Raw genomic sequence first — 60948 nt, forward strand, 5'->3', positions numbered from 1 at the left:
CTCTACACGAGGCATCCTCAAGACGTGTTGTCTCTCCAAAATCTGGCACGAGACTGAATCATATAAGCCGGAAGCCGCTCTTTTATACCCTCGTCCCATGAAATGACGCGCTGTGATTGGTCGGCTGTTGTGACGTATTACCCCCGGTAGAGACACGTAACAAAGGTGATGGGACTAAATTTGTTTGTTCATTCAAGAAGGAGAGAAAGAAGAGGCGAAACACGTGTCGAATTGTTTTTAAAAACAAATATTGGCGGAATTAACACTAAAGAAAACTTAAATAATTTGTATGATCTTCTGCATTCCAGCGTTACCAGATATTTTTTCAGACGAAGTACATAAAAAAATATTGTCCTTCAGATAAAACATTCAAAGAAAATTGCTGTTATTTACAATTAATTATTCTATTTTTTTTTCTCTGTATTTTAATTCAGCAGCGTGACCTTTGACACTTCCAGCTTCTTCCATATTCGGTATCGGTATTTCCGGATAGCTTGAAAAAATTGCATTCCTGCACTCATTTTAAAAGCAACATTTTTTTTATGACAATAAGGGACGAGACGAGCAGGACGTTCAGATGATGGCAATTGATACGCCCTACCCATTACAATGCATTGTCGCTCAGTATTTTTAAAAAGCCCAAAAATTCTAAGCGGCACTACAACTGCGTTTGTCACATTGAGACATAAGATGTTAAGTCTCATTTGCCCAGTAATTTCATTACCATTAATTTATAATTCTTTTGCAAAATAATACCGTTCCAACAGTGGTTGAAAGACGCTAATCACTTTACAAGAAGTGATTCTACGTTTTTATCATCCTATTGCATAAGAAAATAAAATACGAATGGTTTTTTGTATCCGTCGAGATTGCTTCTTGCCGCATATGTAAATGCTACCCGATCTGCTGATGTTAAATAAACGACCCAAGCCTTTTATATCTTGCAAGACAGAAAATGCTACTCTTTGCGTAAGACATTAGAGCAAAGAGTAGGTTTGTGTAAAGCAAGCAGGTTCTAGCGCCGTGTTTTGACCGTAGCATAGATAGTAGACATCGCAATCGTGAGGAAACCGGCCTAGACCAATAGTCTGTGTTGACTGCCGAGCGGTATCTATTACCTTGAACATAATGCGAAATGAATTGACCGATTTCGTTATTATCTACTCATGTACGTATCGCTTATACTATTACGTATAATTATTATTAACAATTCAACAAGTTATACCTATTCTAGTATATTTAAGTTTGTTTTTGCCAGCCTGATGTCGCTTTCAATGTTCTGCTGAAATTTATGACTATTTAGAATTAGGATATTATATCATCCTTCGCTCAAATCTGAATCGGCATTTCAATATTATATAAATCTTAATTTTCAAATTCAATGTAGGATTGCTTAAGTACCTATCTATCACATTCATACAAATATCAAACGAAAAATACTAATACATCATCTACGAACCATATAGATACAGTTATTGAAATGGCAAAAACAAGAAATGGATAAAAAATAAACTAAACGGCTAATTTTAGATAGCATTTGAAAATAGAGATGAACCTTAAGAAAAATATACAAGTAAGAAATTCAATAGTAACTCTTCTATAAAATATACAGGCAAAAAGTTAGCTATATCTAATATCCTACACATTTCTGACAATGTAAAAATATTGTAATCACCTTCCATCAAATTAGCTTTACGGAGGAGGCCGAAGTTAGTTTAACGGAGATGACGTGGATGTTTGAGATAAAAGTAAAAAAATAATTTTATAATGAGACTGCCTGACAGGTAAGAAGTTATAAAGAATAGTTTACAAACGCTTTTGCAGTTATTTTATTTACGTTTGGATCCTAGCTTTTGAAGTGAAAACTTGTTTAGACCCTGCAATGCATCACGCGATTAGTATTTCACAGTGTTTCTAAAACGTTTTCTTTTCGACTACCGCGGTTAAACAGATTTCTAGTTGGTTATATCATATTTTTATCGCGGGTTTTGAAATAATTAATTTTTTTTTAAATTTTAATATCAAAAGATGTGAAAACCACATTCATGTTGATAATTTTAATTCAAACATTAGGAAATTTCAAATTTTTATACGAAATGTTCTAAGTTTTCACTTCTCTCGAACTGCCAATTCTTTCTTAGTATTTAAATTTATTAATTCACAAGCGGACAGCCACGACTTTGCTTCAGATTTCAGTGTATTATTTCGATTTAATGTTTTGTTTGTTATGCATGAAATGAAACAGACACTAAAATTTATTACGGAAGCTAACCGAGACATACCAGTGAGAACCGGATTCACCGGATTAGCGTGACGCACAAACGCCCAGAAACCAAAAAAGAGATAAAAGGTTTGAACCAATTTTTTTTTTAGTTTTTTTTATAAACGTTCCAGGGCGCGCATGTGATTTTATTGTACATATTGTATTTAGCAGATAAATAATCTTAAAACGTAAGTATCCATCCCTACTCTGTGAATAAACACACCGACACCACAGATTGGGAATGAAGTGACCGCCCTCAGGCTATTAAATAATAAGTTTAATTGTAAAATGTTACTTTGTTAACATATTTTTTCGATGAAAAAAACCATGCTCGCTGAGTTTGTTGCACCCATTCTTCTCAGGTCTGGGGCATTCACTTTGGAATGGGTGGTAGTTTTTGACTTTCAATAAGTGATGTCCATCCTATTTTGAATAAAAATATTTGAATTTGATTTTGATACGTTAACGAGCTATCGTGCCACAGATTTGTTATTTTATTTGTTTTTAATTTTATTTTTTGAGATTTTATTTTCGTGGAGTAGTGGGACAAATCAATGCCGCCCACATGACAGGAGCGTTTCCGGCTGTTATGGTGGGCTTACTCTCATTTTTACATCAACCCAAAAAAAAACTCTGAAGGAAGCTATATTATATCGTTGATTGAAAAAAATGCATTTACAACCACAGCGCTACACTTCTATAAAGATTGTACGAAGCTGGTTTTTACGGATTGGACTGTCGTGCCCAAGTCGTAGCCCTTATTCTGCAGTGAAGCTGTTATGTGCAAGCGTTATTGTTTCGGTTTGAAGGGCGGCCGTAGCTAGTGAAATTACTGGGCTAAAGGGACTTAGTCTTGAGCTTCGATCTTGAAATGCCGAGCGCAATTGCCATGTCACTCAAAATTTTGTAGTTTTCCCCTGGGTGGCACTGCTTTGTTTTGAGCAGTATCTCTTACCATTACCTCATGTCGCCAGCTCGTCTCGTCACTGTTTCTCATAAAAAATGCCTGTTTGTACTTTCACCTGCAGCTGTACAGTTAGCAAAAAAATAATACGAGAGTTATGCTGCATTTCCGCTCTTGGATTGAACCAACAGTTTTGTGTCATTAATTTATTTATTTTTTGCACACAGTAAGTATGTACTGCTGCGAGTAGGTATACTATGGAGGGTAGAGGCAAGGAGAATCATCTCATATAGGAGAGTAGTTGAAAAAGTGTCTAGCTTTTGCTGGAAATAACAGTTCAAAAAGCTCCCACAATGGCGCTGGTGTAGACACAGTACAGGGTATGGTATGAAGTATGGTGAATGTAGCAATTGTAAACAAATTGAAGTTTGCGGAGTTAAAAACTTTAATATTATTGTCCGCTAAAGTTCTTAATTATTGAAAATTTAAACAACTTACGTTGTACAAAATAATATTATAAATATAACCTTAAAGAATTATTATAGGGAAACGTGGACCTAGAGTGATTTTATATTTGGCGCTTCTTTTAAGATTTACCCTGATGCGACTGTAGCGCCACCCTAATTTAACGCATTTTGACGGATATTTTTTCATATACACAGAATATGATTCTCCTTACCTGTACCCTCTATACATAGCAGTAGGGTGAGAATGAGAATGAAAGATAATCGACGCTATTTTAGGTTTGTTTTGTCTATTGACTCAGCTATAATAATGCAAATTGTATAAATATAGGTAGTTAATAGCCAATGTTATTGTAATTTAATTACTGTATATGAATAAATGGAGCAAGGATTTCGATTAGTTGTTTTATTTCATTATTATGTTAGTTATTGTATGAGTCGGAGCATATTTAAGACGAAATATATTTCATTTTATAATATAAGATATAAGAAATATATAGTATTTATTTATGAGCCACCTATTGGTCATACCTTGGACTAATCCATAATCCTAAATTGGCGAGATGACATATGATATTTTAATTTTGATTAATATTTTGTCATTTCAATGACCGGTATAATCTAGTAACTTTTTTATTAAATCCATCTATGGGATGACATATTAGTTTTTCTAGATTTTTATTGTTATGAAAGTGACAGATAAGGCTTTTCTTAAAATGTGGATTTGAAAATGAAGAGGGACACATATATTATTATTGAAATGAAGATTTAGACTTGAAAGGCGGAATATATAAAATCTGGATATTATATTATCTAAAACTAGTGACGAGAAAAGTGGCCAAGTGCGAGTCGGACTCGCCCATGAAGGTTCCCGTAGCAGCAAGTAACATAATATAAAAGTTCTTGTAGTTCGTTCTAACGATTTATGTCGTATTAAAAAATACTACTTACTAGGTCTCGTTCAAACTAATTTTCGGTGTAGTTTGCTTGGTAATGGACATCATATATTTTTTTAGTTTTATAGCATGTAAATTATTTATATCATTATTTTTTGATGAAAAAAAATTTTGAGTTTTAGTTCTAAGTATGGAGAACTTTATTTGTGTGAAAATCTTAATACGGTTCACAGAATACATATACTTACCAAGTTTCAACAGTAAAGTTCTTATAGTTTCAGAAAAAAGTGGCTGTGACATACGGACGGACAGACAGACAGTAATGACGAATCTTTATGGGCTCCGTTTTTTGCCATTTGGCTACGGAACCCTAAAAAATGGTTGGATCGACGACATACAACACGGCATTTATAAGCCCCGACATATCAGGTGCTAGTAGAGAGCCCATATCACAGTGGTTTTCCCTTAATTATTTTCTGTATAGTGACTCATATGACAGCTTAAAAGAGATCACAAATAACTTTCTACAAAAGTTAGCCAACTTTGGAACAAGTTTCTTTCTTCGGTATTTCTAACGATATCACCTTCAAAAAGCGCGCACACTTTAAAATTCTCAAGCTTGGCATGAAAAGGTGATCTGAACTTTATATTCTATGGAAACAACAGAAGGTCTACGAGCTGTTTAAATTTATCCTTCATTTCACCGGGACTTTATTAAAAGTTATACCTAGGTTATGGAAAACTATAGGTTTTTTTAACTTAGGCAACATATTTTTTAATCGTGTCAGCTTGATGTGTTAACAAGCGCTACCAACGTCATTAAATGTCAAAAGATATCCCAATTAATAATAACATTCATTTAACTACTGTTAATATTTAAATACTGTTTAATATAATTATCACTATAATTAGAAATAACTATAATAGCATATTATATTGACATCTTTAGTTAACTTGATTCGTGTAGGTAAGTTAGTTGGTGCTACAGTAGTGCCAACTAACAGCTTGTAGCATCATTACGGTAGACGGTCGTGCCCTATATAAGCTAGAGCCCTGGGGGGTGCAACTTCCCTACATTGCGACATGATAAATTTTTTTATTGAAGGTGCTGCCATCTATTCTATTAGGTACGCTCCAAATTCATCACGATGGCGATCATTTTACATACATGATAGATGGTTAGACGGAGCTTTTGATAGTAAAAAACTTACTTAAGTTACTTATTAAAACAGGACTTAGCTATCGTGTGGTAATCAAAGAAATTTAAAACACCGTTAAAAATACAGTACACTTTTACTCTAACAAGATTAAGAATATCCATCCACAAATAAAGAACAAATTACAATATTAATCAATATGGCAATATGCAATCAATACGGTCTACCAACAATAGATAAAGTATTAACATAATGAGCGCCATCTAGCGACGGTAGTCGGTACACTACGGTTACGGGCGTAAAATATTTCTAAAAATAACGCAGCGCCATCTCTTAGCCTGGGTACACTAATTTTACATAATAAATACATCAGTGGCACATCTATCTCTGGTATAAAGTGTATTATCTATGCCAGAGCCCTCAGTTCGAGGGATCAGGGAACATTACTGATTGTGAATTCTAAGGGGTAATGCGTAATTGTCTTTTAATTTTTAATAATAAGTGTATATTGTAATTCTAAGTGTGGAAACTTTAAAATACAGATGTAACAGTTTTATTATGTGCGTTTAAATTACCAACCCCTTCTACAATCGTAAGCAAAATCCGAATTCCATTTGCCAGATTGCTACCGGTTAAGGAAATATACGGGGGCAAAATCGCGGGAGGTTGATAGACATAATAAAAAATATAAACCTGTCATGTAAAGTTATCAACAGAAGAAACAACCTCAGGTGGGCCTGAAGGTTACTCTATAGTCTATGAATCAACTGATGCACAATTTAATTTGCATGTTTACTGGCATTTATTCTAATTTATTTGGAGTTAATGACTGGCTCTCGTTTTTATGTTTGTACTATATCATGGACGGAATAATTACAATATTGTAAATACGTTTAAATAATCAAATCAAATCAAAATCACTTTATTCATGTAGGTCACGGAAATGCATACTGTTACTCCGTAAAGGGTTGAGCTAATGAGTAGAAGTAGCAACACACTCATTGCCATTTTTTCAAACAATGATTTACATTTTCATAGTTTTACAAATCATTTCAATTACAAAATAATATGTAACATACTGAAACGTCAAATAGTCAATGCCTTACACGAGTAAGTCAAAAAAGTAAATGTAAATTAATACAAAGTTATTGAATATAGTAGCTGCATCATCCACACGCCGTAAATAAATAAAGGTAGTCTGTGAGCATTTTATAAGCGATTATATATATAAAAAAAATTAAATTCAACATAAACAAAGAGAGAACATAATTAATAACAAGCATTACATTTTCATTTAAATGGCCTCGAATCCTAATCTATGCGTAAGTATAAATCTTTCTTCCAAGATGTTTCCAGGACGATACTACAACGTTCCTTTGTATCATTTGCTGGTGATGCACATGAATTTTGGTGACGGGGATCACTTCACAACAAGTACTCTTCTTCCATAAAAAAACATCATTTAAATATTACAAAAAAATAATTAATACCCGGTATACATTAAAGAGTGTGCCGGCAAAACCAAAAGGTTGAAAACGCCTGCCTTAGATGATTTTTCCGCGTAGGATTAACAATTTCTAGGATGACTATGCAGAAATAAACAGACAAAATGCCTATCTTATTTACTAGGCGTCGGTACATGAATATAAGTTCTGAATGACCTATCTGTTTTATATGAAAAGCAAACGATGAATAGCCGATGTAGCCAATATTTAATTTCGGATTATTAAAGTGTATAATATATATGGCGCCGTGAGAACTATTATGTGGGCATTGAAAGTTACTGAGCTGTCAAGCTTGGATATGATATAATGATAGTTGGGTTAAAAGATCTTGAGCCGACAGGCAGCGTGATCTATTAGAGCAAATTGGACCACCAGAACAGAGTAATTTATATATAAATATAATTAATATGTGAATTTTCTTACTTTTTGAATATTATAAAACAAAAAATATTTTTAACTCGTATAGTTTATTTAAAGTAATGCTATATGAAGCGACCCTCAAACACAAAACACGTACTTTGCATCAAAAAACATAGTTAATAATTAATTTAATATAATATTGTTATTATTTTAATTTAATATTGATTAAATTAAAATGTTTAACATTCCCGCTTCGGCCCTTAAATGGTTAACAGCGTTTAACGACAAGCATCTCCCAAATTGCGATCTGTCAGACGAAATAAATCAGCATTTAACAATAAAGTATTCGTAATTAGCGATCTACAAGGTGTTCCCAAGAATATTTTAAATTCCTGCGAATCGTAAGTTGAAGACATAAAAAGTATCCCAATGTCTTATTAAAATGTAATGTAAAGAACCGAAATGTCAATGTTACCACAGTAATATGCAATCAACCTGTCGGTCAGCATTAAATGTAAAGGCTAAAAAATGTTTAAAACAATAAATTTTTATCGCCAAAATAATTTACTTGAACCGCCACGACCTTATCTGACAGTTCGCTTCACAATGTCTTATTGTTCCTTATGCGAGAAACAGCCTCCTGCTTATTTTGACTTCACCCATGATGTTCAATTTCTTAATTAGCTCCTCATTAAGCATTTTTACTGGACCTCCAGACATTGTCTAAGCTACCACAGAATCTCACAAATTATATTATATTTGCACGCATCAGAAGCGCAGTAGGTAGAACCGTATTATGTGTATTCGGTTTTCAAATTCACATGTATATTTATTCGATGCTTTATTGGGCAAGGTGTTCTGGTGTGGCAAGAGAAACCACCATCTGAAATGACCACCTCTCCCTCTCATTAATTACTATTAATAATAATAAATTTCTAGATTAGATTCACATATTAAGGAAAGATACAAATCGCAATTTACGACCTTTAAGAAAGTGCTTATGAATAGCATCATCAATCAATCACGTTTGGTATTGCTGATATCCATAGGTGGCCTGTTTTTCTACTTTCTTAAAGCTTAAATATAAAAAATACATTGTTGCCCAGAATCGCCTTAGAAGCTTTTAAGAAACATGCCCTTTGACGGCTTAGTTGACAGATATCACTAGAATAGTTATATTACCATTTGCAATAAATTATCTTTGAATAGGAATGCGAGTATTTGGAAAAGTTGTTTCAAAAATATGAGAATTAGTAAAATGTATTCTACTTACTAAAAGATAACTTATCGTATCATTTACATAACATAGGACGATAGGAAGCGAGGAAATTACCATAATTGACAGAAAGAAAAGCTTGTCTAAGAAAATATTCAAGGGCTTAACAACCTTCTAAATCCACTTTTCAACCAGATATTTTGTTATCTAATTGGTTGGGTTACTGGAAGAGGTTATTAACATAATTGTATTATTTTCTTATCTTTATTGTTTCTCCTTACGTTTTTTCTACGTTTTATTAGCAGATATTGAATTTAATTATATGTATTAAACTTATGAATGACTGAAACTTTTATTAATAATAAAAAAAAAGGAAACTGACAATATTAACGCAGAGAAAAAAAATATAAATTATACATATTATATATTTCTGTCCTTAATTACTAAAAATCAAACTGAGCATATGTATGGTAGTCAATACTATCAAAATGAGTACTAGAATATCTTAAATAGTACCTAACATATTATCTACTACACTTGGGGGCAAAAAGCTGATACTGCCGGTGTGGGTACTTAGGTTATACTGAAAGTTTCTGGTTTCTCATTAATAATATCGCATTTTATGACTTTGTTTAGTTTATTTATTACAAGTGCTAGCCCGGCGAACGATAAAAACGATAAATTGAGTGAATTGGCGAACAGACTTAGTTCTGCAGCATACGCGGTTAAAAAGATTAGACAATTAACTGACATAGATACGGCGCGACTAGTATACTTTAGTTATTTCCATAGTATTGTGTCCTATGGTATTTTGCCTTGGGGCAACGCTGCCCATATTAAAACAATATTTGTGCTGCAGAAGAGGACTATTCGCGCTACTACATAATACTAGGTCCTAGAGAATCATTGAGAGCAAAATACAAAGAAATTAACATCTTTACTGTTGCTTTTCAATATATTCTTGATAATGTAATGTATGTTAATAGGCACATAAGTGAATTTGCCAGAAACTGTCATAACCATAATGTTAACACCAGGAACAGACATAAACTGATGATGCCTACTACTCGGCTAAGTCGAGTTAGTAAGTCTTTTGTGGGGCGATGTATATGATTTTACAACAAGATCCCAGAAAACGTTCAAAACAAAAGTATTACGTTATTCAAATAATAATCAGAATTGTTAAAAGACGTTTGTGTGGTAAAGGTTACTATAACATAAATGACTTTCTTAATGATACCACAGATTGGGAATGGAGCGACCGCCCTCAGGATATTAAATAATAAGTTTAATTGTGCAATGTTACTTTGTAAATGTTTCTTTAATTGTAAAACATATTTTTGATGAAAAAAAAAAGTCCGCTGAGTTTGTTGCGCCCATTCTTCTCAGGCCTGAGGCATTCATTTTGGAATTGGTTGTAGTTTTTTTTTTTGACTTTCAATAAGCGATTTCACATTCTATTTTGAATAAAAATATTTGAATTTGAGTAACCCGCGGCTGATCATTGTATGAAGAAAGCAAATATTAGTATAGTAGGTACTTCTATCTCAAAAATTTTGGCTCCAGATAAGTAATCACCATCAAACAAAATATCCTTAAACCTCCTCCGAAACACGCTGCATCTTATGGTATAAGTATTATTCCGATCGGTTCAGTAGTTTTTGCAGTATAAATGAAGGAAAAAACGGCTCTCCATCCATTAGTATAGATTATTCAAAGAATATAATATTATTCACTACACTATTACTACTTACAAATTTTGGCATTTTTGGAATCATTTTTAAATTCCTGAGGCAAGTTTTGAACTCTTGGAAGGCATTCGGTGCCTCTTCTGGGCTTGAAAATCGCATATCTCTAAGCTTGTCTTTAACTTTGGAAATAAAAAGATCACAATGTGCAAGATCCTTACTTTTTCAGAATGTAAAGACGCGTTATCGTGATGAAGGACTTGTTTCACATTTACAAGTCACTGCTAAGACCGGATTTTTGGAATTTCATCTTGGGTTTTATAGAAATCCAACATTTTCAAAGAAGGTGCACGGCTATGCGTATACCAGAAACTCTGGAGAGTAATAAATGTCGCGTCAGTTTACATAAACGACCTGTATCAATTACGACTTTCAAATGTTAAAATAGTTACCTTTGCTGATGATACAGCTTTACTATTTAGAGGAAGTACTTGGGGAAAAGGGTTTTTAGTGCACAGAACGGGCTAATACCGTCAGTGAATACTCACGGCTAAATTAAAATGTAATAATAGCCATGGCTAAATGATAATGTGCTGACTTTTAATATAGATAAAACTAGTTACCTTATCTTTCTTTTAAATAATGCAGAAAGAACAACCGATCCTAATTATTATACAATGTTCCATTCATTTGGTTCCTAATTCTTAAGACTTCCGCACGAGGCCAACGTATCTACTATATGAACAGCTACACCTTATAAACTATTAAAAAAACACTTTCATATCACGGGCAATACATACTTACAACACAATATTCACGTAGACCTTTTCACCATAAATAAATCTAAATTCAAATCAAAACTCATAGCTACGAGTACTTTCAATGATACATCTAAGTAACTGATGCACTAACATATATGAATTATATTAGACAAGTTTAACAGTACTTGTGGCACGTTAACGTCACACATTGCTCGAGACTGGCTCGAGTACTACCACTTGGGCGTGCGGCACTTTGCGACTATGCCTGCAGTATCTAGTTGGAGCGCAGTGGAGACATTATAAATTATCTAAGTTGTATACTTCTAAGAGAGAATGTTCAAAATACTATCTTCGCGCCTCAATAAGGCTACTGGAAACCCAAGTGCTGGCAGCTATTTCGGTCAACGGATCAGCCTTGCTATCCAACGGGGTAATGCTGCCAGTATTCTTGGTACGCTTCCACGTAATGATAGTTTTAATTTTATGTAGTCGTAGTATTGTAAATATAGTTATAATATTTGTTTTGATTAAATAATATACTTCTAATGAATTCAAAATGGAAAAAAACCGATTGCTTTACCAAGGCTCTACCAAGAAATAACACCCACGTTTATTGTAACAAAAATAATTCTCACAATACACGTGACACGTGTGAATTCTGTTTAACAGTAAATATAAATTATGACGCATTTTTTTGTGAACATAACTCGGATATCCGTTAATTGTTAAAATATTCCATAATGTTTTGATTTAATGAACAGTTTAGCTTTTGGACGTTTAGGTCGTCTGTCACTTCCGCGTTTGCCGTCTTGTATCACAAATATACAAAAACAGGTTACATGTGAGTTGGAAGGGTTCTGTACCAATGTAACAGATATATAACAATCTAATTTTTTTAATAGCTTTGTTTTAATTTTTGTGGTGGCTATTTTTTTAGATATATGTTGTATAGCTGCAATCACTGATCTCTAGTAGTAGTAACGTAGTGTTTAAATTCTCTTTGCCTACTGGTTACTGGTACTCCACTGGACTGACGGCTGTCAAAGTGCTTTCGTGCCTGTTTGATATTCGCCATTTTGGCGCTGTTGGCCATAGCGAGAGTCTGTGGTACTAAAACTATTGATGACGTCTTCAGCTACAAAAACAATATTATTCTGTACTTTATTAAGTTGAGTATAAATAACACGAAAATCGAACGAAATTAATTCAAAATGGAAAAATACTGTACGCTTCTGACGTAGCCATATTTTTTATTATACGTCAAAATTAGTTCTCTGGACGTTCGCGAGTGGCGCTTCTAATGGACACAAAAAAAATCCTGTCTAACTGACGGAACAGCCTGTCCAGTGGTATTTATACAGGTTAGTGGCTGCAATAGTTATAGTTTTACCACAGAGTACACAAAGATACTTACATAAGTAATACGCACACTGTCAAAATAAAAATATATATTAAACATTAGAGACCTATCTTAATTACAATTCGAAAAAAAATATTTAAAATAGGATATGAAATTACTTATTCAAAGTCGAAAAATACTACCCATTCGGAAATGAATGCCTCAGACATGAGAAGAACGGGCGCAAGAAACTCAGCGGGTTTCTTCTTTTTTTTAATAAAATATCGATACAAATTTATAATTTAAATAGCCTGACGGCGGTCGCTCAATTCCAAATCTGTGATATCATTAAGAAAGATATTTACGGTATACCTTTACAACATAAACGTCTTTTACCTAACAATTATTTTGAATTTCGTATTACATTTTTTTTTAATATTTTCTGGAATCTTCTTGTCAAAGGGATAGATATGGCCCCACAAAATATTAACTCTTCCGACAAGCCGAGTATTAGGCATAATAAGTTTGTGTTTGTTTCTAGTTTAACATTATGGTTATGACACTAGTTTCTTGAAAATTCACTAATCTGCCTATGTACATACATAACATTATCAAGAATATATTGAGAGGAGAACATTTGAAATGTTTATTTCTTTAAATTTTGTACTAAATGATTATTTAGGACCTAGGTTATAAATAGCGCGAATAGCCCTTCTGCAGCACAAAGATTAGTAAAAGCTATTTCATTAGTGATTCAAATGTCATCTTATTTATTGGCATTTTTATTTGCTATAAATAACACAATGTAATCAGAATAATAAATAATATTTTTTAATTCAATGCAATATTGCTTCCGCTGTAACACATCTGAAGTATCAAACTTGTCCTATTATGCGATTGATTGACATAATATTTTGAAGTTTAAACATGACCCTCTAATAATCGTGGAAAATAACTAAATTGGTTTAAATTTTACATATTTAAAACAACAATTTATTACAGTAAATATGACAGCACAACATAATACCTAAATACATGTTCTTCCTGTGACAGCCGTTAGGCACAGTAGTACATATTATGTCTCCTCATTATGTGACTCAGGCCAGGAGTGTCTGGAGTGACTCAAGGATGTCACATCAGCCCTGTATTATATACAATGTTTATTGATGTCATAAACGCTTCTTTATTTGTTAACTCTGTATGTATTTTTGTCATAATAATATTTGTTCTGTCTTCATTTAGGCGTTTAGGTTCTTAAAACAACCTTCTTAGTAGTAAAAAAAACTATTGGCATTTGATATTGATTTTTTTTTTATATGAGAGGGGGCAAACGGGCAAGAGGCTCACGGGATGGGGAGAGGTGAGGCAACCGCCCATGGACATCCGCAACAAAAGATGTGTCAAGAAATGCGTTGCCGGCCTTTAAGGTGGAGTATGCTTTTTTCTTGAAGGTCCCTAAGTCGTATCTGTTCGGGAAGACCGCTGCCGGTAGTTGATTCCACAAAGTGGCTGTGCGAGGCAAGAAATTTCGAACAAAACGCACGGTTGTGGAATGCCAGACGTCTACGTGATGCGGATGGTACTTTGCACGTAATGTCCGATGGTGGAATTCGGCCGCTGGAATCAACCCGAACAGCTCCTCTGAGCACTCCCCGTGATAAATGCGGTAGAAGATGCAGAGAGAACCCACATCTCTACGCAATGCTAGAAAATCAAGCTGATCGGAGATGACTTGATCGTCGATGATTCGAGCCGCTCTTCGTTGTATGCGGTCAAATGGAAGAAGCTGGTACTGGGGAGCACCCGCCCAGAGGTGAGAACAGTACTCCATAAAGTTGCAGGCGGTGGCTTTTAGTGAAGTACTGTCTCGCCTTACTGAGTACACCAAGCTTTTTAGAGGCCAGTTTGGCCTTCTCTTCCAAGTGACCACGGAACTGAACGTCACTCGATATATCGACGCCAAGTATGCCAATACAGGCTGTGGTAGTTAGAGGAGTGATCTTGAATCGAGGGGATACGACAAAGGGAGACTTATTAGTGGCGAACGCACAAACTTGTGTCTTCTTGGGGTTGAATTGGACTAAATTATGTCGGCCCCATTCCGAGACTTTGCAAGGCATAGTCTCGATTTCAGACACAAGTTTGTTCCGGTTCTCGTCGACGCTATCCCGGGACATGTTGGCACGGCCGGTGTAGGAAGCATACCCTGTGCTGTCGTCTGCATAGCAATGAATATTGCTGATTTGCAGCATATCATTGATATGCAGAAGAAACAGCGTAGGGGATAGCACGCAGCCTTGCGGGACACCAGCGTTTATGGGTTTTAAGTCGGAGCATGCACCGTTGATAACAACCTTGATGCTCCGATCAGCCAAAAAGCTAGTGACCCATTTGCACAACTTCTCGGGAAGCCCATAGGATGGCAGTTTCGCTATAAGCGCTTTATGCCACACCCGATCGAAGGCCTTCGCTATGTCCAAACTCACCGCCAACGCCTCTCCCTTCGACTCAACCGCTTGCGCCCATTTATGGGTGAGGTATGCAAGAAGATCACCAGCTGAGCGACCCTGACGGAAACCGTACTGGCAGTCGCTGATCAGCTGGTGCCCCTCTAGGTATCCCAAGAGCTGGCGGTTGATGATCGACTCCATTACTTTGGAGAAAATGGAGGTAATGGCAATGGGGCGGTAGTTGGACGGATCTGAGCGTACACCTTTCTTAGGGATCGGGTGCACTAAAGCCGCCTTCCATAATTTCGGGACTACGCCTGATGAGTAGGAGAGCCGGAAAAGACGGGTAAGGACCGGCGCCAGTTCCGGAGCACATGTCCGCAGCACTATCGGGGGAATGCCATCGGGCCCGCTCGATTTGTGAATGTCCAAGGTGAGAAGCGCCTTAAGCACGGCACTATGCCGGATTTTTACCTCCGGCATATATGAATCGCACCGTGGAATATGCGGTGGTGGTGCACCTTGGTCATCTAGAGTCGAGTTGGACGCGAAGAGGCAGCCCAGGAAATCAGCTTTCTCTTTCGCGTCACGGGCCAGTGAGTCATCATCCCTGTGCAGTGGAGGAATGGCTGGCTGGCAGAAGTTTCCTTGGACAGCCTTGGCGAGCGACCAGAACGCACGAGTTCCCGAGGGAAGGCGTGCAAGTCTCTCGCCAATTCTGCCAATGTGCTTCGACTTCACGTCAGCAATAACTCTTTTGAAGGACCTTTTGATTGAAGTGTTTTTTAAGTTCGCTGGAATTCACATCCTTAGATCCCACCGCATTGACCCAAGCCTGATAGCTCTCCTGCTTTCGGCGAGAGGCCATTTTGCAGGAGCGGTCAAACCATGGTTGGGACCTGCCACCGATAGGCACAGAAGAGGATGGAATGAACAGTTCCATACCTTGCAGTACCACATCAGCAACAGCGTCAGCAGCGGCATCTGGATCTCCCAGCGAAAAACAGATTTGCCTCCACGGGTAGGATGCAAAAAAGCACCGCATCTCGTCGCACTCTGCTGACCTATACACACGCGGCGACAGCTTAAGAAGCGGGGCCGTGTTAAGCGCGTGATCGGCACGGTGCTCCGGATCAGGCAGTGGTCCGACGATCCCAGAGGAGGGTCAACGGAAACTAGGTAGCCGTCCGGATGTGAGGTCTTTTTTTTTTATGGAATAGGAGGACAAACGAGCGTACGGGTCACCTGGTGTTAAGTGATCACCGCCGCCCACACTCTCCTGCAACACCAGAGGAATCACAAGAGCGTTGCCGGCCTTTAAGGAAGGTGTACGCGCTTTTCTTGAAGGTACCCATGTCGTATCGTCCCGGAAACACCGCACAAGGAAGCTCATTCCACAGCTTCGTGGTACGAGGAAGAAAGCTCCTTGAAAACCGCACTGTGGTGGACCGCCACACATCCAGATGGTGGGGATGATATCGTAACTTGTGGCGTGTCGTGCGAAGGTGAAATTCGGCGGCAGGAATCTGGTTGAACAGCTCTTCGGAACACTCCCCGTGATAAATGCTGTAGAAGACACACAATGAAGCGACGTCTCTACGGAACGCCAAGTGATCCAGCCGTTCACAGAGTACTGGGTCCCCGACAATTCGAGCTGCTCTGCGTTGCACGCGGTCAAATGGATCGAGCTGATACTGGGGTGCGCCAGGTCAACAGAAGGTCCAACAGTGAAGGTGTATGATCTTGCACATCTGGGATTCGCGTTGGCGCAATAACCAGTTGCGTCAGACCATATGCTAAGGCGAAGTCGTGAACAGATCTCCCTGCATGATCGGTGGTACGTGAGCCTAGCTATTCGGCGTGGTGGGCGTTAAAATCGCCAAGAAACACGATCTCTGCAGTGGGGATCTGCTCCAACACGGAATCTGTAGCCATTTGGATGTGTTCGAGGAGCCGGTCAGTCTCTGTGTTACCGCTATGGGACCTATACAGGCATGCGTAGATTCGCGGATGGTCATCGCAGTCTACACGCAGCGAGATGATGGATAGGTCCTGTCCTTCAAGAAAACTCAGGCGTCGAGAACAGACATCCTCCCTGACGTAAACGCACACGCCAGCCCGTGGTATAAAGGAGTGTTCCAAATTGTACCCCGGGTAGGAAAGGTAAGATGAATCAGCCAGGGAGGATATCTGTGTCTCGGTTAAAAAGAGCAGGGCTGGCTTCGCCGTCTCCAGGTGAAAGTGGACGGCATTTAAATTTGATCGAAGCCCCCTGATGTTGCAAACGTCCACAGCGAGTGTGGATGAGGGTGATTTGAGCCTCCTGCTCTGTCTGCCCCGAGTCAGCGCAGATTTGCCCCCTCCAGAATACGCGGGGCAGCCTGGGCAACCACTGTTAGGTACAGGCCCTAATTGTGGACGCCCAGGGACGGCTTCTCCAGGGCTGCATAGCCTGGTACCGTCCTGGAGTAGTCTCTTTTTAGTCTGTGCTGCCATTTGTATTTGGGAGGGGGGGTGTAGGCCTCCGGATACCCCTCACTGACCTCAATACCCCTCCGGATACTCACCGGAAATGGAAATTATTTGTAAATTGTGTTTATCGCACATGAAAGTTCTACGTATCCAACGTAAATGGAATTAAGTCGAAATGATTTTAGAGCGATGATTTTCTATGATTTTAAAAGTTCTCTCTCCACAAGACTGTGCCGCTCGTCTTCAAAATGCCGAAGGATGACCACGGACATTCCAATGCTGTTTATGACATTGTCACAGGAGACGAAACGTTGATTTATTGCTTTGAACCCGAAAAAAAAACAGCAATCTTGTGAATGGGTGTTTGAAAATGAGAACAGGCCAACAAAGGTGAGGCAGGATGCAAGCAAATATTATGAGATATTTACAGATCGCTGTTTAAATAATATTATTGTAAAATGTTCTTACTCATATCTACAGTAGCAACCAGTGGGAGGCTACCACAACGGCGCCTATTTCTGTCGTGAAGCATTAATGTGTAAACATTATTGTGTTTCGGTCTGAAGGGCACCGTAGCTACTGAAATTACTGGGCAAATGAGACTTAACATCTTATGTCTCTCTGCTCAGAATTTTTGGGTTTTTCAAGAATCTTTGCGGCACTACATTGTAATGGGCAGGGCGTATCAATTACCATCAACTGAATGTCCTGATCGTTTCGTCCCTTATTTTCATAAAAAAAAAACAAAGTAGTGAAAATGCATGTTCATATACCCAGCATATTTAAGTACCTGCATAGGTTCTTACTTCATATTATATTGCGCTGTATTTAGTAATTGACTGATTATTTAATTAATAGATCTGTCAGTCGATGATTCGCATAGATAATTGTGTTATGATATTTTATAACTTCCGCCTTAGTTCCGCCAAAACATTCCAATGTCAGATAATAGTGTAAACAGGAATTAGGAATGATAAATTAATACACCTGCAGGTCTACTACATAATAATTTAATTAAATATTCAAACTTAGCGAATCATTAAATTACAATCCCTTTGTCGATTTAATTGACAATAATAATTAATCAACCATCTACATGTTTTAAGTTTTCTTTAGTGTTAATTCCGCCAATATTTGTCTTTAAACAATTCAACACCTGTTTCGCCTCTACACGAGGCATCCTCAGAGATGTTGACTCGCCAAACTCTCGCACGAGACTCAGTCTCGTATATTGGCGGAATTAACACTAAAGAAAACTCAAAACATTTGGATAATTGTGGATATCCGCAAAGTAATACATACTAAATAGGAGCTAGATATGGGATAAAAGAGTGTGCCTCTTTTAGTACAGGATTATACGAAGGTCCAAAAAATGGAAGCTGAAATAAAGATAGTCCTTCTATCTTCTAAATGGGAAGAAAATCACAGCGTTGAATAGCTTACGCTTCCCGACCAGATGACATAGGCATATCATTGACCATTGCTGATAGTCTGATGCAGAGGGCAAACATACCTGATAATCATCCCGCACGCTGAGATGACAGATCATGATATTGAATTATGGTATTGGCGTCTTGTCTTTAGACTTTTATTTAAATATGTTTATTTTAATATGGCCGAAGAAAGCAGTCGCTAGACGAACGATCCTGTCATATTTATTAAAAGCTCGCATAATATCCCTATTTACATAGTGTTTTTGAAGTGAAACTTCTTTAGAATTGTTGTGATTAGAAAAACAGGATTGTTCCCGGCCTTTAAGGAAGGTCTACAAGCTTTTTTGGAGGTACCTATGTATATTCCTCTCAATTGAATATCATATAGGTACTAGTGTAAAACTTAAGAATGTTGTTTAAGTTGCGAAAAATGTGTTGTAAAAGTTAATACTGATTTTTATTTATGGAATAGGAGGACAAACGAGCGTACGGGTCACCTGGTGTTAAGTGTCACCGCCGGCCACAATCTCTTGCAACACCAGAGGAATCACACTAGCGTTGCCGGCTTTTAAGGAAGGAGTACACGGTTTACTGATTGTTAAAGTATGATTGAAGTTAATTTTTTTTAAGTTCTGTTTTGCTGGTCTTAATTTACGTTCCACGTACTTATTTACTTGGTTTCATTTATTATAATTTTTTTTTATGGAATAGGAGAAAAAACGAGCTTACGGGTCACCTGTTGTTAAGTGATCACCGCCGCCCACAATCTCTTGCAACACCAGAGGAATCACAGGAGCGTTGCCGGCATTTAAGGAAAGTGTACGCGCTTTTTTTTGAAGGTACCCATGTCGTATCGTCCCGGAAACACCGCACAAGGAAGTTCATTCCACAGCTTTGTAGTACGTGGAAGAAAGCTCCTTGAAAACCGCAGTGTGGAGGACCGCCACATATCCAGATGGTGGGGATGATATCCTAACTTGTGGCGTGTCGTGCGAAGGTGGAATTCGGCGGCAGGAATCAGGTTAAACAGCTCTTTGGAACACTCCCCGTGATAAATGGGGTAGAAGACACACAATGAAGCGACGTCTCTACGCAATGCCAAGTGATTATTATTATTATTTATTATATTTTATAGAATTACTTATAAAGTATTGCAGAATTATTCATAAAATATAGAATTAGGTAAATATACATAAAAATGGATAAAGCCACAATAATTACCAGCCACTTAAAGTCTCTACACTCTTGAGCTAAGGTTATCAATGATCAAAGCCAACTGCCCTTGTTAGCTTGTCGCTGTCATACTGCTTACATACTTAACTTTGAACTTGTAATGCAAAAACTTCAAGGTATAGAGGATGTAAGTAAGGTTACAAGTAAAATACAAATAAATCCTAGGTCATGTTATGGCGCTGTAGCTATTTAAATTAATTTTATTCATGTGAGTATTTTGTTGATGGGAATGGTAAACAAAAAATTTTTACCAGTGAGAGGCTCCTTTGCACAGGATGCCAGATTATGAGTACCACAACGGCGCCTATTTCTGTATTATGTGTAAGCATTACTGTGTTTCGGTCCGAAGGGCGCTGTAGCTGGTGAAATTACTGGGCAAATGAGACTTGACATCTTATGTCTCAAGGTGTCGAGCGCAGTCGTAGGGCCGCTCAGAATTTTTGGGTATCAAGAATCCTGAACGGCACTGCATTGTTATGGGCAGCGCGTATCAATTACCATCAGCTGGACGTCCTGCTCGTCTCGATCCTTATATTCATAAAAAGAAACGTGCACATTTTGAAATTGATTTTCTGTCTATCTGGTCGTTGTACCAATAAGTACAATGTAGATATTTTTTTCCTATGTGTATTAATATTAGGTAGAAGTCCATTGTTTTTATGAAATTAAGATTAAATTGTATCTAAAGTATTTAGATATCAGTATAACAAGAACACCAGAATCGTGGTTGAAATTGAAAAATGAAGAACAGAATGCACTTGGTATCTTCTGTAATTTATGTAAGGCTTTTGATTGTGTTCAACATTCAACGCTGGTCAGGAAGCTATGTCACTATGGTATAAGAGGATCTGCGCTCGATCTTCTGATCTCATATTTGAATAATAGGATTCAGAGGGTCAATGTGAATGGCAGGAGATCTCCTGGTACTCCTCTCGGTATTGGCGTACAAGGGTCTATTCTTGGACCCTTCCTCTTCCTAATTTATTCGCTTTTATTCAAAGTGAAACGAAGCCAAGGTTTATATGACGAAGTAAACAATGCTCTATGTGACATCGTGTACTGGTTTAGCGCCAATAACTTATTGTAAAATAGTCATAAAACAAATATATTAAATTTACCGCGCCAAATGTCAAAAATGTAGATGCGAATATTTTATTAAACGGAGAGATGGTAAAAGTAGTGGAATCTGCTGTATTTCTTGGCATTACTCTTGATTCACAATTGCAATCGGGCCCCCATATTGAAGGATTGGTGAATAGGCTTAGTTCTGCAGCATAATAAATTAGACGGTTAACTGACATAGATACGGCGCGACTAGTAAACTTTAAACTAAACTTAAGAATCATTAAGAGAAAAATTTATAGAAATAAACATTTTGACTGTTGCTTCTCAATACATTTTTGATAATGTTCTGTATGTTCATAAGCACATTGAGGAATTTTCTAGAATCTGTGACTTTCATAATTTTAACATGAGGAACAACTTACTATAGCATTAACGATTTTCTTAATGACACCACGGACTGGAAATAAAGCGGGAACCCTCAGGCTCTTTAATATTTGTAATCCATATTTTTATTTATTCTTCTCAGGTCTGAGGCTGTCACTTTTGAATGGGCGGTAGTTTTTGACGTTCAATAAGTGATTTTGAATCCTTTTTTGAATAAAAATATTTTAATTTGAAGAACGAAGAAAAGAAATGAAAAAGGTATATTCGTTGAATAAATGACTAATGACGTCAGTACCTTACTAATCACTGACAAATCTATACTTATATTATATAGCTGCAGTGTTTGTTTGTTTGTTTGAACGCGCTAATCTCTGGTACTACTGGTCCGATTATAATGATTCTTTCAGTGTTGGGTAGTCCATTTATCGAGGAAGGCTATAGGCTATGTATTTTTTTCATAATCAGGGATCCGTAATAAAATTGCTATTTTGTAACACAAGGTGTAAAATCGAAAACCTATTTTTGCGTGCGCTGCAAAAACTATTGACAATAGAACAAAATGATGTACAGGCTATAATATAGGCAATATTTTATTACTTATAAAACTATCGCGTGAATTATACTTTATATGGCAAAACAACGTTTGCCGGGTCAGCTTGTATATAATATAAAAATGAAAATCTCAATTTCGATTAAAAAGGTTTAAACACAAAATTGATCATATAGGTTAGTTAAATTCGCTAAGAACGAAAGCGTGCAACATTGCGACAGCTGAACCCAGCCAGGAAATAAAGTGAATTGAAACGTCCCAGTAACCTGGGTGTCGTAAATGGCGACGGCCAGTAAGTAATGGCCGTGCCACCTTTAACGTGGACTTCCTCAAGATCTGGAGACGCCCACACCAACATAAGCGCCATGGATATCTGCCGCCTCTCCAATTTTAAGACCAGTCTACTAATACTCAATGTCGCGTAGATAGAATGTGTACTAGAGCTCGTCAAACGCCCACGGCGTAGAACTTTTAAAGAGTGAATTAAGTTGTTGTGCCAAGGTTTATTTCAAAAAATATATTTATTTCAAAAATACATAGCAAGTCCATTATAACAATAATCATTCTACTACGTAATTACAATCAATATATACTTATTTTAATGCTTACAACTAAATATTCCCCACTCTTATGTTCTAGTTAAAGTGCTAAGGTGGAATTGCACCTTGTTAGCTAATTTGAGTGGAGCTGTCACTCTTAACTCCCCCTTCCTTAAGCGAGAAATTATCGGAAGGCTTTTTAGGCTTACGATAATTTCGAAAAAAAATTGGATTTATATAAAACAAAGATGACAAATGAGAAAATAATAACATATAAACTTAAAGTCCATACACTAACTTTGTCCAACACCACATATTCTTGAATTTTATTATCACTAACACTATATTTAGCACTGTTTAAAACTTCTTTCACATCACTGAAGTCTACATTTCGAAGATCAAGTTGTTTTACTCTTGTGTTCAGTATTCCACGTAGATTTGGCATTGTTATTATTGGAAGTTTATAGCTAATATCTGTAGAATTCAAAGATAGTTCAAAAGTATTGCCAATTTCAGTTCTACAAGATTGATCTGGTGAAATAATATATGTTCCTTGTAATTCATGTCGCTGTACTTCTTCACTACAAAACTCTGTAATTACTAAATTCTCTTCTGTATAGAGTAACCAATGATGGCTGTATACCATTTGTAATTAAGTAATCTCGATTTTAATTAAATCATGAGAACAGTGATTGTATTTCTTTAGCGTCATAATTTCTTCTATACAAGTTTGCTCAGGATATGGAACCATATTATCTTCCATGCATAGATATTTAGAGTATTCCATTTCCTCACATGGTTTTACGACAGGTCTGAACTTCAAACGATTCACCATTATGAATGGATATTTAGGAATTATTGTAAGGGTTTCATGTGTTTTGGATTAAAAAATGGGAATAGGAATTATTTTATAAAATATATAATTATCTTTTTCTATAAGAGGCATTTCAATTACAAAAATTAACCTATCACCATTAAAATACGACTTTTTTTTATGGAATAGGAGGACAAACGAGCTTACGGGTCACCTGGTGTTAAGTGATCACCGCCGCCCACATTCTCTTGCAACAACAGAGGAATCACAAGAGCGTTGCCGGCCTTTAAGGAAGGTGTACGCGCTTTTTTTGAAGGTACCCATGTCGTATCGTCCCGGAAACACCGCACAAGGAAGCTCATTCCACAGCTTTGTAGTACGTGGAAGAAAGCTCCTTGAAAACCGCACTGTGGAGGACTGCCACACATCCAGATGGTGGGGATGATATCCTAATTTGTGGCGTGTCGTGCGAAGGTGGAATTCGGCGGCAGGAATTAGGTTGAACAGCTCTTCGGAACACTCCCCATGATAAATACGGTGGAAGACACACAATGAAGCGACGTCTCTACGCAACGCCAAGTGATCCAGCCGTTCACAGAGCACTGGGTCCCCGAAAATTAGAGCTGCTCTGCGTTGCACGCGGTCAAATGGATCGAGCTGATACTGGGGTGCGCCAGACCAGAGATGACAGCAATACTCCATGTGTGGCCGGACCTGCGCTTTGTGGAGCGCTAGAATATGGGCCGGTTTGAAGTATTGCCGTGCTCTATTGATGACGCCCAGCTTCTTCGAAGCCAATTTGGCTTTGCCCTCCAGATGGCCACGGAATTGGCAATCGCTCGAGATTTCGAGACCCAGTATTCCGATACTAGGCGAGGCTTTAAGGGAAGTGTTATCGAAGAGCGGAAGAAGACTTTAGTATAAGATTATATTCTAACTTCATTAAATTTTCTAATAGGCAGAAATTACCGCGTTATAAGCCTTCTCAGCGTCGTCGGTAAATTGTATGCAAAAGTGTTGATTGAAAGAGTTGTGAATGAAACAGACGAAAAAGTATGGGATGCACAAGCGGGATTTAGAAAGGGAATGGGATGTACGGATCAGGTCTTTTCCTTGCGGTGCATAGCCGAAAAGTTTTTGGCTAAAAACAAAAAGGTCTATTGCGCGTTCGTGGATCTAGAAAAGGCCTATGATAGAGTGGCGAGGAATGAATTGTGGTCAGCATTGTCCGCGAGCGGTGTGAGCAGTGTCCTCATACGAGCATTGCAATCTCTTTATAGAGATTCTAGTGTTTGTGTAAGGATAAACGGGGCAGGCATGGTTTAATATCGAAAAAGGTGTTAGACAGGGATGTGTAGCGTCACCGTGGCTGTTTAATCTGTTCATGAACAATTGCTTGACAGGTTTAAAAGAGAATGACAGTGGTTTGAGAATGAATGAGTTACTCGTCAAATGTTTTCTCTATGCTGATGACCAAGTATTACTTGCATCTTCAGCCGAGGAGTTGCAAGAGATGGTAACTGCTATGAATGGAGCTTTTGGTAGAAAGGGAATGAAGATGAATGTAAAGAAGACGAAAGTGATGGTGCTTGAAAGAGATGAGGTAGTGACAGACTGCAATATCGTGATTGGACATGAAAAAATTGAACAGGTGAATGAGTTTGTGTATCTGGGTTCTAAATTTACAAGAGATGGAAAGTATGAGAGTGATATTGAAAGAAGAGTGAATGCAGGAAACATGGTGAATGGAGCTTTGCACTCCTTTATGAACAGTCAGAAGGTGTCTAATAAGGCTCGCTTGGCTGTGCATGAGGGGGTGTTGGTTCCAACTCTCATGTACGGAAGTGAAAGTTGGGTATGGCAGAAGAAACATGAAAGCAGAATAAATGCAGTTGAGATGAGAGCGTTGAGAAGTATGATAGGAGTTACACTGAGTGACAGGATAAGAAATAGTGAGATAAGAAAACGTTGTGGTCTGAAAGAAGATGCTGTGACAAAAATTGAGAAAGGTATGCTGAGATGGTTTGGACATGTCGAGAGAATGAATGAATTGACTAAGAAAGTGTATAAGGCCAGTGTGAATGAAAGTGTTGGAAGGTGTAGACCTAGGCGGACGTTTCAAGATCAAATCAGGGACGTCTTGAAAAAAGGCCAGGTCAAGAGTACCCTAAACCGGAGAGTATGTATGAAAGGAATAATGAAAGTGGACGAAGCGAAAGAAGTATGTAAGGATCCTAGCAAGTGGAAAGAAGTGGTCTCTGCCTACCCCTACGGGAAAGAGGCGTGAATTTATGTAAATTTTCTATACTACCTGGATAAATTAATTTAAAATGCTTCTCTATTTTTATAAAAAATATCTAATAATTCTGTTGAATTAATGATTGAATGTTGCAAGGTACCTATTTAGAATACTGTAAAATTTATTCATTAATAGAATATTGTAACCAATTTTATTCGTCGAGAATTCACCGTTCGCATAATGACATCAGTCTTTGACCTAGTTCCACCGTCAGTAACATGAGGCGGAGCATTGTCCGAACGATGATGATTCTGCATTTGCATTGTTCGATGCATTGACGAGTTGCTATTATACGTGTGACGATTAAAATTGTTTAAATTGTCCATAGACCTATTACTTCTAGATGGATATGAATAATTACCTGATTTATTATGACAATTTGACATATTAAGATTATGATAATATGATTGATGATTGAAATTTCTGTTGTGTGTATTATTTCTAGAATTTCTGAATGAATTATTTTTTAAATTATATAAATTTTGAAAATTCTGTTCGTCCAATACTATTTTCAGAGAATGTTCTAATGTTTCTAGCGTTTCGTAAACGAACAGTTTCTGCTAAATAAAGTGGTAAATTAAAAAGAAAAACATTAAGTGCCATATTATCGTAAATAGCTTGTTTACATTGCCTCAAGTGAGCATCTTCTATTTGTTCTTTTATCTTTGAAAATAATATACTACGTAAGTGCTGAATTCTATGACACATTTTTAAATAACTCTCATTTTTGTTAATTTTTATTGTTTCTAATTCATTAGCTAAACTATTCTCAGAACTAGCGTTTCCGAAATGTTGAATTAATAGACTTTTAGATCTGCCCAGGAATTAATTTGGTCTCTTCCACCTACTAAATTCGCGGCATTACCTGTCAATCTACCGGGCATCACATGATATAAATATTTATTTTGTACTTGGCTTCCTCTATACATATTAAGAATATACTCACAGTTGTTCAAGAATAAGGACAAAAGCCTTGCATCACCATCAAAAATTGGAATGATGTTTATTAGTTCTACTGGTATTCTAACAATATTTTCCATTTTAATGGAATAATAAGCTATTATTGTGCAAAAAGAAAACTATTAAATGATTTTAAATTTTGTTTAAAAATTAGACGATTTTAAAAAATTTGATTTAAAACTAAACAAGCGTTATCAAGGCGTTTTCTAATCTCTAATAACACAAAAAAATACACATAAATTAGGAAAATGGCCGGAAACAGACAGGATTGGTGAATAGTTTTACTCACAGTACCGTCGTTGCGTCCATGGAACTTGTAGTATTATTGTATGTCTTGCTGATACCCTTTGGCTCTACTTAATCAATTTATTTGTTCGAAGGTCCCCGTTTAAACGTTGAAACGTACGTTGTAAAAAAAATCGTGCCGAAAGAATTTGATTTCAACACAAAAAAAATTTCACAATTACAGGGATACTACTGGCAACGCCAATTAAGTTGTTGAGCCAAAGTTTATTTCAAAAAAAAAATATTTCAAAAAATACAAAGCAATTCTATTATAATAATAATCAATCTACTAACTAATTACAATCAATTTATACTTATTTTAATGCTTACAACTAAATATTCCCCACTCTAATGTTCTAGTTAAAGTGCTGAGGTGGAATTGCACCTAAAGCTAATTTGGGTAGGGCTGTCACGGTTAACTAGTGGGTATGTATTCGATTTTGGGCAGCCGGCACGAAGTGATCGGCAAATGGTAGCGCACAAGGATTTGTAAAGGTTTAATAAATTGCCTGAAAGAAACTGTACCTATAGGTATGTAGCAATACCTGTATTTACATAAAATGAATATATTACTCATGTTTCTATTCAAATACTTCTAAATGAATATTAAAGTGAATCGATTTTGTAATATTGCTTTTAATTCATATATAATGGACATATTTTCACGGCTTCGATCCTTATGGCAATCACAGAAACTGATACGGAGAGTAATTAAGCTCAAGATATTCCGTTCCAACTTGAATTTTGTATTGCTGTATTGGTGTGGGACGTGGAAAGTCACCAAGTCCATCTCTCATCCACTTCAGATGTCTTCGCAATATTATCAGTATGCACTGGCCTGACAAAATTTCCAACGATCATCTTTGGCAACGCTGTCATGAAGTCCCAATCGACCTATAGACAAAACACGCTGCAAATGGAGGTCGATAGGCCACACACTCCGGAGGGATCCCAACCATATACGGAGGCAAGCCCTAGACTTAGAAACCATAAGCAAACGTGGCCGTCCAAAGCAAACCTGGCTGCGGACTGTCATTGACGAAGCGAAAGACATCGGAAATCTTGACACCTTGATTTCAATACAGGTCGTATTGAAATCAAGAGAGATGCTCAGGACCGAGCGTGGTGGAGATGGACTGTGGATGCCCTCTGCCCCAGCTATACATATTATACAGGACTTAAATGATAGTTTCGTTATTGTCCTATGCAGTGCAGTTTAAGTATTAATGTTCCGCTGGACAAACGCATAAAATAAAACATTATAGCACATTGCAAAGGTCCTAACCGTCCTGTAAGATAACGTTGAAGTCTGACGTGTACTTTCTTGAAACACTACGAAGGGGTTGCCTTTTTTTGTAGAACTGTAAAACCAAAAAAAATATTTTTACTCTGTAGTGCACAAGTCATGACTTTCTCAAATCTAAACAAAATGTCTATAAATGGTTTTATCACATCAATCTGATACAGCCTGGAAAGAACTCAAAACATGAATATTTTATCGCGAATCGAATACGTGTTCTTAAGTCATTTTACTTGACTACACCTATAACATAAATTATTGAACAGTAAACAATATCAAAAATATGACATGAAATAATATTATAATTAGCAGAAGAAGAGTATTTAGAACTCCAAGTGTAGAAGATTTTTTAATTTATATTTATTTAATATTTAGTAGCACGGGTTGCAGGTCCATAGGCCGAACTTTTTACTAGAGAGAAATATAAAGTTTTTACAAAACAAACAATTAACAATCAATTCGTTGAAACAATTTCAACGATGTCTTAGGCATACTATATAATGTACATATATCACAGACTGATGCAGCGTTTAAGTTGTAGAGTAAGTAAGTAAAGTACTTTAAGCCGGCAATCTAATTCAATGTCTAAATTCATAAGAAATGCATTTATATAATTTTATTTTATCTCTACACGATACTTTTCTTTTCTTTTAGGGGTAAAATTATAACGCAGACAATACACAGCTGTGTTAGACAGACACATCACACATGTGACATGAGTCATGACACATTACACAACTGACAAGTGACAAACTGACAACAAATACACATTTCAATATTTTGAATTTTCAAATCGAGCACGTGTGATATGGAAACATGAGTAACTCAGTAATTATAATTTAAATGTGTAGCTATTATTACATAAAACATGCATGATTCCAAACAAAAAGATGATGTACTACCCGGGTTTGAAGCACCTCAAGTGGATGCATCCAATAATGACGAACAGGGGAAGAAGAAGAAAAAGAGTTCCGGAGGCTTTCAAGCTATGGGATTAAGCTTTGCAGTTCTTAAGGGGATTACAAAAAGAGGATACAAACAACCAACACCGATTCAGAGAAAAGTAATGATTCTTTTCTTGGAAAGATATTTTTCTTGAGAGTTTTACCATTTTTGAAAGATATACTCTGAGTCTAGCATATAACTTGCTTGAAGCTTAAACATCATTAAAAAGGATAACAATTAATATTCTCGCATAACTTACAAAATGATAACAGTAGTTTTGTTATAAATTCTTCACTTAACACACAATTATTGAATTGTAATGTGATGCGAAAAGTGTTAAATGAGACTATTTTATATAAATGTATTACTAATTTCAGACAATACCAATAGCCCTTGAAAATAAAGATGTTGTCGCTATGGCACGAACAGGATCAGGAAAGACAGCATGCTTTTTGTTGCCAATTCTCGAAAAGCTTACAGCTCCAGCTAATAAACCATTACCAGGAAAAAATTTAAGAGCACTGATTCTTTCACCAACAAGAGAGTTGGCTTTGCAGGTAATTGGATGTTTCTCTTTTTCGTTTTTATAAAGAACTTAATTCTTTTACAAGGCTTATAGTTAAATGAGCTTGTTGATAATAAGATAATGTGATGTAACAAGAAAGTTTGACTCACCACCTTAAAATTATAATAGGTTAGTTCTATTTAGCATATTTGGACATTATTGTCAAGTGCTGGCTGTTTAGTTTCTAAGTTAATTCTGAGTGGCACTATAACTGTGTATGTCACCTTGAGACATAAGATGTTCAGTCTCATTTGCCCAGTAATTTCACTAGCTATGGCGCCCTTCAGGCTAAACAGTACTGCTTACACATTACTGCTTCAGGGCAGAAATAGACGCAATTGTGGTACCCATAATCAAGCCTGCATCCTTACTTTAAAATCCCAGGATTGCCACTCTACAACATTAGGATTGCCACAACATGGATGTAGGTTTGGATAGGTTTGACTAAGAACCAATTTGGCATCTTTTTTTAAATCAAAAATGGTCTGGTATTATTGACGCTCGTTTGTCCTCCTATTCCATAAACACTTGTTTGTCCTCCTATTCCATAAAAAAAAAAAAAAAAATATCATGGAAAATATGAATTTTGTTTTTGGGGATGCAAAGAACAAATTTTTTAATTAAATACATTTTTAAATTAAATCACTGTGAATGAGTTCCAATTGAAGTTCAAAGAGTGTCTTTCATGATTGGAGAATCTTGTACTGATTAAGTTAGGTGTTTTTTCTGTTTTGGTGAAATTGAGAATCATATAAATTGTTCCATTACATTTTTAACTTGGTTGTTGTGTGGAAAACAAATTATCTCTTTCTAATTGCAACATAAACTTCAAAGTTGGTAGCTTCTCTCCTAAGTGTCTTTAAAATCGTGATGCAAATTATTGATTGAAATAGTGCTGTAGTTTTGGCACTCAGGTTTTTATAGTTAGTTTTTTTATAGTTCTAAATATTCCCAATAAATTTTCAGACATTACGTTTTGTTCGAGAACTGGGGAAGTTCACAGGCCTAACATCTGCAGCAATACTAGGTGGAGAGTCAATTGAACAACAATTTGGAGTGATGTCTGGAAGTACCCCTGATATTGTGGTGGCGACACCGGGACGATTCCTGCACATTTGTATAGAAATGAGCTTAAAATTGGATAATATAAGTATGTATTTATTTATTCTAAACTTCATATATATATTGACACACTTTTTACACAAATTATCTTGCCCCAAGTTAAGCATTTATAGCCTGTGTTATGGGTTACAAGACAACAATATATTTAATACAATATACTTACTTAAACATACATAAATTCATATAAACATACATAAATACATTAAAACATCCATATTCATCATATAAATGCTTGCACCTACCGGGATTCGAACCCAGGACCTCTAGCTTAGTAGGTAGGATCGCTAACCACTCAGCTATACAGGTCGTCGAAATATAACATCCAACATAGTGTGAATCAAAATTCATGATTTGGTTTATCATTTAAAAATTAGCTGATGGTTTCATGGCAGTAACAGTGTCAAACATTTTGCATATCTGATGTTGATCTTAATGATGACTATTACTTCCTCAAAAAATCCTTATTCAAAACTATTTAACTAGTGTCTATTGAACTAAAATTTTGCATCAGACTGCATATAGCTTTAACACATTCACTGCTCACTTCTGGGATCCAAGTAGAACAGGACTATAGATCCCAGCAAGCATCCCATTAATTTTTTAGTAGTCAGCAAATTGCCAGTGTTTGAGGCGAGTCAATATTGCTTTGTGTGGCAACTCTGGCAATATAGTTGACTTACAAAAACGAGTATACATTTATCCATATTTTCAACCTTTCATATGTACCAAAAAATGTTAACAAAATTCGCCTTAAGTAGGTTCCCAGCTATTATTTTTATTTATTTTGTTGGCAGTGTGTTGCAATTTGTTAAGTAGTGTCATGGATGCAGTCCAGTTGAATAAAGTACAATAAAATAAACAATACAAGTTCTTCTTTATGTAGCTACTTAGTCAAGGATAGCTGTCAGGTTTTTTTTATTCTTCTTTTTAAGTAATAAAATGCTCTGTAGCTATCGACTTTCTTCTTTACCAAACATATTGTGCTTTTATTTCTTCCTTGCCTGTAATAATATTGTGTTGAAGGAGCTCATATCTATTGTGTCTGAGCAAATGGCGGAGATAGGCTATATTTTGTTTATTTCTAGTAGGCATCTTTTTTCTGTGCATATGATTGTGCTAAAAAAGAGTTTTAATCCGACCTTTGACCTTGTATCTCCTGATGCACAATATTCTCTTTGTTTTCATGTTATAGTAAATTACCATTGTCTTTATTTTCAGAGATAGTTGTATTTGATGAAGCAGACAGGCTGTTTGAACTTGGCTTTGGAGAACAACTACAAGAGATAGTAGCCAGGTTGCCATCCAGCAGACAAACTCTTCTCTTCTCAGCAACCATGCCAAAAATGCTAGTGGAATTTGCAAGAGCTGGCCTTAGTGACCCTGTATTGATAAGATTGGATGTTGATTGGAAACTACCATCAACTTTATGGCTAGGTTGGATTTATGTGAGAGCAGAGCTGAAAACGGCAGCGTTACTGTTGCTTTTAGATCGAGTCATAACTAAAGAGACTCCTCAAGCTGTAGTGTTTGCAGCGACTAAACACCATGTTGAATATTTACATTTAGTAAGTACATCAATTTTTAATTGTTACTTAAACTTGATATTTAAGACATTGAGTATTTTTGTTGCATCAATTTACATATACTGTAACTGAAATTATTTGTAAAAAGATGAAGCTGTAAATGTTCATTTAAAAGAGTGGCAGTGAGTTTCTTGCCACTTCTTCTCATAAAAGCTCAACCCTTTCCAAAGTGGTGGTGGATATAAAGAGAAAGGGAAACTTTTGTCATTCATAAGTGTCATTTCCTTGACCTACATGAATAAGGTGATTTTGATTTGATTTGATAGAAAAGCCATATTCAAACACATTTCGTGATTCTACCTATTGAAGTTTTATTTATGGTTAATCATTATTTTGAAATTATGGGTTATGGTTTTTTTATTTAATTATTCTTAATTAAGGTGAATATTAAGGAGTAGGAGATATATGTCAGGACCATTGGAGAAATGGAGGTCTTAATCTCTGCCTAAGGTCATGAGAGATGGGTGTGATACAGGTTTTCTTGTAACCAACACAATACCTGTTCAATGGAAAAAATAATCATAGAATATGAAAAATTCTTAGAACAAAAGATGTTAGTTTGATGTACCTAAAGTGTCCTTCAGAGATCTTGTGTTTGTTAGCATTACCCTGTTGGGATTATCACATGAATAAGTAAATCCCAAACTTATCTACTGATCTCTAATAACAGATATTATGAAATAAATAATAAGAGTGTAATAATAATAATAAAGCCTTTTATTCAACTAAAAAAAATACAATTTATTATATCTAAGTTATATAAAATCCAAGTAGTGTTGCCAATTGGCATAGGCCTTTTCCACTCCTTTCTGTCTTTAGCAACCCGGCTCCAGGTCACTCCTGCAAATTTGGCCAGGTTGTCCTCTTCTTTTGTGTGGTCTTCCCCTGTTTCTTATGCCATTCCTAGGGTATCATTCTGTGACGTTTTTGTTCCACTTCTCCTTTCCTCTGCTCAGATGCTCAGCCCATTTCAATTTCAGAAACTGAAATGGAAATAAGAGTGTGTTAACACTAAAATAAATACCTATATGTGTTAGTAATTTGTTTGACCATTTGCTTTCTGAATCCCAAACAAATACTGTTTTCACCCTAATAAGTCTGTGCTGTTTTTTAGATATTACAAAGAGCAAGTATAACATCAACATATGCCTACTCTGGGCTGGATCCTGCAGCTCGTAAGATAGCACTGGGCAAGTTTATCAACAAAAAATGCTCTGTGCTACTTGTGACCGATGTAGCGGCCAGGGGCTTGGATTTACCTTCCTTGGATACTGTTATAAACTACAACTTCCCAGCAAAGCCAAAACTGTTTGTTCACAGAGTGGGTAAGTAATAAAATTCATTAGAGTTTCTACAGTTGTGGTCTTTTTTTTGCTATAAAGCATCCTCATCAACTTGTATGTTGACAATTTACAGTGTTTCCGGGACGATACAACATGGGTACCTTAAAAAAAAGCGCATACACTTTCTTTAAAGGCCGGAACGCTACTGCGATTCCTCTGGTGCTGCAAGATAATGTGGGTGGCGGTGATCACTTAACACCATGTGACCCGTACATTAGTTTATCCATAAAAAAAGTCTTAAAGATTAGCATAATGCTTTTGAGTTAAAGATGAAATGTATCACGTCACAAAAAAAAATAATCACAAAAAAAAGTGGTGCACTTTACGACATAAATAATTTTGTGTCTATTGACACAAATAAAAAATGTGTATATTGTCTGCTTTTTGAGAATTTTTGGGCTTATCAAGAATCGTGAGTGGCACTGCATTGTAATGGGCGTATCAATTACGATCTGCCTAACGTCCTGTTATTGTCATTAAAGAAAATTGTTTCATTCTGTGACTCTTGAATTCTAGCACGACTCCGCGGGCTAAGCATAATAAACTTACTTTGTGTTAAGTGAAGAGTATACTTAGCTAGTTATATTAACACAGGCAGAAGTGCGCGAGCGGGACGCAGCGGTCGTGCCTTCTCACTCGTGTCAGCCGAGGACGTCGCGCATCTACTTGATTTGCAACTGTTTTTGTCTTCTCAACTTATATTGCCTGATCAGGTATGACATCAATGATTCATCAGTAGCATATAATGTGTTGATTCATCGAGTAATTTTACAGTAGTCGCACAGTTCTTCTGATACGATAATTAATTTAATTAAGATGACAAACTTCGTGGAGACACTTAGCACGTCGTCTAGTGCCGAGTCGCTGCTTTGGTGGATCGAGTCGGTTTACGGTATTCGAATCATGACTCGAATCCGTGGTTCGAGCTCAGTACTCGAGTTTTTGAGTTGACGCGAGTCCAGCACTCTAGACTGGAAATTCGAGTCCACTACCAATTTTAGAACAACAATGAAAATTAACGAAATGGAGTTAAAACAACATGTACGTTTCATATAAGGACACAACGGTAATACATCAAACATTTTCAATGAAAATATTTTTAAACGTTACAAATAAAACATACTAATACTTAGGAGGTATATAGGAACCAGAAATGAGATCAAAATATTTTTAAGTTTTATTACACACAAAAAAGTTTTTTTAGAAGCTATTTAAGAACTTAGGATATTATATAATCGAGTCAGCGAGTATAAAGTGGATTTTCCTGACTCGAGTACCAGAAGCGAGTCCGGCGTATTCGAATCAAAATAAATTGGTATTCGAGTAGGCGAGTCGGCACATCGCTAAAGTCAACTCCCAACAATCTCCAATACTTGTGACTTAAGATTAGATATATGCGTACAATCTGGTAAAAAATGGTGGTATTTTGGAAATTTTGATGCAAAAGAATGACACCCAATAATGACAAAATTATGGCGGCGTTGAACAGCTGGTTATCTGTAATGGGGACCGATAGCTATTTTTTAACACTTTGCATTACATAAATAAAATTTGAAAACAAAATTTATGAACGATGTGGGACTCGAACCAGCGACCTCTCGCGTTCCGTGCGAGCGCTCTTTCCACTGAGACAACAGTTCGTGTTCGAGTTCTGCTTCGTTCTTAAATTTTGTTTTCAAATTTAATTTCCGTATTTAAACCCAGAAGTTAAGGTTATCACTTTAAAAAATCACAAATTGTTTTCGCTTCGCATTACTTTAGCAGTGATTAATGTTGGTATAACTATTATTAAAAAAAATCTTTCATTGACAATAACAACACAGTTTTATTACAACTTATTCCAACGACTGGGTGCCTATAAACAAGAGCAAGTCACGAATCACAATCATCATCATTAGCCGGAAGACGTCCACTGCTGGACAAAGGCCTCACCCAAAGATATCCACGACGATCGGTCCTGCGCTGTCCTCGTCCAACTTATTCCGGCGATCTAGACCAAATCGTCGGTCCATCTTGTGGGGGGCCTACCAACACTGCGTCTTCCGGTACGTGGTAGCCATTCGAGGACTTTTCACTGCCACTTCAGTTTCGCAATCATTTGGGCTATGTCGGTGACTTCCTGCGGATCTCCTCATTTCTGCATTCGATCTCGCAGGGAAACTCCGAGCATAGCCATTGCCCTCTGAGCAACAATGAGCTTCCTTATAAGGAATGAGGAATCACAATGTTATCTGGTAATTCCGGTCATTTAAATACAAACTTATCAATATGTTTAAGGTGAGTGAGGTGGGCGACGCGTGTCCCAGCGGTGTGTGGGGCGCGCTCTCCGCCGAAGCGCTGGAACTTCGCCACCAGGACGTGGTCTCCTGGCATCGTGACCACTCTGACATTGTAAGTCTACCTATCTGATAAAGAAAGGCTTGGGATCCAGTACTCTGTGTTCTGCACGATCGCTTGGTGTTGCGTAGAGACCTCACTCCAATGTGCTCCTTATACCATAGTATTCCGAACATCGGTTTGTCCTGGAGGTCTACTCGCAAAATCGACAACGATACATTCGGAACGATACGATAATACTCCGAATATATCGCAACTAACCTACTCTAACAAATGTTCGAATTCCTTATCGTTTATCGTTACCATAGACTAATATTTTGATTTTTTTACGATGTTAGTGTGAATGTAATATGTTCAAACCTAAACATTATCTGTGCTATGTCGCTGTTAAGTGTCAAAAGTCAAAACATAGTTTAGGCGCTAAGGACCATGCCAGACTCTGCACCACCAATTTGGTATCATTTACACATAATGTAAATGTTAAAAATATATGTAATGAATATAATATGACCATTTAAAATTGAATAAATAATACAAAACTCGCGGATAATAAAATGTAAAAAAAAGTAACTCAACCCTTCTCGTCGACTTCCTATTTCTCAGGCGGCCATTTGCATTATTTCTACGCATAAACGATCAACAAAGTGACTTAAATAACTTAGTAGTAAAAAAATCCTCTTGAATAGTAAATCACATATAATTATTTTAATAATATTTATTAACTATGTATATTGTATGGCAAATATATCTATACAACTTGAAACGATAATAGCAACGACAGCCTAGGTGTCGTTGAGATTATCGTAAAAGTGACGTTTGATTATTTGTGAAATTCGAATATTCGTCTCTGACATTTTCAACTAAGAGTAGGGTTAGGACCGATAATATCGAATAATGTTTCGTTCGTTCAATCATCGTTTCGACATTGATTACGATGTAACTAAGAGTAGGATTCGACACGAGGAGTAGGCCCCCTGATTTCCGTCGACTTTTTCCAAATTGCACCACAGTAATTAAAATATCTGTAATGGTTGTATGTTGGCAAAGTGCGGTTTTGAGGTACAACAAGTACTTACATCGAAATCATTGGATGAATTTGTGTGGTGTTTGAAGGAAGACGTGTTTTTCTCTTATTTATATTCATTTTTCAGACTTATATATATAATCCATTATGCAACCAACACAGGCACACTTTTAAATACTTTTTTTTTAATTTCTCTGATCGTGTGTTATTCATTGTTCATTTTTTTTTCTTTATTATTGTAAACACTGCTGTTCCTTCTATTAGGTAAACTGTGGTAGACTATAATTGGCTATATTTTTGTATTTAACTATAAGTGATTATTTTGTATTAAGCTGTTGTCAACCCCAATAAAATAAAATAAAAATAAAGACTTGGGTATCAAAAAGATCGAGAAAGTTCCTGTGATTCTTCTGGTGTTGCGAGAATTTTTGGTAGCGGTGATCACTTCACCGTCAGAAGACCTGTTGTTTTGTCAGGTCTGTATTACAGAAGATGTGTCAAGACATTATCCATAATCAAATGTGTTTTGTCTCATTCTACATAACTGTGTAAAAAAGAGATAAAAGACACTTCAACCATTATTTCATATTAAAAAGCGTAACATATGTCGCGGCTTTGAACTTAGATACTTACTTAGGTACTCTTAAGACACCTCGATTGATTTATGGTGATTTGGGCACGTGGATATATACCGATAAACCATATAGTTGAGGAATAATGAAAAATGGTTCTTAACCGACTACAAAGGGTTCTCAATTAACCGTGTTATTAAAAAACGCGAAGTAAAGTTACTCCAAATTTAAAACAATTTACTTTATCTTAGCTTTGTTACTACTACTAGTATTTACATAAAAGGGAGAAGTAATATCAAACTTGGAGTAACGTTTACATTGCGTTTATTTATCAGACTGAGTGACTATTTAGAACTGTAAACTTAAGGTTATTTATACATCTAGATATATAGATGACAACTGTGAAAAAGTCGAAAAAAAATTGAGTTTAGAACTAACTTCTATTTTGAGAAATTCACGCACACAAAGTGTCATACAAATCGCAATTGTAAGACGTAGCTTGTCACGCATACTAACACGTATTTGGATAAAACTTAGTATCCCGTAGTACGAATTTTGAGGTGAAAAATATTGTAATTCATTGAGCTTTAGTCAACGATTGTAATGCTACAGCTCTTATTACAAGGTCATGCACCGTTTCAAGAAAATAACAAAAAAAATTCTAACCTAAAACGGGTAAATCACCCAAATAAAACGGTACATGAGCGCTGGCATGGATGTGGGAGGCTAAAAACTTGCTTATAAATGTCAATTGTAAATGAAAAACTGTGAAATAAAACGTGAAAAATAGTCTGGGACAGACTAGATGGAATTATTATAATCGTGGACTAAAGTACTATCACCTACAATATTTTTTACCTCCTAATTCGTGCTACGGCATACTAAGTCCAACCCAAGTATTATTCCTGGCCTGTTTTCATCGGTAGTCAAACAGCAAGAGAGCTATCTAGACCTATAAATTATCTATAATTTATAATATAATTTTATAATATTGACACACTTTTACACAAAATATCTTGCCCCAAACTAGGCATAGCTTGTACTATGGGTACAAGACAATGATATATTTAATAGAATATACTTACTCAAACATACATAAATACATATAAACATCCATGATTCGGAAACAAACATCCATATTCATCATATAAATGATTGCACCTACCGGAATTCGAACCAGGGACCTCTAAGCTTAGTAGTGAGGGTCACTAACCATTCGGCTATATGGGTTGTCTACGCTGTAATAGTTATTTATGCAACTCTTGTGTAATAAGGGGTATTAAAACACGAATGTGGATTGAATGTGGCTGTCCGTTAAAACTCTTTGAGCATGAAGGGATTGAAGAAAAAAATTGGAGTGTTGTTATGAAATTCAGTACAACATTACAACACTCGTTTGGATGATGTAATGGTTATTAGAACATTGGGTGTTTTAATTTTGGAAATAAGCTAACTGTTTCAGAATCTTTAATAGAGGATTTCAAGCATGGGTGTAGATAAACAGTGTTATAATCCGTCCGTGTGTCCATGTCCCAGCAAGACGCGGAGCGCGTGTGTGGTCGCGGGTGGCAGCAGTACGTCCGCTGGCGAGAGCCCGCGTCCGCTGACGCTAACCGTCGCGCCAAGCAGACGCCGCGGCCCGCTGTGACGCACCCGTTCCTGCTGCGAGCGGAGCAGGCCCCCACCGACCGGCTCGTGCACGACATCGCCACATACCGACCCAAGGGGGTAACTTCACTTTATCATAACTACATACCACCCTCCTTTGCACCGGATGCCGACTCGATTATATAACGTATGTTATTTGGGAGTTTCTTGCGCCGCTTCTTCTCTCTCTGAGCGCCATTTGTTTCCGAGCGGTAGTAGTATCTAGTATATTAGAAATGACATCAAAATGAATTCTAAAGGAATCAATTTTCAATAAATGTCCTTTATGCCTTTATGGGTGCCACAACGGCGCCTACTTCTGCCGTGAAGCAGTAATCTGTGAGTATTACTGTGTTTTCGTCTGAAAGTCGCTAGCTAGTGAAATTACTAGGAGAATGAGACTTAACGTCTTATGTCTCAAGGTGACGAGCGCAGTTATAGTGCCTCTCTAAAGCAAATCACTTAATTATGACAATAACGGACGAGACGAGAACGTTCAGCTGATAGTAATTGATACAATGCAGTGCCGGATTCTCAGGATTCAAATGTCCAAAAATTTCAGCGGCACCATAATTATTGCGCTCGTCAACATGACTCATAAGATTTTTAGTCTCATTTGCCCAGTAATTTCATTAGCTACGGCGCCCTTCAGACCGAAACACAGTAATGCTTACACATTACTGCTTCAAGACAGAAATAGGTGCCGTTGTGGTACCCATAATCTAGCCGGCATCCTCTGGAAAGGAGCCTCACACTGGTAAAATAACTGCTTTTAACTATTTGTTTGTATATACAGATGCAAACGGATTCTCATATGGTTTTCACCATCAGTCGCAAATATTTTTACGAAATATTTGCATATATAACAGAGTCTAATAAATTTTGTGTGTTAGTAAAATAATAAATGATATTTTACGACCAACACGCCAAAAGCTTTAAATTTGGCTAGGTTTTGTTACCTTTTAACTAGTACATATTATGTGGTCGAAATTTGTCCTGCTAATAAAAATAATTGTATTGTCAGACGATACTGGAGCTGGCTGGCAAGAACGACTCGCCAATGTACCTCGCGATGAAGGCCAAACGACGCGTGCACGGAAAACTGGTGCAGAAAGCTAGAGATAATATGCAGGTGTGTTGATATTTTATATTAAGGTTCAATATCGCTCCATCATTAGTTATCTACACACGTACACATTACAGTAAGTCTCGGGAAGCATTCTGAGAACAAGATGTTCTGATCTTCCGGTAAAAAACTTGTCCGTAAGTGGTCTTGTTAACCGACTTCAAAAAAGGAGGAAAATGTTTGTTACCTCAAAACTTGCGACTGTGAGAACAGATTTTGTTAATTCTTTTTTTATTTGAAAGCTGGTGCTTCCCGAATGGTCCCATTGTAATTTAGTCCAGATCTGACTGAGAAAACCATAAAAGTCTTAAATTTTGCTATAAATACGTATAGCAAAGTGGATAATAAATTTACGAATAACTCAATGTCGCGCCAACCGATTTCGATGATTCTTTTTTTATTGGAAAGCATATACTTCAAAGATAGTTTGATGAGAGTTTGGTTAGGTTCTGATAACGGAATCCATGACGAAGTAACGGAACACTGTCTGTAATTAAATTGCAAAGTACTTACGTTCATTGCTGCATTGAAAAATTTAGTATAATATTTACACATATTTAGACAAATTGTTAGTTAATGTACTTCAAATTCACTATAAATCGTAAAATAAAATAAAAATTAACAAAAAAACAACCGCCTTCAAAAACACTATTCCAAAACAATAGATATAATGTGCACTAAAAAGTTTAAAAATAATTGCGTATTTTTATACAATCTAAATTATTAATCTTATTCTAGTTACGATTATTGTAATTTTTGGAGTCGGTGTCATCCAAGATAGGTTTGTTACTACATACATAGTTATAGGTGAGATGTGCTTTTTTTTTGATGATTAAAATAATCTTAAACAACTGCGATTTAACAACTGTGCTGTAGATACGCAATATAAAAAATATAAAACATTTATATAAACATTTTGGCGTTAACAGTTGAAGGCAGATAACATAAATACCATGTTGCTATATTAAATAAAAAAAAATAAAGTAGCAGCTTTGATATTTTATTTAACCATAACGCAGGAGTTTAAAATGATGGAAGTAGCTATTATTTTTTTTCTTTTTTTTTTTCTTTATAGATTAGAGTAGTAGTTTAGTATCAGTAGTAGTATTTTATTAGTAGCTATTATAGATTACCTAATTTAATGTTTGATAGGGCATCTTAGTTTGGTCTTGTTTAAAAAGCACACGCTATGGCGTGAAAAATGGGAAAAATCCCTTTTTGCAAAAGTTGAAAATAGTCATATGATTCAGTTTTACAATACGAGTTGATAATGAAATGAAATTTTGTGGCAACATTATATTCAAATGCTGTGCTTTTTCAATATAATAATAAAAATAATAATAATAAATCATATATTTTCAGGCATTTTACCCATAAATAACTACAAACAATCATAACTTAAATTACATTATACTTTGATTTTAATTAAATTACAGATAAAAAGAAAAGTTAATATATTATGTAATATATTCATAATTACAATAAAAAAAAAGAAAATAATTAAATTATAGAAATAAAAATTATTATAGTCTAATGCAATCCAATGATGTTTAATTTAATTTTAAGTTCTTACAATCAATCAATCAAATTCTTTATTTGCGTATAAACATGGTATGGTTACGGTGGTATAATCTTACAGTTACATTATTAAAAAATATATATTATGTCAAATATTTGATAAAAATAAATTGGCACAAGTCACAAATATCATATTTACAACAGTCATACACAGAATTAATTATTAAACTACAGCATTTTCTAATGCGGTCCATAAAGGAAGCGGCTCTTTTTCTTAACACGGCATAGAAATCGTCAACCCTATTCTCCGCAAACATGCCCACGGTAGTTTAAGCATTGCTCTAAAAGCGTTATTGTACTGCACACGTAGCGTATGGTAAGCTCGTTTTGTATAGTTTTTCCACAAGTAACTGGTACATAACGACTGGCAATAGGCGCCAAATAAGGTTATTTTGACAGGTACACTACACGTAGCTAATCTGCGGGCTAACAGTTTATTTGTGGCGGCAATGGACCTCGTTTGTCTTTCAATGTCATCATCATCCTTCAAGTTATTTCTTATGATGTGCCCCAGGTATTTAAATTGAGAAACATTTTTGAATATTTGCCAGAAATATTGGGTATGAAAGTATGTACATCAAACGCCCTCAAGTGTATTTTGGCACTGGCCTCATAATTGTGCATAAACGAGATCTCAGATTGAGTCTTGAAACGCCTTCTGAAATACAGACCTTCATCATCATCATCAGCTGGAAGACGTCCACTGCTGGTCAAAGGCCTCCCCCAAAGATCTCTACGATGATCGGTCATCCCTCATCCAACGTATTCCGGTGATCTAATACAGACCTTAGTGATAGCGAAATCAAAAATTTGAAATTTTAAATGGTTTGAAAATTCTCCTCGTCATTTGTTCAGTTAATGTATTTTACCCTTTTTCTCTCTTCTTCTTCTTTATCCTCGACATATTCCATTTTAGTTGGGGTCGGCTCTCCTGGTCATACATCGCAAGGACGTTCTATCTTTGGTCATCTGTGGATCTATTTGGGCTGTTTCTAGTTCTTTGTCAATGACTGATTACCGTGCTAATCGAGGTCTTCCGCGTCCTCATGGTCCGGTGTTAATATCAAGCACTCTCTTGGTCATGGTATATTTTGGCCGCGTCATGAAATAGCATTACCACCTCAGTCTAGTCTCTAGGATTGGCTTGACCCTAAAAGTACAGTGGATGCGCTCATTCCTCACTTTTGCCAAGCGCGTGACGGCACCAGACCATCTGAGCATTTTCATCATTCGACCAGCATTCCGAGTCGATGGCGGTTTTGTAGACTTTGTCTTTGATTGGTATGGGCATTCTAGAGTCAAACAGCACACCTGTTAGCTCCCTCCACTTCATCCAGCCAGTGTTAATGCGGTTGAAGACGTCAAGCTCTATGGTGCCGTCGCTCGTCAGTCTTTTCTGTCTGCTCACTCTCAGGCCAGCGTTTTCCAAAGCACTGAGCCATTGTTCTGGTGCGGTCTGTAGCTCCTCCACATCTTCACTAATAAGGGCTATGTGATGAGCGTAGAAGATGTTCCACGGGGGTTTTGTAGGTTGTAGGCTATGATATGGTTAATCACTTAGTTATGAAATAAAGAGTAATGGGCTGAGAACTGAACCTTGATGCACGCCGACTTTCAAAAGTGAAAATATTTTATATGTCATACAAATAAAGAATGTATACTTTCAAAAAGAGCAACCGTCACAATTTAAATTTATGAAATAGGGATAAACTCGATATGCCGAACACTAGGCTTCGTAAAATAATAGATTTAAACATTAAGTAAAGAACAAATTGAGTTACAAAGTACAGGTCAAAAGACCAAGATTAATGATAATGATAAGGCTGCTTGAAGGCAATGAAATAGCTTGCATATAATTTGTTGATGCTTATTGTTTGTCTCTCTGAAATTATATGTACTCTTAATCTTAATTATCTTGTGGCTTCTTCTCAGCTAAGTCGCGATAGTAAAGCCATAGAAAATTTTGCATCTAAGCCTGACGAATCAAAGTGATTTCATTGGTCGGATTGAATAAATGTACATATTTTAATTTAACGTAATTTTTCGCGAAAATAACATTTATTTTTCTTTTATGCCAAGATTTTGCGCACGCAGCTGACGTGGAAACTGAATGTGAAATTTTGAAAATGATTTTATTTAAAACCAATTTTTTTTTATTTGAAATGTTTATTTACTCTCCAGGAAGGTACTGTACTTCAAGAAAACGTAGATTCAGAGAAGAAGAAGGTGAAAGGCAAGAAGAAACAGCCGGTACGGGATGAGAACTACATTCCGCACTTCGCCACCGATCACCACACAGAGACTGGGTGAGAGCTTGCAGTCCACAACATCTTATAATACTGATAACTCCCCCGTCGTTGACATAGCTTGTCGCATTTGTGAGACACACACCTTTCTTAGTATCATTTTTTTTAAATGAAAATAAGGGACGAGACAAAGACGTTCAGCTGATGGTAATTGATACGCCCTGACCATTACAATGGAGTGCCGTCACCTTGAGACATCGACGAAGTGTGTGACAAGAGGAGGAGATTTGATTCACTTGATTTGACATATTACAGATAAAAATATTAATTTTATTTCGACAGGGATAAAATCAAAAATAAATATTCATTTGTCATAAAATTACACCGAATGACTAAGTTAGGTATAACTAGGTATTGGTTTGGTAATATCAATTATTGGGGACGTGTATTATCTGTGAAGTTCCTGTTGCTGCTATTAATGTGTGTCTATCTTTATATATATAATTCTTGTGTGCGTGTGTATGTCACTGAACTCCTCCTAGACGGCTGAACCGATTGTGATGAAATTTTTTGTGTGAGTTCAAGGGGATTTGAGGATGGTTTAGATTCACAATTGAACTACCTCCTAAACGGCTGGACCGATTTTGATGATATTTTTGTGTGTTCCAGTGAATTTGAGATTGGCGTGTGTCTTCAGGTGGATTCGAGAATGGTTTAAATTCACAATTAAACCACCACCTAAACGGCTGGACCGATTTTGATGATTTTTTTGTTTGTTTCAGTGAATTTGAGATTGGTTTAGATTCTTAATTCCGTCCATATAATATAATTCTCCTGCTCATGTGTATGTTAGTGAACTCCTCCTAACGGCTGGACCGATTTTTCACATTTAAGACGTGTGTACAGGACAACGTCTGTTGGGTCCACTAGTTTTTATATAAATATATATATAATTGCTATATAGTGTTGCAACAATAATACTCAAACCCACTTACTTGCGTTACATCTTTATCAAGGCGCATGGTTCTGGATCTCTCTTTCCTTCATAACATAGTTCATGGTATCATCGACAGTATAGAGCTAACTGAACTATTCTTACAATTACGAGTGCCGTCAGTTCGCACTAGACACACATCTCTATTCCAAGTCCCGCTGAGTCACACCAATTATGAAAATTCAGTAATCTGTCGCACTCTGTGTCCTATTGGGAGGCTCCTTTGCACAGGATGCCGGCTAGATTATAGCTATACCACAAGGGTGCCTATTTCTGCCGTGAAGCAGTAATGTGTAAACATTGCTGTGTTTCGGTCTCAAGGGCGCAGTAGCTAGTGATATTACTGGGTAAATGAGACTTAACATGTTATGTCTCAAGGTGACGAGCGCAATTGTAGTGCCGCTCAAAATTTTTGGGTTTTTTAAGAATCCTGATCGACACTGCATTTTAATGGGCGGGCGTATTAATTACCATCAGCTGAACGTCCTGCTCGCCTCGTCCCTTATTTACATAAAAAAAAACTATGCAACTATCATAAGTAATTTAACAATACTGAACGTTTTAATAACAGTAAACTCTGCTTTATAGGGACTGTTAATAAAAATCTAAAGGAAGGTATAACTTAAATGTCATTCACACACACAATACACAAACACACACGCACATATACCATGTCTTATTATAAATATTGTAAGTCCATTATTAGAACTAAGTTCAACAATAGTATTATTTTAGCCTAAGTTCTGTGAATTTTGTGATGTATTTAATAAATAAATAAATCAGTATGTCGGTGAACTTCGCGGCGGGCGCGAGTCAAGCAGAATTGGAACTGGGAGCGGACAGCGTGGAGACCGACCGAGCCAGGAGACACTCGATGCGATGGGACAGGAAGAGGAAGAAGATGGTCCACGTTGATCCCGTGAGATGACACTTATATATTACTTAACACGCTACACATCTATACTCATCACTCACAAAATATTATTTAACCAACAGTTATTTTAAACTTATAACTTATTTTTTGTGGAAATTAGATTATAACAGAGAAAACACCACAAAATTGAAGTAAAATGATTAATATTTAAATTTTCGACAATACTTTACAATAAATTCAGGATAAGGAAGCGATGTGATACTTTACAAAAAAAAGTGTGCGTCTTGGGACGCTTGACTGAGGTGATAACTTAAATTAATCTTAATTTAACTATTTAATATTGAAATTGTTTAACTTGAGAAAAGATTAGGTTATTTACATTTAATTTTAGGTATATTAGTATGATAATGTAATGAAAGTTTATTTACTTATTAACAATCTTTTATTTATTATACAATATATTTCATTCTTATTTACAATTCTTGAATTTGTACATTAGAATTTTGTGTATGTACATTATTAGTATCATTATTGAATCCTATAAGATTAACAATTGGTTAGACTGAGAGAGGAGCAGTTTTCCTACCGCGGTCGTATGCGTGAGAGAAAGGGAAGCCAGACAGACTGGCGCCGTAACGCGTTACGTTACGAAGCGGTTTACCCTCCCATAAGAAATAACCACTTCAAAATAACATTTTTTCGAATATTAATAATAAGTTGCTTGCACGATACTACGGCCAATGTATTTATAGCAATCTTCTGCACGTACATAAACATTAATTATAATTATATAATATAAATTATTATACAGTTAAATAAGCGACAACCATAATTTTAACACTAGATACAAGCTTATAGTGCCCCCCACTAGGCTCTGTAAAATATACAATTCTTTTGCATGCAATGTTATTAAATTTTACAATAAATTACCAAAAAGTGTATCTGAATTATCAATTAATAAATTTAAATATTTTACTAACCGAAGACTTATTACGGTATTGAAGATTACGTAAACGATATTACAATGTAGAATTGAATAGTGTTATAGTTGTTATTTTTATGGATTTTATGGTTCAGCCTTGTATTGTTTTACTTGATTGCATTATTTTAATAGTTATTTAAGCAACTTTATGTAATAAGGGGTATTAAAACACGAATTGGGTATTATATCATGTGTATTTTAATATCTCATTATCAACAGTTGCATACAAGACTTTATCTACACCCAGAGGATTCATATTAATTAATCCTCTATAAAATATTCTGAAACAGTAAGCTTATTGGTAACATTAAAAAAGCCAGTCCTAGTAACCATTACATCATCCAAACGAATGTTGTAATCTTGTACAACACTCGTTTGGATGATGTAAATATGTTTATCTACACCCATGCTTTAAATCCTCTATTAAAGATTCTGAAACAGTGAGCTTATTGCCATCATTAAAACACCCAATGTTATAATAACCATTACATCATCCAAACGAGTGTTGTAATGTTGTACTGAATTTCATAACAACACTCCTATGTTTTTTTTTCGATCCCTTCATGAGCAAAGAGTTTCAACAGACAGCCACATTCTTATACCTCGATGCGTGGTATCTGTTTGAATTTAAAAAAAAAGAACATTTTAGTTTACGCGCGTTCCACACAACCAGAACGTCGCGCGCCGTAAAAAAATGTAGGTTATTCGAATCCCCGCCATTTTTCTTCGATATTTTTATAGTTTTGTTTACAAAAATCACTCATGTGATTCTATTATCACATTCGTGTTTTAATACCCCTTATTACACAACAGTTGCATAAATACTATTAAACTTTTGTGTAATTAGCATGTATTGGAATTGTATTTTTGATATAATGATATGTTTAGGACGGTGGACGCAAAATGATACGCACGGAGAGCGGGGGTCGCGTGCCCGCCTCGTACCGCTCCGGCAAGTACGAGCAGTGGCGGAAACGAAACGATGGAGCAGACGACACTGGCCTGCGGGACGGACACGCCACGCGTGAGTATCTTAACACGTCTTTTTTGGACTTTTTCGTATAAGTTTCACATTTTTCATTGCTTTTAATAAACCTTTACGGTGTTATTACAAAAAAAAACAAATCTGATAACTATACTTACAATATTGTGATTACATAATATTAAAACTATCACTACGGGGAAGCGTACCAAGAGTACTGGCAGCATTTCCACGTTGAATAGCTAGGCTTATCCGTTGACCGAAATAGCTGCCAGCGCTTGGGTTGCCAGTAGCCGTATTGAGGCGAGAAGATAGTACTTTATACATTCTGTGCGCCTCTGGGCCCTAGGGGCCAAGTGTCTCGATACGAAACGGCACAAAGATGTAAGACTCATTGAGACCAACATGTTTGCGACTTTTGCTGTATTTGGCAGTCGAAGCAGCAGCTCCAGCACCAACTGACGTAACTTGGACATGAGAAGGAGCCAGTCGCGTCCCACAACAGCGCCCTACCCCGTGCCCAAGCCACCAGAGTCATTCCGTCAGGACGTTTGCCATCAAAATTATTACACACGACTCATACATGGCTTAGAAACGTGTTTTGTTAGAGAGTGACTATAATAACGTCACTGACTTAATAATAACGACGTCTAAAATGAAGTTTATCTTTTCCTATTACAAAACAGTGTTTAGCTTGTGTTTAACTAAAATTTCGCTAAGCACCAACTTAAACTGAAGTGTACAGGAACAGTTGAGGGAACGGAACTCAATTTTCAAAAGCAATGTCTAAAGATAGTTGAACGCTAAACAACAGATGATGCTCAGAATTTTTGGGTTTTTCAAGAATCCTGAGCGCCACTGCAATACCAGCAGCGGTTACCAGCAGCTGAACGTCCAGCTCGTCTCATCCCTTATTTTTTTTTATGGAAAAAGAGGACAAACGAGCGTACGGGTCACCTGGTGATAAGTGATCACCGCCGCCTACTCTCTCTTGAAACACCAGAGGAATCACAGGAGCGTTGCCAGCCTTTAAAAAAGGTGTACGCGCTTTTTTTTGAAGCTTTGTAGTACGTGAAAAAAGGCTCCTTGAAAACCGCTCTATGGAGGACCGCCACAAATCGGATGGGGATGATATCCTAATTTTGTTGTGCAAAGGTGGGGTTCGCCGGCAGGAATCAGGCGAAACAGCTCTTCGGAACACTCCTCGTGATAAATGCGCGCTTTTTTTGAAGGTACCCATGTCCTATCGTCCCGTAAACACCGCACAAGGAAAAAAAATAAGAGGTAGCACATGTGTTACAGCATCGGAGTTCCGACCTCGCTGGGTGAAACACAACGAGCGTGTGTCCCGCACGGGCGGCGGAGGAGGAGAGATGCACGACAAGCAACACATCGTGAAGGAACGCCTGCGCCGGGACAAGATCAAGCAGAAGCTGAAGTTCAAGAGCAAGGGCAAGGGCAAGAAGAAGAAGAAATAGATCCATAAAAATGATCTCTTGTACATACATGTTGACTATTATTCCTTCTATACCCATCTACAGGGGCGTGCATTGGTTTTCTAGCAAGGTGGGCACTGTGGATCTTACTAGTCGTAGTTGAGCTTTGGAATATCCAAAGATTACTTACCGTAGGTATCTAGCGTAAGGAAAAAAATTATGAGTGCGTATTTAATAGAAGTTTGGTTATAAAATAACGGAACCAAAACTAACTAAATCAACACGCGTGCTATATTTATTACGACGTAAGCACTGCCTAATTGCCTATATGATATGCACGCCCCTGTCCATCCATCCGTAGTTGCGACTTTTGATATTGATGTTTGTGTTTTAATCACTAATCAAAAATCATCTGGACTAATAACTAAAATTCAACGATATTTTAATGTTATCATAACTACTAGTATATCAATTATTATTGCTGAACACGAGTTTAAACAAAAAGAAACAAATCATTGATAAATTTCAATGACTTGTGTGCGTCCATATTTATACGCAAAAAGTATGATTTACAATTCTATTCATCAATCGCTTGACCAACTTAACATCGCCACCATCCCTTTTTCCTGGCCCCGCCTACTTTAAGATTCCATTAATAAACTTTAAAAATGGTACGTATTATCTTGTTTGTGAGTATTATGTCCATTATTTTAGGAATTTGTCCCACCGCCGGCGATAAAGTACGTATCAACTATTTTCCCCTTTGTCCACTAAAATCCATTGATGGATCGTTGTCCACTTTTGTCAGCTAATCGAGACTGTTGTAGATAATGGATTTAATGCACAAATGAGTATAAAAAAATTCGTTGCATATGTAAGGTTGGCGATATACAAGTAACTTGTTTTATTTGATGATAATGGTAACAGAAATGCAAATTTCCCAAAATGGTTTTATGCAGTGGTTTTGATAATCACAGGGAGACGGCTTACAAAAAATACAGTTTTATGGCGTTGTCGATAATGGAAGTCCAAACAATGTAGGTACTGAGACTTTAACAATCAAAGAGGTCTTTTCGTAGCATTTTTATGATTATTAGAACTTTAATTATTTCAAGTACAAAAAAATATACATTATCCAGTATCTGAAACATTTTTCCTTAATTTACTTTTTTTGGAATGCTATACCTATCTAAGGGTCATGCAGAAATTTGCAAAGCGGATCATGCAAACAATGAAATTTTGATGACTATGGATGCATACAAGAATGATATGATCTCTACAGATAATCGGCCTATCCCACCATTTAAAAAAGACTGCACGAGATGTTAAAAGTAAACGGTTACATTTAGTAACCAAGAAGTAAAGTAAGTAAGTAGGTAACTTACGATGCGGTAAAAAGTGTATTTTACAACGTGCTCAACTCGAATATAGGCGTTTAAAATATTTTTTTAATTCCCATTCAAAGTTGAAATACCATCATCATATTCGTACTTTTTAATAGCTTTGAAGCCATGATAATTTAATACTTACCTATTTAATTTTTTTAAACACGAAAGTGCTGCCAAATTTACTCTATTTGCTGACGGCACATTTAATAGTAAGCTTTCACCTTCTTTTATCAGATCATTCGTTTTTACGGAAATATAGGGCTGCAACTCCAATACTAATAAAATCATGATACTTAAATCTACACTAATGAAGTCTTCGAAGTACTGGCTATAAAGGCATACAGTCAGGTTTACAAGAAATTGTTAATTGGTCTCGTAATAATCCTACAGAATTAACTTCTAATAACCTTTTTAATAAAATAAGCGACATCTTCGGTAATTCGTCGCCATCTTATAAATTATCTGAACAAACACTATAAATCGTGTGCGGGAAACGAGCGGAGTGCATAAAAACTAGGCGTAAAAGATTAATAAGCGAAATTTCTGATAAAAGCATTCAATCCGCTCTCGTTAACATACCTCCAAGCGAGGAATTTGTATTTGAAAAAACACAATTAATGTCGCTTGTACTAGCCCTTGGAGGACCTCATTATTGGTTATCACCCCCACAAACCTCCAAAAATAGGGACCAAATAAAAAGAAAGTACCAAGAATCACTTCCATCCACATCCAGATCCAGAACACAGGAAAAAAAAAATTTTCAAAGCACCCACAAAAAATCCAACCAAAACTATAAAGGAAAAACTGACGCTTACAAACAACAGGGAAACCCGTCCTTTCGAAAGAAAAACAAGAAAAAATTACTATCCGACACAATTCAGGGGAGGTCGGCTAAAATCGTTGGCAGGCACTTGGCGCGAACAAATTTATAAGATCTGCAACAACTGGTTTTTGAATACCGTTTTACAAGAAACCTGTAATAATGCCGACAAGACTCGTTATGAATCGATTTGCAACCAAATCGTCACCGGCCATGACTCAAATAGTGCAAGACCGCTTGGATCAAAGAATACTGCAGCCTGTTACAAAAGAAACGCCCAGTTTTATCTCCAAGCTATTTCTGCGGAAGAAAAGCGACGGGTCGATGCGACCCATTTTCGATCTACGAGGATTAAACAAATTCGTAAGGATAAAGCATTTTCGCCTTATCTCTCACACTTCAGTGCCAGATTTTCTCCAACCGACTGGATGATAAAATAAGACATTTCTCAGGCAGACTTCCATGTGGCTGCAGCATAATCTCATTACCCTTTCCTTCAAATCAGTTACCTAGGTCAGCTGTACGAGATGACTTGTCTGCCTTTTGGCCTGGCCTCAGCACCACATCTTTTCACTTCCAAGACCAGTCCAAGTTATGTCTTCAGGCCTCGGCGGCCGTGAGGCACTTGGAATACCAGGGCTGGAGCCTCAATTACCAAAAATCGACCTTAACTCCGACCCAAGACTTAGAATATCTGGGCATCCGCTGGCAAACCGCGAGGAACAGAATGTCATTGCCAGAAAAGAGGATACAGAGTCTCAAAGCAACCATAGATCGATCGTTATTAAGAAGCCAGATCACGCTTCGCGGCCTACAAAGTTTACTTGGACAGCTAATTTTCGCCAGCTCTGTCATACCCCGAGGCAGGTTACACTGTCGGAAAGCACAAATATTTCTTCGGCATTTCAACAAGAGGCAACAACGACAGAGACAACTAATTCCCGACGAGGTGTATCAAGAGATGAGGTGGTGGCTCGGCGCCACACGTCACTCTTCGGTAATACACAAAAAGCCTGCCACTCATTTCCTAGGACGGATGCTTCGGATTTGGGTTGGGGTGCTCATCTAAATGGTCGTCTAATGTTGGGGACGTGGTCTCCTCGGCAACGAAGATGGCACAGCAACAAAAAAGAGTTTTATGCACTAATAGCAGCGATCAGAACACGCTGCAGCGTTAAGCAAATCCCACGTACTCATCCAATCGGACAATCGAACTTTAATAGCATATATTCGAAAAGAGGGCGGAACAAGATCGTTGACTCTATTAAGTTTAACCTACCAACTTCTAACCCTTACAGACCACTTCAAAATAACTCTATCGGCTTATTATCTACCAGGGAGGTACAACAAAATTGCAGACAGACTGTCACGAGGGAAAGAAGTTGCGGAATGGCATCTCTTACCGCAAGCAACTGGAGAAGTATTTCGGAAATGGGGTCGTCCGGAATAGATGTGTTTACTTCCCAACGAAGTGGTGTAGTAAGAAACTACGTATCAATAGATTGCAGAGATCGATCAGCAAACTATATAGATGCCTTCAGCAGACCGTGACAACACCAACTGGCATGGGTATTCCCCCTGCCGAGCCTTTTACCCAGAGTGCTGACACACCTAAACAGCGCAACGGGTACTTATTTAATTGTGGCACCGGAATGGCCTCAAGTTTTCTGGCTGCAAGATCTGAAGTCCAGAGCGTTGGATTACCAACACGAGATTCAGAACTTATCGGAAACAATGATCGATATGACAACATCACAGCCCCCTCCACAAGTACATCTATTAACCTTGAAAGTTTGGAAATTTGGGGGTGGGGTTCTCAAATAAAAGAGTGGTTCTACACAAGAGAAAGAGCTGCTGAGAAAAAGCTGGCGAAAGTCTACTTTAACAACATATCTAACTGCAATTAAGAGATGGTTGAAATGGTGTAACAGTACTCAAGTAAATCCAAAAGCACCTATTCCCGCTGACATTGCTAAATTCTTAATCAATCTTTTCCTTAAGGAAAACTTATCTTATAGCACTATTCTCGTTCATAAGTCGGCTGTATTAACTTTCTGTGGACCTTATGTAGAACAACAGACATTTACAAACTTCATCATAAAACATGCTCTTAAAGCAATTGGGGTAGCTAAACCAAAATCTGTTAGATCTTTTGTTACTTGGGACCCGGCAGTAGTTCTGGAATGGCTTTCAGCTAATCCACCTAAAGATACGCTCTTTGAAATATCGCGTAGAACAGCAACAGTTTTATTACTAGCTTCTGGACGTAGAGTCCACGATCTTACCTTATTGCGAGTTTCCAAAAACAACTATCTTGATAACGGACAAAACATCTATTTAATACCAGCATTTGGGTCAAAGACTGACAAACATGACTGCTGCCAATCTGCTTGGAAGCTGTCTGAACACCCTGACAAGAACATCTGCCCAGTTAGTTTAGTTAGGCGTTTAATAGAGAAACCAAACAAAGAAGGTCTGATATTACAGACTTAGACAACCTCTTCATTACAATTTGTAATAAGGTAAAAAGTGCTTCCCACACTGTAATAGGCAATTGGGTACGCATAGTTCTTAAAGACAGTGGCATTGATGCTTCTCCAGGGAGTTGTAGGTCAGATGTAGCTTCTCTGGGGTGGCTAGATAATCAACCCTTAGATAATATATTAGAACGGGGTAACTGGAAATCATCCAGTACATTTTTAATTATTACTGTAAAGTAGTTAATTAAAGTATCTAAATATGATCATAATTCTTTTTTCAATTCATTCACATCAGTATGAATTTTTGATTTAAATAAGTTAGTGATTTGTAGTAATTAAAAATAAAAAGTTTTAACAATTATTATATATGAGATTAAATTTTATTACTCACATTTTACTATCCATCATAGCGTTGTGTTTATACAGGGTTACAGGAAAAGTTGACCTAGATCCGTTAAGGGCGTGTAGTACACATCATTTCTGAAAGATTTCACTATGGAACCCCCCATCCTAAACTTAACCGTTTTCGAGATATTCGAGTTTTAATTTTTTTATGAAAATGCCCAATTTTTCGGCTATTGAATTGAATTTTTTGAATTTTTTTGACTCTTATGATTAATGTTTTGGTTTTTACATGAAGAATGAAATGCTTAATGACCTCAAGACTAAAATTGCACGTAAGTTAACTAAACAGGTCATTGTAGACGATCGAAACTTAAGAAAATAAATACAAATTATAAAAAAATATTTTTCTTTTCTGGATATCTCAAAAAATTATTATGGCACTTGCTCTGCAGATGTGCTTAAAAACATCTACATTTTATCAGCTATCCAACGAGGTATAACAACCTAGGGTTGTAATTAAACTCATAGAAAAAAACATAGTTGAAAAGGTTCAGGTCTAACGGGTCCCTCGGCTATTGTCCTTCAAGTTAATCCGGTGCGAGACAATTTAAGATTTATGCAGGTGAGAGTAAGAAAAATAATGTGCAAAAACAAGTTTGGGGATACAACATGCCCATTGTTTTGTATTTGGTCGTTTGTTTGCTTGCCATCCATTTTAGTCTGCTCATGCGATTCGTCCATGGTAGATGCGAATTATTGTGCTTTCGGATTCCCACACGACTTGACTTCTAACTGTGACTACTGTGCTTGTTTACTGGACTGTTGAAAATGGCAACATTCTCGAACGAAGAATATGCGGATATGCTTATCTGCTACGGATACTGCAATTGCGTGTCCGCATAAGCTCAGACTGAGTACATACGACGCTATCCCGACCGTCGAGTACCTGATGTGAGCGTTTACGACGGAGTTTACCGACGACTTCGTGAAACTGGCTCTGTTTCGCGACGACGTACGGACTTAGGAAGACCACGTGTCATTGATGACGACGAGGAACAAGACAACGAAATCGTACAACGGTTCAGAAGAGACCCAACCACTTCCACCAATATTGTTGCCCGTGAACTGGGCCTAACTCAGTGGAAAGTGTGGTTTACGGTTCATACGGCAGGCCTGTATCCATACCACTCGTCGGTACATGTAATTGAAGGAGATCCCGCGAAACGCATGGACTTCTGCAGATTCATGCTCAATGCAGATATCGAGGACCCGAATTTCCTAAAATTAATATTGTGGACAGATGAATCCAAATTCGATAAGGACGGGATAACTAATTACCATAACGCACACTATTGGGCTCCTAAAGAAATAGGCAATCCAAATAAGAAAAGAGTAAAGGGGTCACAACGACGATTTAGTGTAAATGTGTGGATGGGCATCATGTCCAATCATTTGATTGGGCCTTACTTTCTTCCAGACAATCTGAATGGTGAAACTTATGAAAATTTCTTAAGAGGTGACTTAGGTGACTCACTAGATGATCTCCCATTACAATTACTGCGGGACATGTGGTTTCAACATGATGGCTGCCCTGCTCATTTCAGAAGAAGCGTTAGGGAATGGTTGGACACTAACTATCCTAACAAATGGATTGGACGAGGTGGGCCTTTACCCTGGCCAGCCAGATATCCCGACCTGACCCCCATGGATTTTTATGTATGAGGGCACATGAAGAGCCTCGTTTACAGTGAGCCCAACCCCATATCGTCAGTGGAAGTTCTCAAAGAAAGGATAATTAATGCTGCTAACGACATAAGATGAACATTAACCACTGGTGTAGTGAAAAGTGGACTACGTGAAATAATGAGAAAATGTGTGCGAAATAGAGGCGAACACGTAGAACATGAACTTCAAAAACATTAGGTGAATAAATGTTATTTTGACCTGATTTATTGTTTTATTTAGCTTACTACAATCATCGACGATCTGTACGACAACTATGAGTTGAGCGTGAGTGACTTTGTATGCGAACTAGCGTTAACAACGCACCGATTACGTTATTTTCCAAACAAAAGCCAGTAACTAGTCACTTACGCTCAACTTATTAGTTATAGCGTACGGTCATTATTTGTACGATCGACGATCTGAACGAAAAAAAATGCTATAAAAACTGAATGATCTCCTAGATCAGGATAGCGGGACATCGATGGATGCATGAAGTACCGTAGTTGTACCTAGCCGAGGGAGGCCTATGTTCAGTAGTGGAAGCCAGAAAGAGTGAAATGATGATGCTGAACTTAAGTCAAATTAATTAGATTAAATAAGCGCTATTTATTCTGACTGCCATGTAGCCTTAGAAACTAAGTTTCACCTTTGAGGTTTATAAATACCCTAGAGTGATAACACTCTAGGGTATAAACCTCGTTGGATAGCTGATAAAATGTAGATGTTTTTAAGCACATCTGCAGAGCAAGTGCCATAATATTTTTTTGAGATATCCAGAAAAGATAAATATTTTTTTATAATTTGTACTTATTTTCTTAAGTTTCGATCGTCTACAATGACCTATTTAGTTAACTTACGTGCAATTTTAGTCATTGAGGTCATTAAGCATCTCATTCTTCATGTAAAAATCCAAAAAAATAATCATAAGAGTCAAAAATATTCAATTCAATAGCCGAAAAATTTGGCATTTTCATAAAAAAAATTTAAACTCGAATATCTCGAAAACGGTTAAGTTTAGGATGGGGGGTTCCAAAGTGAAATCATACAGAAATGATGTGTACTACACGCCCTTAACGGATCTAGGTCGACTTTTCCTGTAACCCTGTATACATATATATCTCGGAGATTTATTTGGATGTAAAATCGGGCGTCACGGTGTTGGTATCCTCCATGTTGTTTAAAGTCGATCAGTGCGCACAACCGGCGCGGGCACTAGCTTGAAGACGAATGCGACTTCTCAATGAGCGCTCTACTGATGGACAATAATAACTAACTTCAATCACGTCACCGACAGTGACAACTTCAAACACACTTTGAAAGATGACGTTCGCCATCAGTTCAGCCCAATACACAGAGCAGAATATAATCATACAGGCCATATTACTTTTATATTTTAATTCTCCGACATATAGACACCTACATATTTCACCAGCAGATAACAAACACGTCTTCATATACAATGATGTATGTTTTCCGGAGGCACATCAATATAACGGTTTTACACAAAAATAAAACCGATATAATGTGCCGAGAGGGAAAACAAACAGCATTGCAGGAAGTCCTTCCTGGTGAAGACTACCTATAATATTCAAAGTGACAACGGTTACCCGTGTCCTAGCTGGATTGACATTCAATGACATTTTGACACATAAGAGCTTAGATAACATACTCCACAGAGAACATAGACCGTAATTAGATGGCAAGTATACACTGCTTTTTCCCTTTATGTCCGTATATTGGGAACTTTTAAGAAAAAATTAAACGAACTTTATTTCGTTTCAAAAAATGGCAAAATACACTAGCGGACACATCGTCCATTAAAAGATTTAATTTAAGTATCGAATATGCAATTTTTTTGCTTTAAAAACACAAAAGAATATAATATATCTGACACAAAACTAAAGAAAATATTCACAAAAAAAAACTTAATTTGTGTTACGTTAGTGTTGAAAGGAGACAGTTTCTTTGTTCGACGTAATCGTTTCGAGGTGGTCGACCAACATTAGTGTATATTTAGTTAGAAATTGTCTAACCGGAATACTGAGAATTACGACAAAAATGTGAACGTCAAAATAACCTAAAAATCATAAAGTAGTTTATACTAAGCTATTACGTTATATCTTGAGAGAACAGAAACGGTCTTAATAAAGTAGGAGTAGTACTATCTGATATCAAAATAAACAGATGCTGTAGGAATAGTAAGGATACAGCTGATAAAAGATTTTGTCTCCTTTATTGTTATTTTTGTGTTGTTTCTTAAACATTTGAATAATCGCTGGTCTATTTTTACAGATAAAACTTTCAACACATTTTATTCTCGGAAATAGGTACAAGCGTATCAAGGTATAAAGTAACAATAACTGTATATTATGTAAACGTAAATATGGTTTCACGAGGTGACAGAAGAGGTTCTTTAAATAGAAGACGAAGTGGTATCCACACTTCGGGTAGAACTTCTTTGCGAAATCGCTTTCTTGCGTCTAATACAATTATAAATGTTCTTCCCGAGATGTGTGGCGTAGCAATTAATGCAAGAACTGAATGTTAGAAGAGCGTGATTTAACATCCTTGCAGACCATCGAATCGCAAAAATTGTCTGCATCTCATAGACCTAACACTTAAATTGGACTCAAGTGCAATGGGCCTCCGTTTTATTCGCTCATATTCACGGTTTCATTACAAGACACTCACGATACGTATGTCACTATGTTTTAGTCGGCGTGCGTTGTTAAAAAAGGAGTTAATTGTTCGTCGCTATTTTTTCGAAGTGTTCACAGCTGTCAGTCTGTAAATTATCCAAGCATAATAATTCATTAAAATAAATCATAATGGTTTGCATAGGTATTATATGGTATATTCTTAAAAGTAATTTTTACTATGATAAAGTTAGTTTCTTTTAAGAATTCATAAGTAATGGTATCGGTATGGTATATTAAGGATGAATTGATATCATAATTTAAATAGTAATATATAGCTTAAAGCAGGTACAAATGTATTTTTTTAACACATGGTTTATTTAATATCCTTATCTATAATGCACTCATTGTGCATAAAATTCCATTCTTGATTAACGATTTAAAGTGGACATACAATTGGGTTTAAGTGGGAAGGGTTATTTTCTCGGGCAATAAACTTACAACAGATACCTTGTATTAACAGTTGATCCCACTAGCTTGTCACAACAACAAAGTCATAACAGTCACCGAGAACACACGTGGGAATAGTTTCAGCGGTCATTTTCTAATAACTCAATTACCTGTTTGTTTCCATCTTTACTCGCTTCTCGTTCTTTGCCGGCGGTGGGACTTCGTCTGCGAGAAATGCATATGCACTCCTTCGGGAGCATTTAATGAAAATGAATTACGGGTGTGAAAGATGTGAAAAACAGCTCAGTGAATATTTCAATTTCTAATTAATCTAAGTCAAAAACCAATAAAAAATAAGAATTAAAAAAATACGATTATATAAACTTAAATAATATGATTGAATCATCAGACATCTTATAGCTAGTTCGATTTTTCACTTAACGTACGTTACGTAACGGATCTCTAAAACAGATTTGCACGGATTTATGCATATTAAATAAAAATGGTCAGTAAAATTGTTTTCAATTCGATCTCTCTCGACCAACAAGTTTCATGTACCCGAACATAGGTAGTGATTATAAATAAAACTTGGATTTATTAATTTCAGTGTTTTACTACTCTAAAACATAACTCCAAGAACTTTGGAAACCATATCTGCGGTAATTATTACTATATGCGGCGGCCATCTTGAATTTCAAAATTCATCTCTAGTATCCCGAGCACCTCGACAACAATATCCATGTTGTTGAAATCATATATTTTGCGCTGTCACGGAAAACACGCAACCATCGCTTCGTTTCCAACAATTTTTTCCATCAGTAGATTCAATTTCCTGGACACTTATCAACATAATTATATTTTGTATTAGTATTTGACATGTTATTAACATTCATTTATTGTCTTTACTCTTTTTTTATGTGACGCATACTTTCTTTTTAAGAGCGTATGGCATTTTTGTAGTTAATATTTGTTTGTTTACTATGTACAAAGAAAAAGTAATAAAAATTTTATAAATGATGGTATATTATGTATATTTAAAAAAAGATAAACATTAGTTACCTACTTACGATTATCATTATATAACTGTACACTGACCCCAGTACACATTCATCATAAATAACATGCAATACAATTTTGGTGAAACATGGACTTTAGGGTTGCTAATTACAAAGAGATATTTACAATTTTGTTAAATCTATCAAACAAACGATTATACAGAGATTATATAGAATATATTGTTTATGAGGGTAGGCTGATAAAATTTGTCAAAACATACGACTTAATTGTAACCCTCACTTTTATACTTTATATCAATAATGGAAACATTTGACAACACGAACACATTCACAAACACACAACAGTTAGCACGCGATACATTTTACAATAATTTACACTTAGTCTTTACACATCG

The 60948-nt window shown here is 36.6% G+C and overlaps 1 protein-coding gene across 1 annotated transcript; it reads left to right on the forward strand.

The window, feature by feature from the left end:
• The first annotated feature begins 29128 nt into the window (after nucleotides 1–29128).
• LOC126967162 (ATP-dependent RNA helicase DDX54) lies at nucleotides 29129–49762 on the forward strand. The gene is made up of 13 exons (XM_050811623.1): nucleotides 29129–29400; nucleotides 29660–29839; nucleotides 30814–30997; nucleotides 32188–32534; nucleotides 33667–33877; nucleotides 34490–34608; nucleotides 36173–36286; nucleotides 39365–39556; nucleotides 40500–40607; nucleotides 44361–44485; nucleotides 46203–46338; nucleotides 48164–48299; nucleotides 49560–49762. Exons 1-13 carry the CDS (start codon nucleotides 29206–29208, stop codon nucleotides 49733–49735), a joined length of 2223 nt encoding a protein of 740 aa, XP_050667580.1. The 5' UTR covers nucleotides 29129–29205; the 3' UTR covers nucleotides 49736–49762.
• The last annotated feature ends 11186 nt before the right edge of the window (nucleotides 49763–60948 follow it).

Source organism: Leptidea sinapis, chromosome 12 (genome assembly GCF_905404315.1).
Source record: "Leptidea sinapis chromosome 12, ilLepSina1.1, whole genome shotgun sequence".
Classification (NCBI taxonomy): domain Eukaryota; kingdom Metazoa; phylum Arthropoda; class Insecta; order Lepidoptera; family Pieridae; genus Leptidea; species Leptidea sinapis.

Excerpts from the sequence above, each read along its gene's own strand:
- LOC126967162 (XM_050811623.1), top strand. The coding sequence starts at position 29,206 with ATGCATGATTCCAAACAAAAAGATGATGTACTACCCGGGTTTGAAGCA. Across the intron at positions 33,878-34,489 it reads ACTGTTTGTTCACAGAGTGG|GCAGAAGTGCGCGAGCGGGA; the intron begins GTAAGTAATAAA and ends ATATTAACACAG. Across the intron at positions 34,609-36,172 it reads AACTTATATTGCCTGATCAG|GTGAGTGAGGTGGGCGACGC; the intron begins GTATGACATCAA and ends AATATGTTTAAG.